Source organism: Nicotiana tabacum, chromosome 6 (genome assembly GCF_000715075.1).
Source record: "Nicotiana tabacum cultivar K326 chromosome 6, ASM71507v2, whole genome shotgun sequence".
Classification (NCBI taxonomy): Eukaryota; Viridiplantae; Streptophyta; class Magnoliopsida; order Solanales; family Solanaceae; genus Nicotiana; species Nicotiana tabacum.
In genome coordinates this window covers 74141341-74213429 of record NC_134085.1, presented here as the reverse complement: position 1 = coordinate 74213429, position 72089 = coordinate 74141341, and the positions used below count along the sequence as shown (strand labels likewise).

At 37.5% G+C, this 72089-nt stretch overlaps 1 protein-coding gene and 1 long non-coding RNA gene across 2 annotated transcripts; both read left to right on the top strand.

The window, feature by feature from the left end:
- Positions 1-12659: 12659 nt before the first annotated feature.
- Positions 12660-14515, top strand: LOC107787127 (aquaporin PIP1-1-like). Its single transcript, XM_075254885.1, has 4 exons — positions 12660-13077; positions 13588-13883; positions 13988-14128; positions 14219-14515. The coding sequence occupies exons 1-4, from the start codon at positions 12750-12752 to the stop codon at positions 14309-14311; spliced, it is 858 nt and encodes a 285-aa protein (XP_075110986.1). The 5' UTR covers positions 12660-12749; the 3' UTR covers positions 14312-14515.
- A 32764-nt stretch (positions 14516-47279) lies between these two features.
- Positions 47280-55735, top strand: LOC142181629 (uncharacterized). The gene is made up of 2 exons (XR_012710422.1): positions 47280-47785; positions 55037-55735. It is a non-coding gene; the product is annotated as an uncharacterized LOC142181629 (long non-coding RNA).
- The last annotated feature ends 16354 nt before the right edge of the window (positions 55736-72089 follow it).

Here is a 72089-nt window from a genome sequence, read left to right as displayed (position 1 = left end):
TAAATTTCCATGAAATCAAGGCATTATGAAAGTTATGAATTTACTACTGTGGTTTGTTGGTTATCGCTTTACGAAAAGGATTGGTCGTGATATTGAGCATGATTTCTTCTAGTAATCTTACTGCTTTGCATATTTGTCTCTTGTACTCTTCTCTATTATGTTCTAGTATTGTTTTATTGCTAGCCTACTGCACAGGTTATATCAGTGAGTATCTTTTAACTAAAAAGCCTCGTCACAACTTCACTGAGGTTAGACAAGATACTTACTAGGTACATGAGGTCGGGTGTACTCATACTATACTTTTATACATTGCGTGCAGATTTTGGATCTGGAGCTGCTATGTAAGGTAGGAGCTGGCATCGGAGATGTACCTGCATTCTGGATATAGCCGCCACTTGTAGTTGGTAGCTTTAGATTTTGCTAATCTATTTATGTAGACTTCAAACAGATGAGGTATTCATTTCGTACCAGCTTTTGTAAATTCTAAGTTTTAGAAACTCATGATTTGTAATACTAGTCCTGGGGATGTTGCATGGAATCCAGATATATTATTTATTGATCACTTTTAGTTTTTTAGAATTGTGTTTACTGTTAATTGGTTGACCCAACATGTTGGTTTAAGTACCATCACAACTTGTGTATTTTGGGTCGTGACAAGTTAGTATCAGAGCACTAGGTTCGTAGGTTCTACGAGTGATGAGCAAGTATTTAATAGAGTCTCGTGGATCGGTATGATGACGTCCATACCTATCTTTGAGAGGCTACAGGGAATTTAATAAGAATTTCCCTTCTTTCTTTCCTTATTGTGCGGCCCTGTTTCAGCTTGAAAGCTACGATTTTTATTCTTCCTATTTGTTCATATGTGATGCTGCGCACTCGGTATTCGCTATGCACTAACGGTTTGTGATGCTATGAATGGATTATGAAGGGCTATGGATGTTTGATTATCATCGCGATGTGTTGTTTGGTCTTAGGAGCGGATGAGGTGATAGATCTTTTAGTCGTTTATTTGTGGTACAAAATAGATTCTTATATCTAGTTGGTAAGCACGGACTTGGGAAGATCGGCTTGTGGCCTAGTTGTTGTGACTATGGTGGGTTCATTGTAAGGTGTTGATTTAACTACAACCAGGGGTTATCTCTTGCGTGTTGAGTTTGGATCATATGTTTCGAGTGAGGTTTCCATTAAGTGGAATGCATATATTATCATTTAAGAGCATTTGGGGAAGTTTGCTTGACTATTGCCAGGATGAGAATGCGCTTGGCAGAGTCTTCTGAGTGTTCTATGACCAGTATTGCATGAGTTTTTTTTTTGAAGTATTAAGCTATATAGCAGTGCAGAATTGGGGCAGCCATGAAGATATGGTACTATAGATTATCGACAAAGTGTTCTGTGGCTTTGAGCTAAGTGGGAGAGTCTGTTATTAACAAATGAATTACAGGATCATGCGTTGTATCATTTTTCGGGTTGAGGGTTTGCTCGGTTGTTTCTTTGAATAGTCATGTGCTAGTGAAGCGCGGCTTACTCGGTGTGTATTGGCTATGTATTGAATATCAGAGTAAGGTGAGTGGTTATTGAGGAGGTTCTAATGAGTTCCAGATCATATGTAGTATTTAAGGACTCCTGAATTTATGAATAAACATGGCTTGAGATCGGTAGTGAATTGCGACCGGATCTGTGGTAGTTCTATGTCAAGAATGATTCTATGTGGCAATGTTAGAGAGATGCAACAAATAGCTTCATATTCGCAGAAGGTTCCTTCAAAGCGAGCATATCAGGCTGAGTTATTTTCGAATTGGCACTCTGCGTGACTTGGTTGAGTTAGAGGAGATCAATTTTGATGATTGAATTATGTGTTAATGAGTTCTGAAGAATTCACCATAGTTATAGCCACGGCTCGGAGTTGATATTTTCTACTGGTATAGAAGATATATTGCGTGCGGTGATATTCTCCTGGATTAAGTTAAATGAAAGGTTCTCGGTTGATGAGGTGTTCAACTTTTTTGTGGTTTAGATTATGATATTTTCGTATTTTCACAAGTTACCATGCTAGAGGCAGTGCACCGTATGGGGTTGAAAGTTGCAAGTACAAGGTTGTGATTTAGTTTTTGAAGGGAATGATATGAGTTCTTGATGATACGGACAATTTTAGATGTTTACGAGGATGTTGGCACTCTTTGATATTGCTGGAGGAAAGTGTGCATATTGGCAGGTGCATTTTGTGTTGACATGTGGGTATTTTTCTGTAAAATAATGGAATATGAGTGACGTATCATCCATTTGAGTAATGGTGTTGAGATCGGATATGGAGATTCTGGTATTCATGAGGTTCAGAGATTGGATGTTCTCGTAGGTAGACTATTTCTTGGTTGCGAATTGTGAAGAAATGTGGAGGATTGGATATATGATGGATAGTGTTATGGAAAGGTTGCTATGGACTTTTGGAAGGTTATTTACCTATTTGGGAATGATCGGAATTTGGTTTGGGGATTAATTATGAGTCTAATGAGAATGTGTATTCTATATCGGATCGAATTGTCTTGCTCTTGCGCAGTTGTTACCACAGGTATATCATCAGGCAAAATGGATGTTATTCGTGCCTTGGTCTATGTTATATGTTTTTCTCTTATGTTATGACGGTTTGTAAGGGTTACATGATTATTCGCACGCATATTGTAATTCTATTGTGGCATGATGGTGTTATGGGCGAGATAACAGTCGTGATGATGACTTGATTATTACACCATAGTTGTGCTTGTCTTCTCAGTAATGTTTGTGCTTAATCATCTTCCCACAGTTATACTTGTGCACTCTATCGTGCTTGATGCTGACGCAGATGTGATTAGTGAGCCCGAGCATTATGGCTCGATAGGTACCCCTATGTGGATTGATATGATTGGATTGGGTTGTGCGCCGCAATGGTACTGTGATGAGATGTAACTCCTTATGCTTATTTTGTGCGTTTTGCTTCTACTTTGTTGAAAATAGTTCATAGGAAGATTTTAATATTACTCCATCTGCTTAACTTTCTTAGTAGCCTTCTTATTTAACTTTCTTACTATTATTTGTTATGTCTGAATTATTACTTGTTTGGTGTATGGAACCACGTTATGTGGGGCTCCATATAGATTTTGGTATGACTTGTCAGTTGGGCTTCTTGTATTGGCGGAGGTGAGATTTCTAGACCTGATATTTACAATATTGTATTAGGACAAGGAATGTTTGGGAGAATGATACCACATTTCCGCTCAGAATTTGGGGCAATGGTCCTTGTCAAACGAGTGAGCTTCTTGACTTGTTGATCTGATGAGTGGTTATGAGATTCTGCGTGTTTCTTTCATTATCGGCAGTGTACGAAATTCTGAACAAGGTTTTATTTGATATGAGGTTTACTACCAGTTCCGGATATGTCTTTTGAGAAGCTAATGTGATCAAGAATTGTTGCTACAAGTATGCGATTTATGTGCTATATCGTGTAATTACATCTTGGGTTATGGTTATGGCTTGATCCAACTTGTTCAGACTTATACAACGTGTAGATACGAGAGTCGGGTCTCATAACAAATTTCGGATGTTGGAAATTGGGTTCTAAGGTTTACAGACTAAGGTTATAGTAAGGATCATCAGTTATGTTGTGTTGTCATATTTATATGGATTGAGGTGACGTGGGATCAACCGCATTGTGATTTGATGACTTTGGAACAACTCTTCGCACATTCCAGGATGAACGTATGTTTAAGTGGGGGATATAACGACCCAACCGGTCATTTTGAGTATCTGCATTCAGTTCGGTAGATTGAGGTCATGAGTAGCTTCATATGATGTATTATGACTTACGTTTATTTTCAGTTTTGGTTTTCAGGTTCCTCGGGATGGACTTGGAAGAATGATTCTCAACTAGGAAGCTTTAAGTTAGAAGAATTGACCAAGTTTGACTTTTGTGTATTTGATCTAGGATCTGAGATTTAATGGTTCTGTTAGGTCTGGATCATGATTTTAGACTTGGGCGTATGTCTGGATGCACATTTGGATGTTTCTAGAAGGTTTTAGCGCTATTTGGCGAAAGTTAGAAATTTGAAGGTTTGTAAAGTTCATAGGTTTAATCAGGAGTTGACTTTGATGATATCGTGTTCGGATTGCAGTTACGGGAATTGGAATATCTTTGTTATGTTATTTGAAACTTGTGTGCAAAAATTAAGGTCATTTCGAGTCGATTCTGAGTCGGATTTAAGTTAAATTATTATGGTTGGACTCGTAATTGAATGGGTTGTCAGATTTTGTGAGTTTTATTGGGTTCTGAAGTGCGGGCCCATGTTTGACTTTTTGGTAGGCTTTGAGTAAATGTATAAAGATTCGACCTTTATTGATTGGGTTTCCTTCCTATGGTACTATTTGACGATTTTGAGTTGCTTTTGGCTAGTTTCAAGTCGTTCGAAGGATGATTTAAGCGAGATGGCGCTTCTAGTGTATTGATTTGGCTTGTTTAAGGTAAGTGTCTTACCTAACTTTATTGGAAGAATTTTTTCTACTAATTGATATTGTTTGCTACATGCGGGGATGATGCATATATGAGGTGACGAGTGTATATACATGTTCAGGGTTAATCATGCTCGGGAGTAAATTATATGATTATTTGTGCCTTGTAGAATTATGTGACCTTCTTGTTACATGTCTTACTTGGCTTCTAGATTACTAAAAATATGAAGTTAAAAGCTAGAAACTATGATTTAACTTATTATAATTTAATTAAAATTTAGCGGACTTTTGTGAAATTGTTGAGGTGCTAAATTTGGTCGTCATTATACTTAATCACAAATACATCGCTACAACCGTTATTCTTGAGATATTGGATTCTTATACTTGAGTTGAAGATCATTTTTGAGAATTATTGAAATACTTGAACAATAAGGTTCTTGAGGTTTGTTGAATTGTTATTGGCTTGAAAGCTGAGATTGATGTTCATTTGGAATATTCGATTAATCACTCTCCTTGATGTTATTCATGCTTCCTACCTTGCTTGTTATTAATATACGTGTGCTTAATGAGGAAGAGTGTAAAGTACGAAGGGTGATGCCGTGTTATTTCATATACATTATCATGTGAGGAAGAGTGTAAAGCATGAACGGTGATGTCGTGTTATTTTATATATATATTATCATGTGAGGAAGAGTGTAAAGCACGAAGGGTGATGTCATGCCATTTTATTTACATTATTGATGTTTAATAATTTAATACCACACAAGAGAGGGGGAGGGGTGATTTGTATGGTGTCCAATTTTTGCATGCACAAATTATAGAAGGATCTGGTTCTTCTATGTATTCTTTATACTACTATTGCGAAAATAATAAATGTAGAAAGTAAAAAAGCATAAGTATTTTTACATGGAAAATACCCTGCTCAAAAGGTGAAAAACCCACGACCTACTGCTCAGTAGGATTTTCCCCAACAATTCATTAAATCACTGAGCCAAAAAGCATTTACAAAGACTCTTTGTAAACCTAAGGATTACCTCTAATCCTATTGTAGCAACCAGTCTCTAACTATTGCGACAACTTCAAGTTAACTCTAACTTGAATACTTATAGTACCTAATACAATTGCTTCTAGATAAAGTTGAAAGGTATAATTTGAAAACCACTTACTACACTGAAACTAGAATAAAAGACAGACACTTGGAACGGGTTCTTCTATCTGGTTCATGTAGCTTCACGTTCTCACACTTGAATCACACAAGAATTGCTTGCAAAATGCCTTGCTATTTTGCTCTCAATTCACGTTTAAATTTAGCTTTTGTGCGTGCTTGTAAAGTGAGAGCATCCTATAATTTATAGAGTTAGTAGAATAGGAAATAACCAGAGTCTCAATGTTATACTCTTCCTTGGTGGAAGAGTTCTAGTTAATTTCAACCTCTAATTCCTGTCTTATTTTGGATAGTGTTCTTTTCGAGTAAGGAGTCGTTCTCCTTATCAATTATGCAACATTTTCGATCAGGAAATATCATATATAACAAGTTAAACTTATCTCTCTTACGTGCATCCCTTATGCTTGAATATGTTCGTGTTTGTGTACCCTGTGGATGGACCTAGTTCATGATTGAGTTCCTTTGTCAATCATCAAAACAAACTTCATTTGGACCAACAATTATAATGTGAGGATGAGAGTAAGATTTTCAAAACAAACTTCACCTGGCCGTACTACGCCTCTCACAGCAATGTTCAACGATCTCACTGCTACCTTGAAGTTGACTGGTAGTGGTGTTTGTTTGGTGGCGCTTATTATTAGGCGTGCAAAGTTAATTCTTATTGGTTTATTGCATTATGCTTTTATAGATAATTAAAAGTGTTTGGTTATCTCATCTAAGTGTTTGATGTTATTTCAATCATGTTACTATTTCTCCTTTTTGTGATAATTTTTGTTTTTCATCATTTACGTGGTAGTATAACTTTTCAATTATATACAAGTAACAATTTCTTATATGACCCAAAGGAAAACTAAATAGATAAAAATTGCACCAAAAGAGAAACTGAACATAACCAATTTTATTTTAATTCGGATTAAATGACATTTTATCAGAATCGAAAGGAATTTTTACTTATCTATACTACTTTTGTAACTTTCAATAATGAAGTTTTAACTTAATTGCAAGTTATATACAATTTACCAATTATATACAAAATAATGTGTTAGAATAGAGTTAATAGAATAGGAAATAACTAGAGTCCCAGTGTTATACTCTTCCTTAGTGGAAGAGTTCTAGTTAACTTCAACTTCTAACTCCTTCCTTATCTTGAATAGTGTTCTTTTCGAGTAAGAAGTCCTTCTCCTTATCAATTATGCAACCTTTTCGATCAGGAGATATCAGATATAACAAGTTAAGCTTATCTCCTTTATGTGCATCCCTTATGCTTTAATCTGTCCATGTCTGTGTACACTGTGGATGAACTTGGTTCATGCTTGAGTTCCTTTGTCAATCATCAAAACAAACTTCACTTGGGCCAACAATTATAATGTGATGATGAGAGTAAAAACACGAAGGGTGATGTCGTGCCATTATTTTTATATTATCATGTGTTCATGGCACGAAGGGTGTTTCCGTGCAGGAAAGGATGAGAGACATGCATTATGTTGTGATATATTTTCCGTCATGCTTTTATCTTGAGCTGTTATTGTTGCACCTATGTTTTCTATGTGATTTGTCGTTGTTGCTCTGTCTTTATCCTCTATTTCAATTATCGATGTGTTGTCTATGCCTTCTATCTCTTTAACTTGCAAATATCATGCTTTCCTTCTTGTTTGTCATATCTATATCTATGATGTTTCTCATTTGGTGCACTTTCGTATAAGCCTTCTACCATGTTAGTTATTCATGCCTTCTATTTGTTTAGCTTATAAATATCATGCTTTCCTTCATGTTTATTATATCTATATCTAAGCTTTCTAAAATGTTAGTTATTCATGCCTTCTATTTGTTTAGCTTATAAAGATAATGTTTTCTTCATGGTTGTTATATCCATATCTAAGCCTTCTACCATGTTAGCTAGTGAAATTTATGTTCATCTATCTTAAATGCTATCATTACTTCTATAATTCTTATCTAGTCTGTTAATGTTGTCCATATGCACTGCGTTGTTCGTTATTACTACCTGTATATCTCCCACTTTATCGCTATTGTTATTGGTATTTCTTTCACCTAGTTGGTGTTGTTATATGTATGCTCGGTGAGGAAGAGATAAATGCACGAAGGGTGTTAACGTGCCAATTGATTTGACTTATATTTAAATATTTGGTGAGGATGAGATAAATGCACGAAGGGTGTTGCCGTGCCAATTGATTTGATATCTTGAGTACATTTCTCACACTATGAAAGTTATGAATTTACTACAGTGGTTTGTTGGTTATCACTTTAAGGAAAGGATTAGTCATGACATTGAGGAATATTGACCGTGATTTCTTCTAGTAATCATTTACTGCTTTGCATATTTATTTCTTGTACTCTTCTCTGTTATGTTCTAGTATTGTTCTATTGCTAGTCTACTGCACATGTATCAGTGAGTATCTTTTAATTAAAAAGTTTCGTCACTAATTCACTGAGGTTAGACAAGATACTTACTGGGTATATGTGGTTGGTTGTACTCATACTATACTTCTGCACCTTGCGTGCAGATTTTAGAGCTAGAGTTGCAGTATAAGGCGGGAGCTGGCATCAAAGATGTACCTGCGTTCCGGCTATAGTTGCCACTTGTCCTTGGTAGCTTTAGATTTGCTAATCTGTTTATGTAGACTTCGAAGAGATGATGTATTTATTTCGTACCATCTTTCGTAAATTTTAAATCTTAGAAATTCATGATTTGTATTACCTGTCCTTGGAATGTTATATGGAATCCAGATATATCATTTCTTGATCACTTTTAATTTTATTAGAATAGTGTTTACTATTAATTGGATGACCTAGTAAGTTGGGTTAGATGCCCTCACGACTTGTGAATTTTGGATCGTGCACAAAACCTCTTGCGTTGGAATCATTCGGTAGTCCCCTAATCTTCAAGTTCCTCGGCATCGAGTTAAGGGTTTTCATGATCAAATTTGTCCTCGATTGAGGGATTGGTGTACTTGCTATCCCGCTACTTGTGAAAGTCCTGAGCACCTCTCCAATTTGACTATTCCATACTTGTTGTAGGTCATGAAATTTTTTAACTCTTCCTCTAACCCGGGACGTTCATCATTTTCGCTAGTAGATCGTTCTGGTTAATTTTTTCGGGAATGGCACGGTGAACTTTGAAGAGTATGATTATTTGGTGGAGTGATTAGTATCTTCCCAGCTGTTAAAGCTTGATTTTCCTGATGGTTGGGAGGGGTCAACTGCAGACGTGATGTTCCTTCAAGTCAAATTTAGCAAGTGAAGATTAAAGGATTTTTAAGGATAGAGACAAAAACAACAATATTCCGGAGAAAATGAACGATAGATTGGGCCCCACAATGGGTACCAAACTGTTTAACCAAAAAAATGATTTAATGATAGAACAATTAGATTTATATTTCAACGCCATAAACAACCTATTTGATTTAATTTCTCGAATATAAACAGTAATAAAAAACGACTATTGAGAAAAAAAGTATAGAGAAATTCTTATTGATTTTGATTCTCCGTGAAGATCCCATTCTTGCTTAGTAACAATTTGGTAAACTAATAGAGAGAATTCAATAATTTTTTAATAGGATACAAAGGGGAAGAAATGAGGTTTTAAACAACAAACATTTGTCATATGCATGGAGTACTTTACAAGAATTATGAAGTTAGTGGCTCAACAGGAAAGGTTTGGCTATCATACAAAGTGCAGAAGCTTACAGCGTAACCATCTATGCTTCGCAGATGATGTGCTCCTGCTCTGCAAAGGTGAATACCAATCTATTATACTGATGTTAAGGGGACTACAAACATTCTCCAACTCTTCAGGGCTAACAACTAATGCAAGGAAATCGAACATATATACTGTTAACATGGAGGCTCAGGAGATAGAGAATTTGTGTGAAATAACTGGTTATAGTATAGGCAACCTCCATTTCAAATATTTAGGAGTTCCAATATCATCGAAGAAGATATCAAAAATGGACTGCCAAGTACTAGTGGATAAAATAATAACAAGAATAAGGAGTTGGGGCTCAAAACATCTGTCCTATGCTAGGAGGGTGCAAATGAACAACGCAGTGCTAATGCATCTCCACACATACTGGGCATCAATCTTTCTACTTCCCAAAGCAGTGCTCAAAAGGATCACTTCAATATGTCGGAACTATCTATGGGATGGCAAGGTGGAGACAAACAGAAGACCATTAGTGGCTTGGGATCTTGTTTGTAGGCCAAGGCAAGAGGGAGGGATAGGAAAAAAAGATTGTACAATTTGGAATGAAGCTGCAATAGGGAAGTATGTTTGGGATATAGCAACAAAGGCTGATTCTCTGTGGGTCAAATGGATTAATCATATATACTTAAAGAACACTGATTAGTGGCTATATAGTGTACCCCAGGATAGTAGTTGGTATTGGAAAAAAATATGTCATGTAAGAGACAAGCTTACAGGAGGTTACGACCAGGGCAGATGGCAAAGACAAACAGGAAATATACAATCATGAAAGGGTACTCTTGGTTGAGAGGGACTTTGGATACTTGCCAATGGGGAAGATGGGTTTGGAATGTGCAAAATGTTACAAAGTATAGCTTCATTTGCTGGCTAATGATGCAAGGGAAGCTGCTAACTAAGGATAAACTAACCAACAGAGGGATCAGTTCAGATGGCCTATGTGTATTGTGTGGAAATGCCCCAGAATCAATAGAGCACTTGTCCTATGAGTGTCACTTCTTTAAGCTGTGTATCAATGAAGTTCTGCAATTGCTTAAAATAAGCATAACAAACTATGAAGGGCGGCATCTATGGAAAAGAATTGGCAGGAAGATGGGGAGCAAATTTAGAAAGGAGTTCTCCTATGCTATACTGGTTGCATTGAGCTATCACATATGGAGGGGGAGAAATGAAGCTTTATGGAAATGTGTTGTGCCTAGGCCTAGCAAGATATGTGCCCAGATAAAAAAGGAATGCAAAGTTCGTGTGATGGAAATTATCAACAAAATAAAGCGGGACAAGGATAGAAGATGGATAGAAGAAGTATATAGCTAAATAGAGGTTAGAAATAATGTATAGGATACAAATAGACTTACTTGTGCCTAGACGAGTAAGTATAGAATTATATATAGTCAGGTGATAGAGATGTCTTTTGCTTTACTTCAATGTATTTGTTCTGATAATGAATAAAAAAAATTCATTCCACCAAAAAAAACAATAAACATTTTCAAAAACCGTCCCTGATATCTTGCCTGCCCATTATCCCCATTGCTTGTTGTTTCTGTACATTACGCTTAAAGAATTTACAATCACTCCATAATTAGTGTCAAATTTCTTTTTATTCGGGATTGATTAATTCTCCTCCTTTATCCATACATATGAGACTTCATGAAAAATCTTCTCATGTTGACTCTTTAGTAGCCTGGATATCAACAATTCCTGTTTCAACGATCTTGGCCCAATTGATCTCGAATTCACTCTTCAAACAATCCTCCGATCCATTGGTTGTTTCCATACATATAGTTTAGCGTCAGCCACGTGTCATCATCTGATTTGCCCACGTGATAGATTCGCTTTTTACAAATACAATGCTACATAGTTTAGCTCTTGTGAATTCATAATTTTTCCTATATTTGTTATTTTGAAAAATTAAGATATTGTCATTTTTTAAAATTTCAATATAGTTATTTGAAACCGTATATTGATATCACTAACTTTTAATTAGCATGTCAAAATCATAAACCAAATAAATGTATTCTTGATATACTTAAAGTGATACATTTAAGTTGAGGGAGATGATCGATACCAATGGCTACAAAGTCCAATTGGTAGGGAGAGGTGATTGATTGCAACTATCCCAAGCCATCGTGCTCAGGGACTATTCCCACAGACTTTGCCTTTCAGTTCTCCCAATTAGTCCCAATCTTGGACCAAATTCAGTGCACTTTATTTTTCCCACATGTCAGACAACAAAATCAAGGAAATCAGCTGACTGAAAAAAAGTTTTGCTGGTACGTGTTGCTCTAGCAATCAATTATTTGATATTACTATTCACAAGCCCAAATGTGACGAGTGACCAAGGTTTGCGTGCTTTCATTTAAAACTTTATATATGTCCTTGACAACCAAATCAACTAATACTACTAGTTTAAACTAAGGATATAGACTTAGATACAAATCTATTTATAACCTACGGATATACACTTGGATACAAATCTACTGTATAAACTAGGCATATTGACTCAAATACGGTGATAAATCAACATATCTTTTAGGGTCATTTGGTTCAGTTTTGGGATAGACTATCAGATGTGATGCTATTCCACTTTTTCGACGGGATAACTTATATGGTCCCAAATTTTATTGGGGATTAGTATTCTTGTGCGATTACAAAACGATCCTTAGGTTATAGTGAAGCATACCTGGCAATGTTTAAACTTATAACTTCATTTTGATCTGTTGATTGATAAATATTATTGGAAAAAGATGCCGCTATTGGTCATAAAATTTTCTTTATTTATATGTTTTGCCAGAACCTAGAGTGGATTTGATTTATTTTCTGTACTTCAACTTTTAGAATTCCAAGTTGTAAATGAATTTAATAACTGGTGGTAACTTAAGTCACACACTAAGAGCGAAGAAGTCTAGGTACGTAGGAGAGCACTTACAAATTGTCATAGCCCTACTTTTTCCACTATGCAAAAATTGTAATTCAACCACATAATTAAATAGGGCGGTGGCCGATGGTCCATTATCAAAAAAGAAACGTTGTACATCATATGGACATCCTTGCGACAGCTAGGTTCTAACCATGGAAAAGAATAAAAAGGACAAAAAGCAACAGTAGCAATGGCCAAAAACTCCAACGTCTCTCTCCACATAATCTTTACAAACAACAGCTCAATTCCACAAAAAGTAATTATCATATGAAGCACTGAATTATGAATGGTCGGTCACTATGATAATGAAACTTAAATCATTAATGTCCGTAGGGGCCCCTTTTATCCTACCTAATAATGCATAGTACTACTCCTATATAAACACCTTTAGTCCTTCGCTCACTCCCATCAACGGGCAAACATAAATCCTTCCTCAAGTTGAGTAAATTTTCCTGTGAATTGAGAAAACAAACATGGAGAACAAAGAAGAAGATGTAAGATTAGGAGCAAACAAATATTCAGAGAGGCAAGCGATTGGGACGGCCGCGCAGAGTGACAAGGATTATACGGAGCCACCACCAGCGCCACTGTTTGAGGCAGGAGAATTGACGTCTTGGTCATTCTATCGTGCTGGAATTGCTGAGTTCATGGCCACTTTCCTCTTCCTTTACATCACTATCTTAACAGTGATGGGTGTTTCAAAGTCTGAGTCCAAATGCTCCACTGTTGGTATTCAAGGCATTGCTTGGGCTTTTGGGGGCATGATCTTTGCCCTTGTCTACTGTACTGCTGGCATTTCTGGTACGCATTTCTAAAACTATATTGTTACTCTTGTCTCATTTTAAGCGAAGGTGTTGCTATAATGTTTTTTTATTTTTTACTTTGATTGTCTCAAGCCCCTTTAAATATTTTGAATTATTAACCATGTCGATTTTTCATATAATATCAAATATGTACTGTAATGGTTATTTTAAAAAATTGAAGAATCTATATCAAACTTCAAATTGAAAATTAATTGATTTGACCCTATACCCTGAATTCATTCACATAAATTGAGACAAGGGATAATATTTTGTCAGATCTAGTGGTTTGAGTATATTGTGGACTAGAGATGGATTCAAAATCTAATTCTATGAGTTCAACCATTAATGTTATTCGCAATTAAGGTTATTCGCAAGAAACGTAATGTAATTTTGAATTTTTGTAATAATTTGCATGCATATGTTCGAAAATACTGAGTTTAGTCAAACCATCCGCCTCTGTTGCGGACTACTAACTAACCATTGGTTTTTGTTGTGGGGAATATTGCAGGAGGACACATAAATCCAGCAGTGACCTTTGGGCTGTTCTTGGCAAGGAAACTGTCGTTGACAAGGGCAGTGTTCTACATGGTGATGCAGTGTCTTGGTGCTATCTGTGGTGCTGGTGTGGTCAAAGGGTTCGGCAAAACTCTTTATCAAACAAAGGGTGGTGGTGCCAATGTTGTAAATCTTGGTTACACAAAGGGATCAGGTCTTGGTGCTGAGATCGTTGGCACTTTCGTTCTTGTTTACACTGTTTTCTCTGCTACTGATGCTAAGCGTAGTGCTAGGGATTCACATGTCCCTGTAAGTATTCATAGCCTTAATTCAGTAAGAGAAAGTAGTAGGCTTTGTGGGTAATTAACTGTGGCCTTAAAACTGAGTTGAAATTGGGTTATGTTTTAATTTAGCTTTTGGCACCATTGCCTATTGGATTTGCTGTGTTCCTGGTACACTTGGCCACAATTCCAATCACTGGAACTGGTATTAACCCAGCTAGGAGTCTTGGCGCAGCCATCATCTACAACCAAGACCACGCATGGGATGACCACGTAATTATCTACTTAATTCATCCTTTTTGCCTTTTTAAGTTTCATTAAATAATTTTTCTGACTTGTTATGATGAATGGTGTTTGATGCAGTGGATATTCTGGGTTGGACCATTTATTGGAGCAGCACTAGCAGCTCTATACCACCAGGTGGTGATCAGGGCAATCCCATTTAAGCCCAAGTAAAATCTCTTTTAACCACAGATTTCTCAAGCTTAATCGTCATCTGGCAAAAGATCAAAAGCCTCATTTCTGCCCATTTCCCCTTTGCATTAGATCCTCTTTTCTTTTTGTTTTGTTTTTTGTATCTATGTATTTGTAAGTTTCGTAAGTGGGAGAATGTATCTGATGGGGGCATATTTTCTATAAAAGGACCTTCGCTTTTCATTTCATTTGTCCAAAGAAAATGTGCAAACGGATTAAAAAAAAGTTGTTGGGGGGGGGGGGGGGGGGGTATCATTAATAGTTTTTCCAATAGGCTCACATCTCCATCTTTAAGAATTAATCCAAATAGCTGGTTCACGTAATCTTTTAAATTAAAAATAGCCGATGGAGTTATATATAATCGTGTATAATTAATGTATAATCGTTGTATACCGACTAGAAAAAGTAAATATTAAATCTGACTGGCTATTTGTATTACAATTTAGCTCGAGACCGAAATTCTATCTCTTTCGTTATGTTAGCAAGATTGCCAGAACTACGAAACACCAGATTTTCTGAAGATCACTAAAAGTTTTAGTACCAGATTTTTAAACACTAGAAATTATGACAATCACTAGAATTTTCAACCATAATGCTGAAAAATTCTGGTGACCGTCAGGATTTGAGGCAATATCCTGATAATCACCATAACTGTTGTGTGCTATCAAATTCTGGCGATTGAGAAAAATCATGAAGAGCAAACTTTAAAATTCTGATGGGTCTTTTTTCCAACATTCTGTCACCGGAGTTAAAATATCAATAATGGCATTGAAGTGCCCTATTTCTGTCATTCTCCCTAACAAAGGACGGTTGTTCCACGTGAGCTCAAAATTAATCCGTAGTTGTTCAACAAGTCATGACCTGAAAATTCAAGCTATTTTTGATAGTACTCCTATTTATATAGATGACATTCTTTTGTTCTTGCAGTATGGGGAGGTACATGAAAAACTTATACAACACTATTTCGGAAAAGGAAAAATTTAGGCCAAATACTTTTACGGCCGCTTAAAGTTGTTCGCCCTTTTCACTTAAATATTTTACTTTAAGTCTGTTCCATTCGAACACTCTAAGCACATCTCAAATAAGTCATTTGAACACAAAATTCTTAGGCAACCAAAAACAAAAGGAGCGTGTAATTCACACGCCAAATTGACGAATAAGACAAAGACACGTGTATTTTACCTTAACCCCACCCGTCTGTCATCTTCCCCAATGACCCCTGGCCATTTTTTCCCCTTCAAAATGCAGGAGCAAACGACCAATAAAATCATTGGCAAACAAACATAATATAATGCAATAGTTGAGAATAGTGAAATCAAACCCAATCTAAATGTACCAAACATGGGACTCAATCACAAAAATCAACAAACATAAGCAGGAAGGTTGCTGGAAAAGCGAAAATCCGACCAAATGAAAATAAAATTCCGACCGAATTAAAAGATGGTGGACTTTCACCATATGTTTTTAGATCTATAACCTGTAGAAAAAAAAACAAGGAGAAGAAGACACCAACTCAGAAGGGTCACCAAAAACTTGTTATTTCCGGTCAGATCCGCTTGAATCACTTTTACGACCAGAATTGCAGCGGTCAACCAGATCTCCAAAATGAGAGGAAAAATGGAAACTTTACGATGGTGGCCAGATTTAAAGGTGGTGATGGTATGCCCGGATCTAAAGAAGGATACAATTATATTAGTGTGAACAAATCTAAAAAAAATTGGCACTACTAGAAATTCGGCAAAAACCGATCAAGGTCGACCGACCAACTTTGGTCGGTCAAAAAACTAGCCAAAATCCGACCAAAGTTGGTCGATTTTTCAAAATATTTTTTTTTTATTTTTTTTAACGAAACCGACCAACTTTTGTTGGTTTTTCATGTAAAATAAATTAAAATTAATGTTTAAAAACCCGACCAAAATTGGTTAGTTAATTCGGCCGGTCATTTTAAAAAACCGACCAACTTTGGTCATTAATTTTATTTTTTAATAAAACCGACCGACTTTGGTCAGTTATTTTCGTGCGAAAATACAATTAAAAAGTATAAATCAAATAAAAGACAGTCTAAAAATAAAATACACCAATGATCTAGTGGTAGAATAGTATCCTACCACAGTACAGACCCCGGTTCGATTCTCAGATGCTGCATTTTTAATTACATAATTAAAATACCGACCAACTTTGGTCGGAAAAAACCGACCAACTTTGGTCGGTTTTTTTCAGCAATATTTTTTTTTTGAATTTAATGACCGACCAAAGTTGGTCGGTATGCCCTTCCGACCTTTAAAATACCGTCCACACGTAAATGGTCGCATTTTGGACGGTTATTGACCATTACCGACCAACTTTGGTCGGTTTTTTTGGACGGTTTTGCCTGGATTTCTAGTAGTGTGGGCTAAGAAGATGGTCGAAATTTTTTCCGGCAGAAGCTGTACATTTTCCGACAAGAAGTATGAGGAGTTTGTTTTTTTGGAATGATTTCACGTGCTAGGAAAATATGAGAAACACTTACCTTGGTATGTCAGCATTTTATGCTCAAATGACACATTTGAGCTGTGCTTGGAGAGTTCAAATAGAATGGACTTAAGATAGAATGTCTAATTGAAAAGAGCGGACAACTTTAAGGGGCTGTTAATGTATTTGGCCAAAAATTTACTAGATAGCCAAATTTTGAGTTCGTTAGAATGAGACCTTTTGGAGGTCAATATTATCCAGGCCCCCATACATAGCCCAAGAACTCCTGATATTTTGGATGAAGACTAGACTATTTAGGAAAACTCACAGTTCCTTCGCCAATATCAATTACATAAAACTTCAATCCATGTTCATCCAAATACACTAGTAAAAAGTCTAATGAAAATAATCTCTCAATATCCTCCACCATTCAAGATTGTCACCATAACTCATATAATTCTATAGACATATGGGATTGATCAATATTTTAGGACACTACCACTCGTTGAGGAAGAGAATGAGAAATAGTATTATCTTTGACAGACCAATAAATAGATCAGGGAAGCCAGAAAGCAGTATTACATTACTTACAAAGTTAGACTTGGAATCAAATATGGCAATTGGCATCAAGAAATTCGAGACTTCGATTGCCATATCAGGGAACAGGATTGTAATGCAAAGAGACAACTCAACCTTCACATTGAGGCCACATTGCTCTTCATTCATTTGGCTTGTGTCACGACCCAAACTCCCACCGGAGCCGTGATGACGCATAACACTGCTTGTTAGGCAAGCAAATCCTTCCGCAATAACAATAATTTAATTAACAGAAGCTTAATAATCTCAACAACAGTAATATCATAACATATATGAGAAAAACAATAATAACACAACTACAACCATTTGAATAATATGGTGTAACGAGTACATGAGTACTATAGAATCTCAAAATACATAACAAAATTCTCAGTACAACTGTCTGAACGATAGAACAGTGATAACAAAAATAAACTAAAGATAACTTCAAGGTCTGCGAACGACATAACAACTATCTCGTAGTCTCCACAAGCTGGTATCGGTGCGAACTCTAGTAATCACCATGCCGTGAAGTATCTGGATCTGTATATAAAGTACAGAGTAAGAGTACAACCGACCCCATATGCTCAATAAATAAAAAACCTAACCTCAGGCTGAAAGGAGTAACGTGCTCATAAGAGAGTCAATGTCCAACACCAATAATCAATAACAACTCATAATATAATGAAGACAGTAAAAGTAAATAACTCAAAGATATCACGTTTAACTCGTTCACAATTACGAATAATTAGACATACTTTCCAAGTATAATAGTCAAGATCCAATCTTTCTCTAAAAACACCAAAATATGAGTTTAACTATGAAACTGTGATTTTTCAAACTTTCAACAACAGATAAGACATTTCGTTTACCAGCTAGCATGAGAATAATACATCTTTATGCCTACATGTCAAATATTTATGTAGAGTCAATAACATCATAGTGAAATCATCAAGTACACTCACTCTCAGCACGGTCAAGGTGCCTGGCACAAATACCGCTAACTATCACACACAACCACACTCAAAACTGTACGAGTGGCTGGCACAAACGGAAAATATTTTCCTTCATACCAAACACACCCTACGTGATCACATTATTCATAACATAAGAATTTTAAACAAAAATAGAATGTAAGAAAAAAAGAGGAGTAAAGAGAATTGGTTTCCTCCCCTTTGCTTGTCCCTCACCAAAGCACAAATATATCATATACCTGCGTTCACTGTAGTATCAGACTCCAGAGAGGCAGATCCTGACCCAAGTGCCAATCAATAATAAATATCAATATGTTACTATGTGTGACCCGACGATCCAAATATCAATCAGTTGCGGCGTGCAACCCAATCCAACATAACTCACAACAAGGCTCCATGGCCCACATCAATCATCAACCGTTCAAGTCTCAATGGCTCACATCTCATAGAACTCAGCCCAAACAATATCACATATAGAGGACAACAACAACATGTGATCTGAAAAAGAAATACTGTACAAGGACTAAGATATAACATGCATATGAGGAATTATGACTGAGAATATGACAACAATTAAGGCAAACTGCTCAAAACAGCAAGAATAGCCCTATCATGCCTCCAACAAGTAAGTACATAGCCTAAACATGATTTTAACATGAATCATAGTTCAAATAATTATATAAGTAGAGAAAACAAACACACACATATTAAAAGTGTGAAGCCTTAAACTAGAAAATTGAATTACATAAACACCCTTCTAAATAACTTAACTATCCTATTTATTTATTTTTAAAAAAAAGATCCAGCCCCAACGGTTCATACTCCAACAGTTACAACATTTCCATAACTTTTCATTCTCGTGTAAATTTAAAAAGCCACCACATTGAGTCACAATCGGTGGAAAACTTTATAGGATTCACCAAACGTATACGAAGGATTAGTTTTCCGAATAACAACTCAGTAATGTAAAATTTGCAGATTCTCAATTTAAAATAGTTAGGCTATTTATGCAAGTGTGCCTGAGAAAGAAAACAAAAGGAGAATTAGATATAAGGATAAGAGAATAACACATTATTCATGATCATCCACCTCTATCATCATTATCTTCTATGATTGGTATTTGGTAAGTAAACTTGCAAAGAGCATTATGATGCTAACACTACATATAGTAAATTGTATTTGAGTAAATGCAATAATCTTTTGCTTCAGAATAGGTATCGGAGATTCACTCACAGTGGATAAGAACATGTGACTACTTTTTCTAGAAAATGAAGACAATAAGACTATGTCTCGCGAAGATTTAACCAAAAATACCATCACGATCCTAAAACCGAACTGGTCGTGATGGCGCCTGTCAGAAAACTAGGTCAGCCGACACAAATCTCAAATCAAACTATTGATTCATAAAAGAAAGTTTTAAGCTATTAATTGGCAATATCTCATAACAGGGGTCTAAATAACCGGTGCGGAAGAAAATAACACAAGCCCGACATCGGGGCGTCACAAGTCACGAGCAACTACAAGGTCTGTCTAAGTACAACAAGGCTATCATAGTTCGGAAATAAAGATACTAAGAATAGTCTGAGTAAGGTAAGAAGGCGAAGTGCAGGGCTACAAACGCCAAGCAGCTACCTTGCCGACCCCGAAGACTTGCTGGAAGAACTATCGGCGCTCGATATCGAGACCCGCAACTCCTGGATCTGCGCACAAGGTGCAGGGAGTAATGTGAGTACGCCAATTCAGTAAGTAATAAAAGTAAATGAAAGATGAGCAGTAAGAAAACAGATAATTCTACCTCATAGCACTGCAGCAAATATAGTACATTTACAAAACAATGCATAAATCAATTATCTCGTAAAACAAACTCAGTTTCAGTAAAATATTTTCTTTTAAAAACATCTTTCAATAGTTTCAAACAAGAGATGAAACAGTGAGTAAAAATGATCGAAACGTAAGCAGCCCTTCGGGCAAGACATGTGCCACAAACCGCCCCTCGGGCAAAATATCAGCAGAACCAGCCCCTCGGGCTACCTCACAACCACTCGTAATCAGCCCCTCGGGCAATAACATAAATCAAAACTAGCCCCTCGGGCAACATCACATCACTCACATTGGGTACCCGCGCTCACTGGGGGTGTTCAGACTCCTGAGGGGCTCCTACAGACCAATCGCTATAACAAGCTATCTCGTGGCATAATAAATCAGGCCCTCGGCCTCTTATATATTGCAAATCAGCACAACATGCTGCGTCGCGTAGCCCGATCCCATGATATCCTCACAACACAGGCCCTCGACCTCACTCAGTCAGAAACCTCTCAAGCCACTCGGGGTACAGTAAAACAGGGTGCTCAGCCCAAAAATATCATTTATAACATCAAAAACGGAGTAATAAGACTAAGTTATGAAAACAATAAACCACGGCATGACTGAGTACAGATATTAAATCAAAATAGTGAGGAATAGTAGTAAAAAGCCCTTAAGGGTCCAAGCAGCTATGCACGAGGCCCAAAATATGGCATTCAACCTAAAACATAATAATACTTTCCAAAACACAATGATATCAAATAATGTTTAGTCAAATATGCAACTTATTAGTCGTACGAGACGGACCAAGTCATAATTTCCAACGGTGCACGTCCCCACGCTCGTCATCTAGCTTGTGTGTCACCTCAAAATAGTGCAACTATGTGAAATTCGGGGTTTCATATCCTCAGGACAATATTTACAATCATTACTTACCTCAAGTCGGTCCAAAATCTAACCCGCAATGCCTTTGGCTCTCGACTCGGCCTCTGAATGCTCCAAATCTGACCAAAACCAGTTTTGCATCATTAATACACGCTATAGGAATAAAGCCCAAGCGAAAATAATCAAATTAACTCAAAAATTCCGAAACTGGCCAAACCGAAACCCCGGGCCCACATCTCAGAATTCGATAAAAATTACATCACTAGAATCCTTATCCTCCCACGAGTCTATACATACCAAAAACATCACAATCGGACCTCAAATGGCCCCTCAAATCCCCACTCAAAATTCTCTAAAAACACAAACCCTAACCTTCAATATCACTCCAAATTTCCCACTAATGTTATGATTAAGTAGTGGATAAATCATCAAAAACACCAAATACAAGGCCCAAGTAATTTACCTCACCGAAATCCTTCAATTCCTCCTTGAATTTCTGGCTTGGAGCTCCAAAATCGCACAAAAATGGTGAAAAATGACTGAAAATCGCGAAGTTAGGCTTTTATAGTTTCTGCCCCAGGGATTCCACACCTGCGCTTCCGCTTCTGTGGATTTCACTAAAGGCGCCAGCTTTCGTACCTGCGCCTCAGGCCTCGCACTTGCGCCTCAGGCCTCGCACCTGCGGGCTCCTGTGACAATCTCCGCTCCTACGATTTCTCTCCACGCATGCGATCATCGTACCTGCGGTCCCCACTCCGCATGTGCGAAAACAACAGAAGCAGCACAATCTGCAACTCCAAATCAACTCCAAACCTTCTGTCAACCACCCAAATCCATCCCGAAGCCCTCGAGACCTCAACTAAACACGCCAACAAGTCACATATCATCATTCAAACTTATTCCGACCTTCGGAACACTCAAAGCAACATCAAAACATCAAATCACTCTCGGATTCAAGCCTAAGGATTCCAAACTTTCCGAATTCCGCAAACGACATAAAACCCTATCAAACTTCATCCGAATGGCCTGAAATTTTGCACACACGTCACAAATGAGACAACAGACCTACTCAAATTTCCAGAATTCCAATCCGACCCTGATATCAAGATTTCCACTGCCGACCGGAAAACGCCGAATTTCCAATTTCACCAATTCAAACATAAATCTACCATGGACCTCCAAAATATATCCCGATCACGCTGCTAAGTTCCAAATCACCTAACGAAGCTATCCGGACCATAAAAACCAAATTCCGAGATCATTTACTCACACATCAACTTCCGGTTGACTTTTCCAACTAAAATTACCAAATAAGAGGCTAATTGTCTCATTCCCCTCTAAGATCATTTCGAACACAACACAACTAACACGATATGATGAAATACAGCTGAACAACACACAAGGAAGCAAAAATAAGGGAAACGGAACGGTAACTCATGAAACAATCGGTCGGGTCGTTACAAAATATACTGCACAATGCGAATGAAGACGATGAAGGCCGTTGATAGAGAAACATGAAAAGCCACCACGTTGAGTCACAATGGTTGGCAAAATCTGCAGATTGACAATTAGTTTGGCACAATATTTTAATTATTTATTTGGTGAAAAAATGATAATTATTTTTTGATGCCATGAATTTTCAGAATGGATGAATTGCATTTTCACCATGACTTATCCATACAAAAGCACTTCTGGTCAACTTTACATTGTAAAAGTGTTAGGGATATAGTAAATATGCCCTAGATCCAATATCATATTTGATTTGAACATATTTTTGTGAACGTCATTTGATATAAAATATATGGCATTTGATATTCTTTTATCATTATTATTAATTATTTGATTAATTTGATAAGGTCCTTGATTAAATTTTGAGATTTGTCATCGTGATAGAGATCATGATAATGAGAGCAAAGTCTTTTACAATTTAATCTAAATTTGTTCTTGATCGTAGGATTATTAATTTGGACATTAGTAATCCGATTAGATCAATATTTATGTGATTGTCTTTATGGGATAAAGATTAGTTGATCCCATTGACTGAATCACATAGATAAATGATGCATATAGAGATATGATCATTGAACCGAATCATTGGATAATTCCTAATGGTTAGAATTACCATAAACTGTCAATAGGATATTCTCTTGAAGAATGTGATATAAAAGTTTCCTTTGACCTGAGATCGTCATAGTAATTGACAAGTTATTTACTGTGCTTTGATACCAGACACCTATGGCCCTATGGCGATAGTTGAAAGGATATTGGGTATGATTAAATGCTTGTAGAATTAGTGATTGATCAAGATGGAATCTGTCAACTCTTGGTAATGAGTTTAAGCTCCATATTGTCATGAATTATAAACGACCAAATTAAGACCTTGGCTAGGACAATTGAATGAAAAGAAGAAAAGAGTTTCCTAGGTCATTCAATGGTCGATTATATTTGACATGAACACATAGTTGGTCGCTTATTAGGATTTGACAGTTGAACCATATCCTAGGGTGACCCAGAGCTATAAGCACAGAAGGAATTACTACATTATTCTTCTACTGATTCTTGAGAGTAAATTGTATACTTCATTCTATCCGGTCGTTAAGGAGTGTTGCTAGATGTCACCCTTGATTAGTATATTGATGTGATCAATTTACTACCGGCTTAGTATTGAACCTATGGGGTCGCACACTAACGAGTGTTCTGATCTTTGCTAAAAGATTAATTATTTTATTATTTGATAATTAAATTAAAGAATTTAATTAGTCGAATAAATATAGTTATTAGTCCAAATGAAATATTATTATATTCTTTGCTAGCACATAGAATATAATTAATATTGTGAATAAATTGAAGTTTTCTATTTAGAATAGAAAAGTAAATTATATCTTTTAATTGAAATATATATGTGATATATATAATTAATGTTTCATATAAGAATGCATATGAAATATCAATAAAAGGATTGAAAGTTGAATCCAATTTTGAATTGGATCAACGTAAGTCCTAAAAGGACGTGTCGGCCTACAAATCTCATTTAGAATGGGATTGAATTTTTCCATCCATAATTCAAATTTTGGAATTGACTTTGAGAAGGAAAAAAGTAAGCAACGCCTCTAAACTTTTCCTTATCCTATTGGAAAAGAATTGCAACTTCATATATATATATATATATATATATATATTGTCAAACACGAATAGATACGAAAAAAAAAAGGAACGGAAGTGCATGAGCCGCACAAAATTCTTGAGAAGAAAAATACTTTGTATAAAAGGTAAGAGTACAATACAAAGCCAAGAGAAAAAATACAATTACAAGAAAAGTGTTTCTTGTTCTTCTAACATTGACTTGAGATTTTTGAGAAAAATTTCAACAAAATATTTTTCGTTCAATTTGTTCGCAGGTTTCGTTGATCAAAGAGTTGATAGCAAGGATTGATCTCGGTGTGGATACGCATAGAGTCTTCGCACTATCGAAGAATTTGAAACGAGACTTTCTTCACCAGGTACGTCTTAGATCCGATCTATTGACATGTAAATAAATTTTAAACACGAAAAGATCTTCCTAGAATTGTTATTGCCTTTCGCTGCGTGTTACGAACACCTATATGCAATCTTTCAGCAGTTAATCAAAGAAAAAGCGACAACAAAATTCGGGTTTAATTTTCTACTTCGCCTATTTTTTTCTTTATTTATCTAATTTTTCCCATGCAACTTTTTTATGAAGAGCTATGTTCTCCAAATGGCCAATCTCTTTTTTCTTCTATTTGTTGTAAGATCTATTAAGTTCTTATATCTTTTTCGAATTTGAAATGGTATTTCAATATTAAAATTAAATAGAACATATCATTATATAGGTTCATATTTATTTTTATATTTTATTAATATTAAATTCAGTTAGCATTGAAAGTGTACATCAACGTAAATTTTGTTGTCAAACGACTAAAAAATAGCTGTCATGTCATAAGAATATTTTAATATATCATACATTTATAATTTTTTTATTTTTTGCTAAACATATATATTTACTATCAAAATATTAACAAAGTAAGATTAAAATAATATTCATATAACAAAAAACCCCGCAAACCCCGAAAAATCCGATAAAACCGAACCAATCTAAATCGATATAGTTGGTTTGGTTTGGTTTTGATAAAAATCACGCCAACTCGATTTATATACACCCCTACATGCATGTTAGACATTATATGATTGTTTAAAAGCTATGCTTATAATTATTTCTTACCAAAATGAAGATGAGTTAGTTTACGCTTTTGAGTACATGCATGAATTCATAGAGACGATAATTTTCAAGTTTGCAGGATGTGAATTAGAGACTTACCTTAATACTTAAAAATTATTTTAAAATCTTGATATAAAATAAATCTAATTTGTTTAAACATTACTCTAGGTTTTGTTGAAGGTTGAAACCTTCTGAGTTGTAAAATTATATTTTGGCGCTTATGAAATGAGGTTAAGCTATATTGGATGCAAATAATTTAAAACCACCTTGAAGTAGCGTGTAATATTGAAGTGAAAAATGTTGTATTACATGTCTCAACATTTAGAAGGGTCCTAAGTACAAAACAACCGAAATAGATGAAATGAACGAACACCAATATCGTCTATAAATAAGTACTAGGCGAGATATATTTAATACATAATTGTACCTTATAAAATCAATCTGAAAAATTCACATATATTTAATTAAACTTTCATTGTTCATGTTTGTAGATTCAGACGATATGATCCAGTCATTTTGACTTTGGCAAACAAGTCACAATGACGAGCCACAACATTGTTCTTTCATAAAAACTTATACTATATTTTTCATATAAAATTTATTTACTCAAAATTTTGTTGTACTAATATTAATATTATTTTACACAAACATGTATTATATGACTCGGTATACACGTGCAACGTACGTATCGACATAATTAGTATATATATATATATATATATATATATATATGTATATGTATATGTATATGTATATGTATATGTATATGTATATGTATATGTATATGTATATATATGTATATGTATATGTATATATATGTATATGTATATGTATATATATGTATATGTATATGTGTGTGTGTGTGTATATATATATATATATAATTTAAATCATGAAAGCAAATAGGCCTTTTAGTAGTCTAAAGTCTACCCGGATCAGGAATATCCCGGTGTGCGCACACACGCCCGTCACCTAGCACGCGCTTCACCCCCAACATATCTCAAGTATCATAGTCCATGGGAATAATTACCTTCAGACCAAGTTTATATATGTTACTTACCTCAAAACGCGTGAGTCAATACTCCCAAAAAGCTTTTCTCATACGAATCGACCTCTGAATATCTCGAATCTAGTCACAAACAACTTAATATCATCAAATAATATCGTAGGAAATAGCCCCAAATAATAAATCTTCGATCTTGAACAAAATCAAAAAGTCAACCCCGGGCTTACACCCCGAAACTCGTCAAAACTCATAAATTCAGAAAACACATTCCAATACGAGTTCAAATATATGTGTTTTACCTAAATCTAACCTCAAATCGACCATCAAATCATCAATTTTTAGTCTCCAAAATCATTGTAAAAAATTAGGTGGAATGATCCATAGGTAATTAGGACCCTTTTGGCAATAGATTTTGCCAAAATATATTTGATTTTTTTTTTTTGGCAAATACATGTTTGGCAATTGATTTTATCTGCATTTTGGAAAATTTGCAAAATCCGAAACCCAAATCCCAAAACAAGCTCAAGAGCTGATTTTGGCCCAAAATATCACTATTATATTTTTTAAAAATTGCCCCAAACTTATATTTTATAAAAGAGTCCACCATTTATTATTTTGTAACAATGTCAATTCATCTTCTCAAACATCTGATACTGTTTATGTAGCTCATTATAACAATAATAATTTTATACCAAATTTATTTATGTTCAGGACTATGGGTTGCGATAATATCATGAATGTTATTAATAAAGGTACTATTGGGTATTTGTGATAGTTTTTAGAACTTGTGGGTATAAGTCATGTTTCATATTTTTCAAAAAAAAATGAAATATGTCTTGAAAACTTATGTCCAAACACATTTTCATCTTCAAACCAAACTTCATCCAAAACAGATTTTTCAAAACAAATTTGGGAATCTATGGCCAAATGCTAGCTTAATATCTAACATTGAAATTAAGTAAGCTTCACTTACCTCTTCAATTGTGGTGAAATTCTCTCCAAAAATCACCTCTAGCCGAGCTCTACAACTCAAAATAATAAAAAATGACCAAACCCTTCGAAATATAAAGTGTCTAGATAATCTGCATCTGCGGGCCAAAATATTGCACTAGCAATACTGCTTTGCGGTCCATTCCTCGCAACTGCGAGGTCCACTTAAAATTCAGTCAACCGCACCTGCGTTTCTCACACCGCACTTGCACACATGCATTTGCAGTTCCTTCAGCGCAGATGCGACCTCGCTTATGTGCCCTTCATTCGCATCTGCGGACTCAACCGTCCCTGCCACGCACTGCCTTTGCGGCCACCTAGCTGCTTCTGCGGCCCATCCATCGCAGGTGCGAAAGCACCAAAACTTAAAAAACTGATGCAATGCCATACAATCCAAAAATCATCCAAAATCAACCCAAAACATGCCCGGAGCCCCTGGGACCCCGTCCAACCAATCTCTAAACATAACACGAGCCTATTCGAGGCCCCAAATCAAACCAAACCACATCAAAACATTGAATCACACCTCAATTCAAGCCTAATAAAATGATGATATTTCAACTTCTAAAACTCATGCCGAAACATATCAAATCAACTCGGAACAACCTCAAATTTTGCATACAAGTCCCAAATGACACAACAGATCTATATCAACTCCTGGAATCGTAATTCGAACCCAATATCATTAAAGTCAACTCTTGGTGAAATCTATGAACCTTCCAAACCTTTAACTTTCCAACTTTTGCCAAAAAGCACCAATCAACCTACGAACCTATAATCAAATCTAGAGATACGCTTAAGTTCAAAATCATTATACGACCCTATTGGAACCATCAAAATATCATTCTGAGATCGTTTACACAAAAGTCAAACTCCGATAAACTCTTGCAACTTAAGCATCCAACCTTGAGACTAAGTGTCCCAATTCAATCCAAAACTCTCCCGAAACTATATCAACCGACCCCGCAAGTCACATAATCACAAATGCACATGCGTAAAGCATCAAACAGGGAAAACAAGACTAAAATATACGAAAAGGACCAGCCGGGTCTTTATAGCTTGGATTTCACTTATTAAAGTAGTTTTTGTCAATATGGAACTCTAATTTTTAAGTTTAAAATAAATAAATTTAGTGATATTTAAAAATAAATAATTTTTTTAAAGAATTCTTGAAGAGGAAATCACAGCTTGTTCTGCATTTACTTAACCACAGTAGTTAGTTTAGTCTAGCCATCGATGAAGCACCTATGCTCCAACGTGATGATTTAGCTGAGTTATAGGTGAAGCATCAGTGCTCCACCATGGTTATAGCTGAGCTGTAGGTGAAGCATCGGTGCTCCATCATATTGTTAATTACCTGAGTTTTACCTAATTTAACTAATTTTGTTAGTCTTAACTAGCATAGTTAGTGGTTTAACGAGTTTAGTCGGTTAGGTTGATTAGTCGTATAAGTAAATGTAAATATCTATTTCTCGGTAGTGTGCTTAATAAAACTTTCATATATTTCTCTATTCTTTACTCTCTCAGTTTTACTTTGTTTCTCTACCTAGGCTTAATTCTCGCCAGATTAATGGAAGTAAATACGACATCAATGCATTAATAGATCAAACCTAGAGATTTTCGCTATGAATTTGTTGAAAACCGATAGATTTTTCAGAATAGTTGGTATTGGAACCCTAATTTTGCTATGGTATTTGATGATGTTGTTAAACATGGATCGATTGTGATAGATCACAATCATCCTATGTATTTCCATCCTTGTGATGTACCTAGTTCTTTTTATCTGGGTTTTCAAGTGATCGACATGATGAATTACAACTTGTGTCAGGCCATAGAGGTTTCAATTTTGACATGAAATAAACTAGGTTTTGTTGATGGCTCAATAACGAGAGACACTTATGGGGATAAGTTTGCAAACTTATGGGATTGGTGTAATGCTATCATAAAATCCTAAATTATGCACGTTATAACTGTTATAACTCGTAATTTGTTGAGTGGAGTACTTATTCGCTCCAATGCTTGTGCAATTTGGTCTGATTTATATTATCATTTTGATAAGTTTAATGCCTCTTGCCTGTATTGTAACGATCCGACCGATCGTTTTGAGCTTTAGCACGTCGTTCAGTAGTTTGAGGTTATTAGCAGCTTCACTTCAGGTATTATGACTTGTGTGCATGGTCGTAACTGAATTCCGGGAAGTTCGGAGTCGTCTAAAATTCCGAGTCTGGGAATAGCTCCGTATGGTAATTCTGGTATTGGAAGCGCGATTAAAAGTGAATTCGGAGGTCCGTAGGTCATTTTGGAGTCAGTTGGCTAAACATAGAAATTTGAAGGTTTTCGAGAAGTTTGATCGAAAGTGGACTTTTTGATATCGGGGTCAGAATCCAATTTTGGAAGTGAGAATAGGTCCGTAACGTCAAATATGACTTGTGTGCAAAATTCAAGGTCAATCGGATGTGATTTGATAGGTCTTGGCATCGAATGTTGAAGTTTTAAATTCTAAAGTTCACTAAGCTTGGATTGGAGGTCGATTCATGATTTTAGCGTTGTTTGATATGATTTGAGGCCTCGAGCAAGTCCGTAATGTGTTTTGGGACTGGTTGGTATGATTGATCGGGGTCCCGGGGGCCTTAGGTGGATTTCGAGTGGTTAACGAATCGAATTGGAACTTGGAGGAAGAGCTGAAGTTGCTGGTTGCTAGTGTAACCGCACCTGCGAGACTTGGGCCGCAGGTGCGGAGCCGCAGAAGCGGCCCTTGTGTCCCAGAAGCGGAAAATCGCTGGGCTTGGTGGGGTCGCAGGTGCGACGAATCTTCCGCAGAAGCGGCCCTGGCTCCCCAGAAGCGGACTTGAGTGAGTTGGCTGAGACCGCACCTGCAATAGAAATTTCCGCAGGTGCGGTTGGTGCACCGTAGGTGCGAAAATGCTGGAGGCAGTGTGTTCTTTAAAAATCGGGAGATGGTCATTTTTCTCCCATTTTCAGTTGGTGTGATTAGGAGAGCTTCAAGTGGGGTTTTTCATCATCATCAACAACGTAAGCTAACCCCACCTATCTTGAGTTAAATACATCGATTATATATAAATTTCTGCATGTAAATTGGTAGAAATTTGGGGGTTTGAGGAAAACCTAGAAAATTCGTATTCTTGGATTTTGACCACGATTTTGGGTATGAAATTAAGAGAAAATCATATATTTGAGTTCGTGAGTTCATGGGTAAACTTTATCTTCGAAAAATTTCGGAATCCGGGCACGTGGGCCTGAGGGCAATTTTGTCAACTTTTGATCGGGGTTAGGAATTGCTATAAATTGGATTGTAATGAGTAATTGAACATATATTAATGGATTTGCATAATTATTGGCTAGTTTTATAGCATTGTGCGTCGATTCGAGTCTTCGGAAGGGCGTGGAATGCCGGTTATGGATCTTCGGAGCAAGGTGAGTCTCCTTTCTAACCTTGTAAGAGGGAATTGTCCCCATAGGTGAAATAATTTGTTATGTGCTCCTATTTGTGGGGGCTACGTAAGCACGAGGTGACGAGAGTCCATGCGTAGCTACTATTATGTGTAAGTCCAGGTAGTCTAGGACCTGCTATACTTGGAATATTTGTAACCTTGTTGGCAGTTTGAATTGCTTAAATCATATTGGATTAGTAAATGAATTTCTAAAAAGATTTAAACTTCATTTTCAAAAATCTTTAAAAGAGAATTGGTGTTTCTTTGGATACTTATTCCCTGTTGACTTCTTGATTGACTGTCTGTGTGTGTTTAATTTTGTAACGGGCAGAACGCCTCAGTAGATTAAATAGATGCATCTATGGTTCGCGCCATTCGACCCTCTGGCAGTGCACGGTTTAAATATTGTTGGATCGGGCCGTACGACCTCGACATGATTTGCGCGTGCTTGTACTGCTTGCCTTGAAATTTATTGATATTGATACTTACCCTCCGAGACTTGAGATAGATAAGAATTAATAGATTATGAATCGGAGACTTTTAATTTAAAAAGGGAACTTTTACCTGTTTGTGACTTATTTGAAATTATTGTCGTTCTTAATAAATCCATGATTATTCGCATTAATAATATATTACTATTGGACCACTAGTAGTGTCGAAGTCAACCTCTCGTCTCTACTTCTTCAAGATTAGATGTGATACTCATTGGGTACACGTTGTTTTCGTACTCATATTAACTTGCTGTGCATTTTTGTTGCACAGGTTTATGTGTGGCTAGTGGCTTAGTGGCATAGCGGCATGGTTGATACAGAGACTTAGGTGAGTTGCATTTATTGAGACGACCGTAGCCAGCAAAGTCTCCTTCAGAGTATTATACTGTATTTTCATTTTTGTCCACCTGTATTTCGAATAGTTACTGTATTTTATTTTGTTTCCTAGTAAATGCTCATGCACTTGTGACACCGGGTTCTGGAATGTCTATGGAAGTAGTCAGTATTTTGAAATTGTTAAAGATATCATTATTTATTCAGTGGAAATTTATTCCTTATTGTTTAGATGTATAAAAGAAGTGAATTCTAAAATATCTAAAATGAGAAATTACTAGTTATTAAGTGTTGGCTTTCTTGAGAATGTTGTCCGGCGCCATTACGACCCTTAGTGGATTTTGGGTCATGAAAACATGGTATCAGAGCACTAGGTTCCCTTAGGTCTCACGAGTCATGAGCGAGTCTAGTAGAGTCTTGCGGATTGGTACGGAGATGTCTGTACTTATCTTCGAGAGGCTACAGGGCTGTTAGGAGTACTTCCCTTCTTGATTCCTCATCATGCGGTTTTATTCCTTTGAGGCTTATGCCTTTGTTTCTTTCCTATTCAATCTTATGCGACGTGAAGAGCTTGTTATAAATCGAGAATTAAAGAATTTTAATGGTACTACAGATATGGTGCGGGATGTTTCTCCCGGTATAGTTGGTTGGGCTATTGTCGTCGCCTTACAGAAGGATTTTTCTATCATTTCGGCTCGGTAGTTGTGCTTCTAAGAGCTTGGAGGCTATGCACAGGTTGCTATGATGCTCACGATTAGTTATCGCACAATATTGACTAGATAGTAGGATACTTACCTATGTGTTGAGGCAATGAATGATTTGAAAGGAAGTCTACTTAGTGCACGATTCAGATAGCTGATATTTCATTTCCGGCGGAGGAAAAGAAATTGGCCTAGGGATGTCCAGATTTGGAGTGATGGAGTAACAAGACTTGGTGATTTCAAGTGTGATGGGAGTTTCATCTGCGACGTGATGTCGTCTTCCGTGATTGAATATGTTAAGTTCGCCGGTGTTATGGTATTCTTCAATCCGCCTTTGGGGCGGGGTATTGTGGAATAATATTGGAGAAACGACTGTCAGAGATCGCGGGATGCCGTGGTTCAAGATTGAATCGGTATTTCTAATGATTGACGGCTCGAGAAAGATGATCTTCAGAAAGGTTTAAAGTTAGTAGCGATTTGTGGGTTCAAGTGCTACGAAAATAGATTTTATTTAAGGAAACAACTAAGTAGTAAAGAATGAGGAAGGACATGTGAGGAGTGTCAGACGGTGGCTAAAATTTCTAGAAGGCCAGGTATAAGAGGCAAAGGTCGAGTAGTCGATTAAAGGGGTGAGTTCCGCCAAAGTGGAAGAGTGGCGGAGTGGCGTATGGGCTTAGTGGTAGGATGACTACGCACCTTAAGGAGAGTCTGAAGTGGTTTAGGAATTTTAGTGATGGGTGATTGGGGTCTACGGATTTAAGCTGAAGTATGGGCTATTATGCGGTAGATGATTTGGTACAATGGAAAGGAGCTGCTTGAAATGAAGAAGGATACAACATAAATTTGATTGGAAGGATGTTGTCGCACCTTTAATTGATGACCAGGAGGGGTGAATGGACCCGTCCAGCTAGAGAGTGAGCTCTGACTCAGGATGGGTTATTGATGTCGTAGTGATTGTACCCCATGCAACAGCGTTGGAAGATGTCGGCACGTAAATTCCCCAGGTAGGTTATCTTCAGTGAGCAGACCGGCGGTCGCATGGTTGGCAAAGCTTCTGCAAAGAATTCTATGGGTTATACAGTAAAGAGATCGGTCGTGCGGATGTGGTTGATAATTCAGAGTATAAAAAGGGGTTTTACAGAAAGATTCCGAGAATTTTGGCAGTTGATTGCGCAAGGTTATGTCAATAAGAGATAAAGAATCCGGGGGAATGCCAGAGTTTTGTGATAGTGGCTTCAAGCTAAGTGGTATAGTCCAACCGCCTATGTTTGGGTTGTATGGTTAACTACTTGCGAGGTTTCTGGATGTTAACATATTGATGGGTTATTTTAGCTGCGGGAAAAGAACATAAGTGGTAATTTGAGCAAAGGAATTGTTAAAGGTGTGCCATGGTTGGCCTTATTGGCTCATGTTCAGACTTGGGAAAGGATTCAAGATTTATGCCTTGTATAGATGCGGGTTCCAAGGGAAGTGATTCTGCCAGGTGCTTCGTCGAGAGGGTATTCATATGCTAGAAGATTCGTGGAGTTGATTATATTCGGGGCCAAGTCAAAGCGAGTGGCTCTCAACAATGGTCCTAGTGGATTCAAAGGGATAAAACGTAATGCCTTATGATTTCGAGCCTATGGGTACGGTTAAGAATCAATCTTTGTAGCAACTTATGAGAAGAAGCTCAAAACGTTCTATGATGTTTTGACTTGCATTGTAGCATTTGGGAGGTATGAAATGGTTCGTGGGATTTGAGACAACATGGTCTCGTGATTCAAGGTCACTCGGGAGGAATGCGGATGGAGTATGTTATGTGTTGAATGGAGTTATTATTATTTCTAAGGCAATCAAGGATAAATTAGAAGAAGATAGATTGGTTAGCCATAGTTGAATTGGCATATTGGTGGTAGTGATCAATTCCTTCACCGTGATCAAGTTATGCAAGTGATTTGTGACGGTATGTGGGAAGCTTGTCAGCTGCCGTAATTGATGTTATTCAGAAGTATTCTACTGTTATGGCCTGTTGTGTGTAGGCGAATCCCGGAAGGGCTATGGTGGCTTAGACCACTACTTAGAGATTTGCATATTCTATAGTTATGAAAATTCACATGTGTGTTTCTATGGTTCTCCTGAAGTGAGTTGAGTGAAAAGTTTTTTTTATATATGATGAAGTGTTAATCTATTAGTGGTTCCGGAGTTATGATGAAAAATCGTGTTCTATCGTATATTGGCAGGTTGGGTGCAGTGAGTGATATGGGATTTTAAGTGAGGCTCAAGGTTGTAGTTCGGTGTTGACAAGGATGTCACGAGCTTGGATGAGTAGGAAAGGAGTTTCACTGTTTAAAGTAAATTGGTATTGTCTTCAGCATCACCTGAGATCGGTGTTTTGTGAAAAAGGCTTTGCATCATGGTTAGGATTCTTGATCGCTTTTCAGTGTTAGCGCGGCCGGTGGTTTGGATGTACAAACCTGTTATCTGTTACGGAAGGTTATGGGAGCATGCCCCACGAGAAGGTTGTATAAGTGTGGCATGTAGCCACTTGATTGCTTGAAGAGTTAAACCAAGTATGAAGATTATAGTGATGTCGTTAAATTGAGAATTTATGCCTGAAGGGCACTCCGCTTATTGGGTTGTGGACTATGGAGGATTGCTCCGGTTATGATGGTTGTTCTTGTGTGTTATGGGAAAAAACGGGGTTATTATGGACCCAGGAGAGATTATTGGCCTAGTTTGGTATGATCAGAATCGGCTTGAGGTCTGTGAATGGATTTAAATATGAATATGGGCTCTATGTCAGGCCGGATGTATTCATTTCAGCATAACACTCCTTATGGAGGGGTATTCGGATGTTGGATGTTATTTCATCATCGGATATTTCATGTAATGCTATATTGTATCGTGTGAGTTGTAAAACAGCTTGGTAAATTTCTTATGTATTGAGGTTCCGTGTAGCGATGGTGTTATATGAGCAGAATGGCTCTTGAGATTCAGATCGTATATCGTACCTCAATTGTGCTTGAGTTTTGTAGCTTATAGCGCTATATGTCTCCCCAAGGATGGTATTATGCACTTAGCGTGCTTGTGACCAATATTTGGTATTTTGTTATAATGAGCAATCTAGCTCGGTGTGTTCTTATATGAATTTTATATGTGGATCGGGTGGCACGCCGCCATGGGTATGCTGTTGGATCGGGTTGCGCGCCGCAACAGTATGATGTTGAGTACAGTTCCCTATATCTTTTTCTATGTGTTTTGTTTCCTATTTTTCTGAGGAAAACTCGTATTAGCTGTGTGAGAGTTAAGTAATCCCTTCCAGAGTTCGTTTTCCTTTTGTATCGCGTTCGAATTGGTAGCCTATTGGCATATTGTGGCATCATATGAGACTTTTGATCATGTCCGGGGTGGCTTAATGCCTGAGCAGTTCGTACTGGTGAGACGAGATCATTGGATTTAGGATCAGTGCAATCTGATTATATGAAGTATATTAAGGGGCAAAGACTATTACTTGGTTTAGAATGAGGTGATGGTTCTGGTAAGGAGTACAGACCCAATGAATTGTTGATTCGGCAGTTAGTTATGAATTTCTACACATCTCTTCTGTCATGGCGGTATTATAAGAATTAGGGCAAGATCTATGTATGTCATGAGGTGCAATGAGAGCATTAGAGTCAGGGAATTTCGACTAAATTGATCAGAGAATGTTATTGTGGTCGTGTGAGTAAAGTAGTGCAAGGTGTGAATTCAGCGAAGGTATGCAGTCATATTTTGGTGCTGCGTGTATTTATTGATTTGGTGAGCGTATGTTGGAGCAAGCCTAGCAAAGAATTCCGGATGTTGGAATTGGGCTCTAAGGCTTATTTGCCTAAGTAAAAAAGGGACTCAGATTGATCAAGCTAGGGTGCCCAGCTGAGTTGTGGTAGCACGGATAGGTGCTCGAGGTGTTAAACAGTGATTTTGGACAACTCCATGGCAGTTCTTGGCACGTTCGAGGACAAACGTGTGTTTAAGTGGGAGAGAATGTAACAAACCGACTGGTCATTTTGAGCTCTAGCGCGTCGTTCAGCAGTTTGAAGCCATGAGCAGCTTCACTTCAGGTATTATGACTTGTGTGCACGGTCGGAATTGAATTCCGGGAAGTTCAGAGTTGATTTGGAAAGAGAATTCTCATTTCGGAAGCTTTAAGTTGAAAAAATTGACTAAGGTTGGATTTTTTGAGTAAACGACCTCGGAGTCAGGATTCAAAGGTTCTAACAGGTTCGTATGATGATTTCGGACTTGGGCATATGTCCGGACTGGGTTTTGGAAGAGCCGAGAACGTTCAACGCCTATTGTGGAAGTTAGCATTTTTGGAACTCATAAATTTGGATTGAAGTGCATTTCAGGGTTATCAATGTCCGTCTGAAATTCCGAGTCTGGGAATAGCTTCGTATGGTGATTCTGGTATTGGAAAAACGATCGAAAGTGAATTCGGAGGTCCGTAGGTCATTTTGGAGTCAGTTGGCTAAAGATAGAAATTTGAAGGTTTTCGAGAAGTTTGACCGGAAGTGGACTTTTTGATATCGGGGTAGGAATACACTTTCGGAAGTGGGAGTAGGTCTGTAACGTCAAATATGACTTGTGTGCAAAATTTGAGGTCAATCAGATGACTTGATAGGTCTCGGCATCGAATGTTGACGTTTGAAATTCTAAAGTTCATTAAGCTTGGATTGGAGGTCGATTCATGATTTTAGCATTTTTTGATATGATTTGAGGCCTCGAGCAAGTCCGTAGTGTTTTTTGGGACTGGTTGGTATGATTGGTCGGCGTTCCGGGGGCCTCAGGTGGATTCTGGGTGGTTAACGGATCGAATTGGAACTTGGAGGAAGAGCTGAAGTTGATGGTTGCTGGTGTAACCGCACCTGCGAGACTTGGGCCGCAGGTGTAGAGCCGCAGAAGCGGCCCTTGTGTCGCAGAAGCGGAAAATGGCTGGGCTTGGTTGGGGTCGCAAGTACGACGAATCTTCCGTAGAAGCGGCCCTAGCTCCGCAGAAGCGGACTTGAGCGAGTTGGCTGAGACCGCACCTGCGATAGAAATTTCTGCAAGTGCGGCTGGTGTACCGCAGATGCGAAAATGCTGGAGGCAGTGTGTTCTTTTAAAAATCGGGTGATGGTCATTTTTCTTCCATTTTCAGTTGGTGTGGGCGATTTGGAGAGCTTCAAGTGGGGTTTTTCATCATCATCAACAAGGTAAGCTAACCCCACCCATCTTGAGTTAAATACATCGATTATGTATGAATTTTTGCATGTAAATTGGTAGAAATTTGGGAGTTTGAGGAAAACCTAGAAAATTCGTATTCTTGGATTTTGACCACGATTTTGGGTATGAATTTAAGAGAAAATCATATAATTGAGTTCGTGAGTTCATGGGTAAACTTTATCTTCGAAAAATTTCGGAATCCGGGCACGTGGGCCCGAGGGCAATTTTGTCAACTTTTTGATCAGGGTTAGGAATTGCTATAAATTGGATTGTAATGAGTAATTGAACATATATTAATGGATTTGCATAATTATTGGCTAGTTTTGGAGCATTGTGCATCGATTCGAGTCTTCGGAAGCGCGTGGAATGCCGGTTATGGATCTTCGGAGCGAGGTGAGTCTCATTTCTAACCTTGTAAGAAGGAATTGTCCCCATAGGTTAAATAATTGGTTATGTGTTCCTATTTGTGGGGGCTACGTACGCATGAGGTGATGAGAGTCCGTGCGTAGCTACTATTATGTGTAATTCTGGGTAGTATTGGACCCAAAAGCATGCTATACTTGAAATATTTGTAACCTTGTTGACGGTTTGAATTGCTTAAATCATATCGGATTAGTAAATAAATTTCTAAAAAGATTTAACCTTCATTTTCAAAAATCTTTAGAAGAGAATTGGCGTTTCTTTGGATAATTATTCCCTGTTGACTTCTTGATTAACTGTCTATGTGTGTTTAATTTCGGAACGGGCCGAACGCCTCGGTAGATTAAATAGATGCATCTATGGTTCGCGCCATTTGACTCTCTGGCAGTGCACAATTTAAATATTGTTGGATCGGGCCGTACAACCTCGTCATGATTTGCGTGTGCTTGTATTGTTTGCCTTGAAATTTATTGATATTGATATCTATCCTCCTAGACTTGAGATAATTGAGAATTAATAGATTATGAATCCAGAGACTTTTAATATAAAAAGGGGACTTTTACCTATTCGTGACTTATTTGAAATTATTGCCGTTCTTAATAAATCCATGATTATTCGCATTAATAATATATTACTATTGGACCACTAGTAAGTGTCGAAGTCGACCTCTCATCTCAGTCGACCTCTCATCTCTACTTCTTCGAGATTAGACGGGATACTCATTGGGAATACGTTGTTTTCGTACTCATACTACACTTGCTGTGCATTTTTGTTGCACAGGTTTATGTGTGGCTAGTAATTTAGTGGCATAGCGGCATGGTTGATACGAAGACTTAGGTGAGTTGCATTTATCGAGATGACTATAGCCAGCAAAGTCTCCTTCAGAGTATTGTACTGTATTTTCATTTTTGTCCACCTGTATTCCGGACAATTACTATATTTTATTACGTTCCCTAGTAAATACTCATGCACTTGTGACACCGGATTCTGGAATGTCTGTGGAAGTAGTCAGTATTTTGAAATTGTTAAAGATATCATTATTTATTAAGTGAAAATTTATTCCTTATTGTTTAAATATATAAAAGAAGTGAATTCTGAAATATCTAAAACGAAAAATTACTAGTTATTTAGTGTTGGCTTGCCTGACAATGGTGTCCGGCGCCATCATGACCCTTAGTGGATTTTGGGCCGTGACATGTATTATCTGCACAAAGCAATTTTTACTCACTCAAGGTTCATCATCCATATCAGTGTACTACTCAAAACGGAGGGATTTTTGGGATGAGTATGGCTCGATTATGCCTTCTCTTGCTTATTGTGTCAAATAAAAGAATTTTATTGATCACTAACAGTATCTGCACTTAAAGAAATTTTTAATGGTCCTGAATGATGGATATAGCCAGGCATATAATCAAATTCCAATGAAATCGAAGATTTCTACTATGAACCAAGCTTATGCAATGACTCTATAGGATAAGAATTAGAAAATTGTTTTACGGACCATTTGTGTTTTATCTGAGACTATGGATCCTACTGCTCTATTCACTTCTAAGACTACAAGTCATAGGCAGAGGAAACACTACAATCAGAAATGTGAGTTTTGCCATTTGCATGGCCACACAAGGGAAAATTATTACAAACTTATGAAATGTGTGTTTTGCAAACCTAAGAAGAATGGGGTGTAGCTGTTAGTGAAAACATGTCACACTGTGAGAACACATCTTCTACTTATGGATTTCCTCCTGTTTTTACTCAGGACTAATACAATCATATATTAAGCATGTTGGATTGTAACGATCTGGCTGGTCGTTTTGAGTATTATAGTCCCATTCCACCATTTATTGCTGATTCCATGCTCTTTTGTTATTACGTGTCTTTCTGAAATAGTTGTTTTGGTTTCGGGGATGTTTCGGAATGAGTTGAGACACTTAGTCCCAAGGTTGGAAGCCTAAGTTGAAAGAGATTACCAGATGTTGACTTATGTGTAAACGGCCCCGGAATAGAGTTTTGACGGTTCCAATAGCTCCGTAGGGTGAATTTTGGCTTAGGAGTGTGTCCAGATATTGATTTGGAGGTCCTTAGTCAATTTTGGCTTGAATTGGCGAAAGATGGGAAAATAGAAATTTGTAGAGTTGAGAAGTTTGACCGATATGACTTTGTGGTTATCGGACTCAGATTTTGCTTTCAGAAGTTGGCATAGGTCCGTTGTGCCATTTATGACTTGTGTGCAAAATTTGAGGTCAATCAGAGTTAATTTGATAGGTTTTGGCATCGATGGTAGAAGTTGAAAATTCATAAGTTCATTATCCTTGAATCGATATGCGATTCGTGGTTTTAGGGTTGTTTGATGTGATTTACGCTTTGACAGAGTTCGTATGATGTTTTAAGACTTGCTGGTATGTTCGGCTGTGGTCCCGGGGGCCTCGGGTGGATTTCGGATGGTTAATAGATTGGAATTTTACTTGAAGAGTTGTTGAAGTTTGCTAATGCCTGTGCTTCTAGTTTCCTTATATGCGATTGCGAGTGGAGAATCGCGAAGAGTATTTTGGGCAGTTGGGGATTTTGTGCTATGCATTCTTCTGAAGATGTTTGTGATCGTGTAGCTTGGGAAGGCAGTGCTACGCAAACACGTAGTTCGAGTCTCGTTCGCGAAGAAGAAAAGAAGAAGCTGGGGTTCACGAGATTTGTTCTTCGCGATCACGTGAGGAGGTTCGCAATTGCGTAGTGTGTTGAGCCCGTGAGTCACGTTCTCATGGGGTTATTCGCATTCATGAAGAGTTATTTTGTCAACCTGTGAATTTTTGCTTCGAGATCGCGAAGCATATCCCGCGAGCGAAGAAGAGCAACTGGCAGAATATAAGTTTTCAAATAAATGAGGATTAGAGTAAATTTTCATAACTGAACTTTGGGAGCTCGGATTGAGGCGATTATTGGAAGGATTTTCAAGGAATTGATTGGAGTAAGTTATTCTAACTTGGCTTTGGTTAATATACATGAATATATCATTGTTTTCATCATTTAATTAGTGTTTTGGGTTGGAAAATTGTAGAAACTTCATAGGCTTTAATTTGAGGAATTGAGGGTCAATTGTGATCGGAATTGAGTAATTTTGATGTGGTTAGACTCGTGGTTAAAGGGGTGTTCGGATTTTGTTAATTTTGCCAGATTTCGAGACATGAGCTGGGGGTTGACTTTTTGAATTGACTTTTGACGTTTGCTTAAGAACTTAGCTTTATCATATGGAATTGATTCCTATAGCTTGTGTTCATTCTATCAAGTTGTTTGTGGCTAAATTCGAGTCTTTCAGAGGCCGATTCGCGAGGCAAGGGCTTGTTAGAGTAGAGTTTTGCACGGTTGAAGTAAGTAACACTTCTAAACTTGGTTATGAGGGTATGAATCCCTGAATTACGTGTTATGTGGTTGGTCTTTAGGTAACACACATACTAGGCGACGGGCATGGAGCGTGCATCGTAGGAATTATGACTCAGTCGTTTTCATGGAACTGTGTCATCACATAATCTTGTTATTATCCATATATTCTCCATGTGTTAGAGGAATTGAGCTGTGATTCATGTTAGAAATCATGCGTAGGCTATATGCTGACACTGTTGGGACCCATTGAGGTCGTGTTGCTATTGAATTACTTGATTATTTTGCAATTATGCACTCAGTCACATATATCATTTACGTATCATATCTTAGTCTCTGTAGCCATATATTGATACATCATATCATCATTGTTTGGGCTGATTGTCATGATATTCGTGAGTCCGAGAGACTGGAGAGATTGATGAATGAGTGAGGCCAAGGGCCTGATTGTGGTGATGTTTATGGGATCGAGCTGCACGCCGCATCAGGCTTTATTGATTCATGCCATGATTGGGTTATTTTAGTGCTTGGGTAGGATCCGCCCTCCAGAGTCTGACTTACTAACAGTATGCACAAGTACCTACTGAGTGCGAGTGCGAGTGCCGAGCGATTGGGAGGACGGATTGACTGTGAGGATAGAGTGACTGTAAGGATTGATTGACTGGGAGGACTGAGTGAATTGATACTCCGAGAGTATGCATATGCTTTTATCAATGTGTTGTATGACAGTTGGCATGCATAATCGACATATAGATATAGTGATGTATCATCCCTCATTTTAGTCACATTTGGCATATTTTACAAGTATTGTACTCAAACTGATAAACTTGAAAGCATGTCTACATTTCCGTACTGTTAATTTTGTATTAAGAGGGTACCTGTTGAGCTCGTCACTGCTTTTAGCCCAAGGTTGGTCTTGTTACTTATTAAGTACATTGAGTCGGTTGTACTCATACTACACTCTACACTTTATGTGAAGATCTAGGTACTTCTGGGTACGCTGATTGCTAGCTTTTGGAGCTTTATCTCTTGGAGACTATCGAGGTAGCTGCCTTGACGTCTGCATACCTCGACTCTCCTTCTTTTCGTTTACTTGTACTGTTCTATCTTTCTAGATAAAAATTTTAGTAGTCAGACTATGTTTTCATTTAGATGTTCATGTACTCAGTGACACCCGGATTATGGGGGATTTTGTATTGAGTTGTGGTATTTCCTTATCATTTTTATGAGATTTTACTCTTAATCTTATTTTATTATGTTTTCAAATTTAAAAATGCGTGATTTATCGTGATTGTAGGCTTTCCTAGTATTGCAATATGCATCATGACGACATGTGAGATTTGGGTTGTGACAAATTGGTATTAGAGCCTAGGTTACATAGGTCTCACGAGTCATGAGTAGGTTTAGTAGATTCTTGCGGATCGGTATGGAGATATGTGTACTTATCTTTGAGAGGCTTCCGAACCATTAGGAAAACTTCACTTTCTTTTATTCTTGTCATGCGAATTTATTGATTTTGGGAACTAAACTTTTGTTATTCCATTCTCTCATACACGGTGAGGGAACGTGCTACTAGATCGGGCGGACGGCCACTAGTACCACCAGCTAGGGCCACGAGTGGCTGCGGCTGCAGTACATGCCGAGGTGTAGCTCGTACAACAACTGGAGTAGCACTTATGGACCCGCCAGTTGCTCCAGCTCAGGAGAAGATTCCAGATGTGGTTGAGCCGGTAGGACCAGCTCATGCACTAGCTATGCCCATTGTGATTTTAGGTCTTTAGGAGGCTTTGGCCCATATATTGACTGTTTGCACTACCCTTGCTCAGGCATTTCAGTTCAGGCTGCACCAGCCATTTCTCAGGTCGGGAGAGGTGCTCAGACCCTCGCCTCCCGTACTCCAAAGTAGATGATGTAGGGACTTCAGACACCGAGGGTACAAAAAGACTAGAGAGGTTTGGGAGGCTCAATCCTCCATCATTTAGCGGGACTGAGTTAGAGGATGCTCGGGGCTTCTTGGATAAGTGCTAGTGGATTCTTCGCACAACGGGTATTCTGGAGACTAGTAGGTTCTCATTTACTACTTTTCAGTTGATGCAGGAAGCCTTTAGATGGTGGGAGGCCCATGAGGGGAGAAGGTCAGCTGATGTTGCACCACTTTTATGGCACGAGTTCTCCATTCTCTTTTTGGAGAAATTTGTGCCACCGACCCGTATGGAGAAGTTGCATCAGCAGTTTGAGCAGCTATGCCAAGAGGGCATATATGTGACCCAGTACGAGATGAGATTTTTAGAGTTGGCTCGTTACACAATCTAGTTGGTTCCAACAGAGAGGGATAGGATTAGGAGGTTTATTAATGGCCTTAGCTGTGGACTGTGCATTGTTATGACTCAATAGAATGCATCAGGTGCTAGATTTGATGAGGTGGTTGATATTGATCGATGGCTAGAGCTAGTCCGTAGTTAGGAGCATGAGTAGAGGGATGCAAAGAGGCCTCGTGGTTTGGGTAGTTTCAGCGGTGTTTCTTCCGGAGTGTAGTCCTACCACAACGTAGGTCGTCCTTACAGGACCACTCAGATGGCTCGCTTGGTTCATCGTGGCGTATTTGCTAGCCATGGTGTATACAGTGCTTATCCGGGTCAGTCATCTCTCAGTGCTCTTCCAGCTCAGAGTTCATTCCATGCTCCATGGTTCAAGGATCATCTATGCCAGGTCCTTTCAGTAGTTATTTTGGTTCTCAGGGCCCGATTTAGTCCCCACCACCAGCGAGGAGATGCTTCGAGTGTGGGGAGTTTGGGCATGTGTGGAGACAGTGTCCCCCTTTCTTGGGAGGTCTAGTTCAGCAGAGGGGTTAGGCTATGGTTTCCGTACCAGTTACTTTACCACCTACCTAGCTAACTTAGGGTTGGGCTCAGGCAGCTAGAGGTCGCTCTAGAGGGGGAGGCCAATCAGGTGGCGGCCAGGCTTGATTCTATGCTATTTCTGCATGCCAAAGGCCGTTGCTTCAGACACAATGATCACATGTATTGTTTTAGTGTGCCACAAGGGTGTTTCCATATTATTTGATTTTGGTTCTACTTATTCCTATATATCATCCTATTTTACTCATTATTTGGATATGCCCCGTAAGTTCTTAGTTTCACATGTTCATGCATCAATGCTGGTGGGCGATACCATTATTGTGGACCGTATGTATCAGTCGTGTGTGGTGACCACCATTTAATGGTTGGAGACTAGAGTTGATCTCTTATTACTTAGTATGGTTGATTTCAACGTGATTTTGGGTATGATTGGTTGTTCCCATGTCATGCTATTCTGGATTGTCACGCTAAGATCGTGACATTGGTGATGCCAGTACTGCCGAGAATCGGGTGGAGATGATTTCTAGATTATGTTCCCAGTAGGGTGATTTCACATCTGAAGGCCCAATAGATGGTTTGGAAAGGGTGTATATTGATTTTGGTATTGACTTGGTGTCGGGCACTTAGCCCATTTCTATTCCTATATATTGTATTGCACCAACAAATTTAAGGAAATGAAAGAGCAGCTTAAGGAGCTTCTTGATTAGAGATTCATTAGGTCTAGTGTGTCACCTTAGGGTGCACTATTTCTATTTGTGAAGAAGAAGGATGATACTATGCGGATGTGCATCGATTATAGGCAGTTGAACAAAGTTACAATTAAGAACAATTATCCTTTGCCACATATTAATGATTTATTTTAACTAGCTTCAAGAGCGAGGGTGTTCTCTAAGATTGATTTGAGGTCTGGGTATCACCAGTTGAAGATTTGGGACTCAGATATTCTGAAGACGGCATTTAAGAACCGCTATGGTCACCATGAGTTCCTTATAATGTCATTTGGGCTGACCAATGCCTCGCAGCATTCATACATATGATGAACAGTGTATTCCAGCCATATCTTGATTTGTTTGTCATAGTATTTATTGATGATATCCTGGTGTACTCACGTAGCCAGGAGGAGCATGCACACCATCTGAGGATTGTACTACAGAGGTTGAGGGAGGAGAAACTTTATGCCAAGTTCTCCAAGTATAAGCTTTGGCTCAGTTTGGTGGCATTCTTAGGGCACGTGGTGTCCAGTTAGGGGATTAAGGTGGATCCAAAGAAAATATAGGTAGTTCAGAGTTAGCCAAGACCATCTTAAACTACTGAGATTCAGAGTTTTCTTGACTTAGGCGGATATTATCGTCGCATCATGCAGGGTTTTTCGTCCATTGTAGCACCTTTGACCAGGTTGACGCAGAATGGTGCTTCATTTAGGTAGTCAGATGAGTGTGAGGAGAGCTTTCAGAAGCTTAAGACAACCTTGACCACAACTCCAGTTCTAGTTTTGCCTTCAACGTCATGCTCTTATACAATGTATTGTGATGCTTCTCGGATTGGAATTGGGTATGTCTTGATGCAGGAGGGTAGAGTGATTGCTTATGCTTCGCACCAGTTGAAGCCTCATGAGAAGACCTACCATTTTCATGATTTGGTGTTAGTAGCTGTCGTTCATGGATTGAAGATTTAGAGGCATTATCTCTACAATATGTCGTGTGAGGTATTTACGGATCATCGGAGTCTCCAATACTTATTCAAACAAAAGAATCTAAATTTGAGGCCGCGGAGATGGTTGGAGCTGCTTAAGGACTATGATATTACCATTTTGTATCATCCCAGGAAAGCAAATCTGGTGGCTGATGCTTTGAGTAGAAATTCAGTGAGTATGGGTAGCTATGCATTTATTTCGGTAGGTGAGACTCTGCTTGCATAAGACGTTCATGCGTTGGTCAATCAGTTCCTGAGGTTAGATGTTTCAGTGCCCAGTCGGGTTCTATCTTGTATGGTTTCTTGGTCTTCCTTATATGATCGTATCAGAAAGCGTCAGTATGATGACCCCCATTTGCTTGTCTTTAAGGACACAGTTCAGCATGGTGATGCCAAGGAGGTTACTATTGGGGATAATGGGGGTGTTACAGATGCGTGGTCGGATTTATGTGCCCAATGTGGATGGGCTATGTGAGTTGATTCTTGAGGAAGCCTATAGTTTGCGGTATTCCATTCATCCGGGTGCTGCAAAGATGTATCAAGACTTGAGGTATCACTTTTTGTAGAGGAGGATAAAGAAAGATATAATGGAGTTTGTAGCTCGGTGCCTAAATTGTCAACAGGTGATGTACGAGCATCAGAGACCGGGGGGATTGCTTTTGAGGTTTGATATTCTGGAGTGGAAATGGGAGCATATCACCATGTTTGTAGTTAGGCTCCCACGGACTTCAAGGAAGTTTGATGCTTTTTGGGTGATTGTGGATTGGTTGACCAAGTACGCACATTTCATTTCAGTTGGGACTACGTATTCTTTGGAGCGGTTTGCTGAGATCTACATCCGCGAGATTGTTTTCCTTCACGGTGTGCCAGTGTCCATCATTTCAGATCGGGGCACAAAATTTACATCTGTAGACATGTGATTTTTGACCCTCCCCAAGATTTTTCATATTTTAGCACGTAAATATTTAATTTAGGCCCAATATTTCTATTTCAACTTATTTTTACTCTTTTACTTTATTTTATTACAAGAAAATGAAAATTACAAAAAAAAAAAATTTTATTTTATATACCTTTCATAAAGTAAAAAAAAATACAGAAAAATAGTACCTTATTTTTATCTTTAAATAATCTTGAAAAATACAAAAAAAATATGTAATAGTTTTATGTTTTAATATAGTTTAGTTTAATTAATTAGAATTTACTTTTTGCATCATGTAGTATAGTTGTATTATATTAAGAAAATTTAGCTATGATTTTGAATAATAATTTTTGAAGTCTTCTTAGCCCAAAATTGAGACACAAAAAGATATGGTCCAACCCAATTACTCTTAGCCCATTCTTCTCAACCCATTAACCCATTTAAGTGCAAGATTTAATCCTAGCCTTCTATTTCCTTCTAATCCAACGATCATTATCCTTTCCCATTTCCATATAAAATAACCAATTGTAGAAACCCTACCTAGGTTTTCAATTCTAGATGACCCCACAAAGAAAATACGGCAGCCATCTTTTGGACCCTTGAGCAGAGATACCAAAGAAATTGAAATTGAATTTTACAACTTCAACTACAAAGATCTTTGCTGTCTCTCTCGTCCTCTTTGGTGTCGTTCGGTGGAATTGAAAAGCCTGTTTCGACGCCGATCAATTTAAAGTGTTAGTATAATCCTTTGAGAACTACAATTAACGATCCCTCTAATTCCATGGCATCTTCAGTTGCCCCAAAATGGGCTAAAAAATTGTGACTCTTCCTCCTCAAAGGCGGGGCTGTCATCTCGTTACATCCAAGCTCGCCCAGACTTGGAAGTTTTGATTTGTCGGTGTATTTATCCGAAATGTTTATCGGAGCTAACTGAAATCCTTTTCTGTCGAGTCGTATCGAAAGTTGGGTAGCGAAGAGTCAAGGTTCCGGTTCACAATTTCGGCGCTTCAATCCAACGATTGTTGCCTTATTATTCCGGTTGAGTTGCAAATTTCACCTTTGTTCATCAATAAAAGGTCAATTTCTTATTCACTGCTTTTTATATTAGTTGCATGCTCTATTCTATTTTTGTGAATGTTTATGGCTATGACATCGATTGTGTGCTTTGTTTCCTAATTGATTTGGTTTGTCTCGCTATTGTTGAAGTCATGGAAATTGAGTACATGTTTCTCGTTTCAAATCAAAACTTAAAGTTGCGTATAAGATTATATGGATTATTGGATAAAGTTAAAAAGTTTTGTTGAATGTCTTTTTAAAGATATTCACGTTACGCTTCTGTCAGAATCTAATTACGTGCTTTGTGTAATTGTTAAATTAGTGTTTTATTTGTTTAGATTGGTAGTATACTTCCAGCTAGTAAAGTGCAAGCCAAATTGTTTGGTAGGAATTTAGATGCTAAAAGTAATTAATGGTCTCAAATTCATGCCGCCCATTTCACAAACCAGATGGTCCAGTTCTTGTAAATACATTCGTAGCTTTAGGAGAATAATCCCAAATTAGCCTTAGGAAAATGAATAACTTATGAATATTCGTAGTTGCTTTAGGCGCGCTATTTTTAAATTAATTTCTCAAAATCCGGATGTGCATTTCATGTGACCCAAATCCAAATCTCAACAAAGTTAAACAAAATGTGTCGCGGACCGCGGGTGCATTTCATGTGACGTGGTTCATTGCCTGTTTTAAATAATGTTGAATCTTCCTAATAATTAATTAAAACGGTTAAAAAGTTAAAATTGAACCATAGGTTAAAACATGTATTAACATCAGATAATAGAATGATTATAATAGTTGAGCGACCGTGTTAGAACCACGGAACTCGGGAGTGCCTAACACCTTCTCCAGGGTTAACAGAATTCCTTACCCGGATTTCTGTGTTCGCAGACCGTAAATAGAGTCAAACTTCCTCGATTTGTGATTTTAAACTGGTGACTTGGGACACCATAAATTATCCCTAGTGGCGACTCTGTATTTAATAAATAAAATGATCCCATTTCGATTGTCACTTTAAGTTAGAAAAAACTCCCTTATACCCTTTTGGGTGTAGTTAAAAGGAGGTGTGACAGCTCTGGCGACTCTACTGGGGACCCAAACCCAAAACTTCGGTTCAGGGATCAAGAATTCGAGCTTAGAGTAGCTGTTGTAGTTGGCTTTATTTATTATCTGATTTTCCACATGTTTGAGTCTAATGTGCTAAATGCCGCTTTTATGCGCTTTGATATTTTGTGAACTGTATATAAAATGCTACGAAACTCTTCTTCTCTTTGAGTTTTCTATATCATCCGGGGATTGTGCACTTCGTGTAACTTTTCTTCTGTTTAGAGTCTTATCAAATTTTAGAACGAGGTTCGGACAAGTTGCAAAGCCGGTGAAGCTTCTGTATTCCCGGTACGCTGCCCCCCTCGGCTTGAGCTGTCCGCTCGGGTAAGCCAAGTCTAGAACAATACACTCAGGTTTTAAACCTAGTATAACAAAGCCTCATGCCGGATCCCTAGTAGGAACGTTTGTTTGCATCACGTGCATTTGACTTTGGAGACTCAACAAAGGGGTTGGGTCTGTCTAGGACAGGTGTACCCAAATTAAAAATACCATCCTGATCCATCTTACGTGCTACTTGCGCATCTGTTTGTTCGGCTTGCATGTTGACCGGCTTCTAGAATAGAGGAAGAAAATCAAAAAAATAGAAAAAGAAAATAAAAAAAAGGTGAGAGGTAGGTATTTGAAATTTTTGAAACTCTCTCGAAATTCAAAAACAAAAACCAATGTTTTTAAAAGTCATGTTTTCCTGTCCCGTCAAAACTAACAGAACTACGTGAGTCTGATTCTCACCGGATGTGAGATACGTAGGCAAACCTCATCGGTTCCGGCCCCCAATTTTCAAAAATCCAAAAGAATTCTTTTACTTTCTTCTTTAGAAAAGTTTTTCTTTGAGACCGCAATTTTTTTAAAAAAATACAAAAAATATATTTTCTTTTAGTTGCTTCTCAAAATCAAAAAATACAAAAATATTCAAGATTCAAAAATAATTTCTTTTTCTTTGAAGTACTTCTTTCCTAACTTCAGAGTAAAAATCCATAAATGCAAAAATATTTTCTTTCGAAATTCCAGAAAAAAGGAAAAAAAAAAAGGAAAAAGTCCAAAATCCAAAAAAAAGGGTTAGTTTATTTACTTTATTCTTGATCTTCCCGAACTACGCAAGATCTGATTCATGTTCCCACATGATACGTAGGCAACCCACATCAGGTTCGATCAAATAATTTTGAAAGAGAAAAAAAAAGAAGGTGAAAAAAAATATTGATAATAATAAGGACCGACTGAGTCCATTCTAACATGTTTTGTTTTGAATTGTGAAGAAAGTTGAGGTGGTCGGTTTGTGGTAAGCTGGAAACACAAGATCCAAGGAAAAATGATAACTGACATCGAAGTTGTTACAAGTGCTCAAGAGACTCAGGGTCAGAGGGTTCAACAAGAGTCTGCTATGGTTGAGAAAAATAGAATACTGAAACAGCAAATGACCGAAATGTGTCAAGCATGGGCCATTGGTCAAGGACAACCTCGTCATGAGTCACAATTTTCTACATAGCAAGAGCAGTACCACTCTCTTGAGTACCACTCGTACTCGTTAGATCTTCCTGCAAACATTGAGAAGCCTGCCCGAAAGATGGTACAGGAAGAAATGACCCAAAGAGTGAAAAGCTTAGAACAACGGTTGAAAAACATGCAAGGGTTGGCAGGTCAAAAGAGTGTTGCCTTCAAAGATCTATGCATGTTCCCCGATGTCCACTTGCCGCCTGGTTTCAAGACTCCCAAATTTGAAAAGTATGATGGACATAGAGATCCCATAGCCCACCTGAAAAGGTATTGCAATCAACTGAGAGGTGTGAGAAGAAATGAAGAATTGTTGATGGCTTATTTTGGGGAAAGCCTTACGGGAGTAGCCTCCGAATGGTTTATGGATCAAGACACGTCTCGCTGGTATGTCTGGGATGACATGGCACAGGCCTTTGTCAAACAGTTCCAATACAACATCGACATTGCCCCAGACCGTATTTCCCTTTCAAACCTGAAGAAGAAACCAAGTGAAAGTTTCAGGGAATATGCCATTAAATGGAGAGAGCAAGCAACTCGAGTTAAGCCACCCATGGATGACCACGAGTTAATAACTGTCTTCCTTCAAGCGCAAGAGCCAGATTACTTTCAAAACATGATGTCCGCAGTTGGCAAATCCTTCTCGGAAGCAATCAAAATGGGAGAAATGGTAGAGAATGTTCTTAAGACAGGCAAAATTATAAGTCAAGCAGTTTTTAAAGTAGCAACTCAGGCTGTCCGGGTTGAATCTGATAATTTTAGCGACACAAATGAGAAGGTTGAAGAAATTATGATGACATCAGGGTCGAGAAGAGGTCCCAGGAGAACATCTCGAAGGTATGAGCAGCCTCCTCAAGTTTTCCATGACTCTCCTAAGCAGTATTATCCACCTCAGAACCCACAATACTCTGTCGCTCCAGCTCAGTATGTTATCCAGCCACCAAAACACCCCAGAAGGCGAGCACGAGCATCACAAAATCTCTACCAGCCTCTACAAAATTTTCAAGTGACCTATAACCCACATCCATGCCAAGGGTATAGAAGGGAACAAAGGTTGAAAGATATTTACACCAATAGGAGAGTCCTATGCAAGCTTATTTGAGAAGTTAAAGAATCATGTCATGATTGCACCCATTCCTCCAAATCGTGTGGACCCACGTGCAAGGAGCTTTGACCCATCTAAAAGGTGTGAATACCATTTCAATGCCCAGAGGCACAATGTTGAAAGTTGTCGGGATTTGAAAAGAGAAATAGAAAGGATGATCCAGGAAAATCTGATTGTGATCCAAGACAGTGACACCCAGAATATCGCGCAGAATCCTTTACCTGCACATGATGATGCACACTTTGTGGGGATGATGCATGGTGACAGGGAGTATGAGAATCCTCTCGGGAATTTACTAACTGAAGTTAATGATTTTGAAATTGGAGAAGGCTCTGCTGATTCTGATGAGCAATTTTGTGGCTAAATATCAAGCCTAGCAATTTTGAAAAATCATTCCCTCCTCACTAGGAAGGAATCTTGGTAGCTTGTTTTTATGTTTTTTTCTATTATCTGGGTTATTTTAGGGTTGTGATCCAGATTTTATTTGTTTTATTGAGTCAAATCCTTCTATCCCTCCATTCTGTTTATGTGAGTCTTGTCTTTCTGTTCTATTGCTATTTTCATTAGTTGGGTTATTTAGGGTTGTAACTCGGATTTTAGGTTGTTTGTCTTGTTGTTTATTCAATGAAATATAGTTTGTCTTTTGTGTCTTTCCCTGCTTAGTTCCCTTCCCGCTAGTTTTAGTGACATGACATGCATGCAGAAATTTTGGCCAGATCTTAGAAATTGATTTAATCTGGAATTGGATAATTGAAAAAAGCACTTTTGAGGATGAATAAAGAGTTGAAATACTTTGGAATTAAGGTCGAGTAAAATTCACCTTCAAATCATTGTGAAGATCGGGCTTGAGGGTGTTTAATCAATTGAAGTTTGTTGGAAAGTTTTACATTAAGAGATGGAAAGTGTCTTGTGACCACGAAACACCAAGAAGACGGGCATGTTCATCAATGATGTGATCTTGACAGGACACTATAATTGGCGTTCTCGAGGTTGGGAGGCCCTTTTTCTGCTACCCAAAATACTTTATACCCTTTGTCACCCCTTTGAGCCTGTGTTATTTTCTTTGACCACCCTCTTTTGGAATCAAGTTTAGAGTCCAGGGTCAAAAAACAAAAACAAAAAAAATGGAAAAGAGGAAAAAGAAAAAGAAAAAAATCCATGTCCCAAGAGTACAAACTGGGAAAATTCTTAGAAAGTTCAGAAAAAAAAAAAAAGAATTATCAAAGGTCCATGCCCTCAAAAATAGAAGTTGGGGCAACAAAAAAAAGAAAAAAAAAAGAAAAAAAGAAAAAAGGAAAAGAGAAACAAAAAGAAAGATGAAAAATTAGTTAGGCCAGATGTTTGAACTACGTTCGACTTGATTCTTTAAAAAAGGATACATAGGCAGCCTCACGGTTCGGTCCAACCAAATAAGAATTCAAAAAAAGAAAAAGAAAAAAATCCCCAAAAGCTGAAAATGGGGCACAGATCTTATTTCACTTTTGAAAGAGTCGATTCCAAGAGTTGTAAGTCCATAACCCCCTTTACTTTGAGTTTATTTTGAGCCTTCATGATGTCCTTTCTTTCCAACCCTATCCAAAATCCTTCCAAATAAAGACCTCCCGATATGCCTTCAAGAATGCCAAGAGAAGCATGCATTGAGCAATAGTTGTCACATGACGTAGAACATCATCGAGTTTCTCACAAAAAGGGAAAGAAAAAGAAAAGAAAAATGAGAGAGTCTTATTAGTGAAAACTCTCACGGGCACTGTAAGATGACGGTAAGAAGAGATGAATAAATGAGAGAGACTTGTTGGTGAAAACCCCTCGGGGCACCACTAGTCGAAAGTGAGTTGCGAAGCTGATGCAAAGAATTGGCACGAACAAGCCCGACTTCAAAGCTCATAAGAATGGCAAAAGGGAAGATTGGATTAGTTTGATAGATCAGGCCGTTGAGTCCAAAATGCATGTCATGACCATTAAGGCTAGTTATTGAAAAGAAAAAGAAGAAAACTCTTCCTTCTGTTCTTCCGACATGGGGCATTTCTTGTTAATATTGTTTCTTTATAGCATTGTGTCCTCCCCTCTGAGTTAGTCCTTGTCAAAACAAGTAAGAAAAGATTTCAAAATCTGCTACCAGCTTTTCAATTGCATAAAGCAAATTTGGCCAGCACTAAGTTGTTTTTGTCAATATACCTTGAGGATTCGTACAAAGGCTTCCCCAAAAAGACTCTTCCCAGCCTACTTGGTGCAAGAAAGATAATTGGTGATTTTCTTTGACAGACAAATTGCTCAAAGAGCAGGAAGTCATTCAAGATATCGGAAAGGTCACCTAAGCAAAGATCTCCAATTGGGATAAGGTTGTTTGAGCTGCAAATACAAATGGTAATGGTGTGAAACAATCAGAGTTGGTGCAGTACAAAAGTCTTTTGAGACCAACTCAAGCTGATTGAGTAGAAGCCAGGCTGCCCAAGACTCAAGGCCATAAACCGACCACCATTTTCAAAACTGACCAATTTTTCTTTGTGTGAAATAGGAACAAAGAAGTGCAAGGAAAGTGGTTCAAGAAAAAAAGAAAAAAAAGAAGCAAAAGAAAAGAAAAAAAACAAAAAAAAAGAGAAGGAAAAGAAAAGAAGAGAAGAGACTACAAAGGGAAGTTTCTCAAATCTTTGTTTTTGTTTGTCTTGCTATTGTGCATAAAATCTTGCCATTGATCTTTACATTTTTCCTCCTAAGATAAGAAAATCATAGTCTGATGAACTTTCTCCTAGGATCGAAATCTTAGTCTGATGAATCTTTCTCCTAAAATAGAAAACCTAGTGCGTTGAATCTTTCTCCTAGGATAAACGTCTTAGTCTGATGAATTTTCTCCTAAGATGGAAGACCTAGCCTGATGAACTTTCTCTTGGGATCAAAATCTTAGTCGGATGAATTTTTCTCCTAAGATGGAAAACCTAGTCTGATGAACTTTCTCCTAGGATCAAAATCTTAGTCTGATGAATTTTTCTCCTAAGATAGAAGACCTAGTCTGATGAACTTTCTCCTAAACGATAGAAATCTTAGTGTGATGAATCTTTCTCCTAAGATAAAAAAAGAGGACCTAGTCTGATGAACTTTCTCCTAGGATCAAAATCTTAGTATGATGAATTTTTCTCATAAGATAGAAAACCTAGTCTGATGAATTTTCTCTTAGGATAAACGTCTTAGTCGGATGAATTTTTCTCCTAAGATACCAAAAAAAAAAAGGACCTAGTCTAATGAATTTTCTCCTAGGATATTTTGGAAAAAAAAGAATGGAAGTCTGGATTTGAAAAAAAGGGGGTCAATTTTTAGTTTTCTTGAGTTATCAATGTTTAGTTTTCTTGAAATCAGGGGCCCCGCCTGGAGAATAAGGTCAGTCTTTACTTCAGTCAAGCTTAGTTTATTGTTTTTCGCAAGCTCAATCACATTTAGGAGACGTACATCCTAGTCTAGTCTTTAGTTTACTCATTATTACATCAATAATATAAGTGGTTTACAATATTGCTAACAACTCACAAATCTTCCTAGTGCAAACTGGGGCAGAAAATTTCGTTTGTTTTATTAGTTTTGATTGCAGGCACCCACCTGGAGAACAAGGAAAAACAACTCAAGTTTTAAGGGAAAGCGGGTCAAGTTCAGCAATCAGGCGCCCACCTGGAGAACAAGGGAAGACAACTCAAGTTTCAAAGGAAGGCAGTTTCGAAGGAAGACAGTTCAAGTTTCAAGGGATAATGGTTCAAGGTGCAAGGGAAAACAGTGTCAAGTAACAAGAGAAGACGGTTCAAGTTCAGCAATCAGGCACCCACCTGAAAAAAAGAGAGGGGGAATTCAATTCAGAATGCAATTCCGGTCAGCAACAAAAGAAGCTCGCGTCAAGAATGCGAGTCGGCAGTCCGAGATGATCAACAGAAGTTAGTCACAATCCAGAATAAATAAAAAATAAAAGAAAGGCAAGAAGTGAATCCAAATGCAGAAGTTGATGAAAGATGTGATCTGCTCAAGACAGGGTTGAGGTCACAAGCTCTGCATGTCCCGTCTTGATTTGAAAAGCTAAAGAAGATTGAACCAATACCTGCAGCTAACAAGCATCAAGATTCATATCAGGGTCCGCATGAAGAACCAACAAAGACTCAAGATCAAGTTTCAGAAGACTCATAGATATGAATCTTGTAACTCATAGCTGATAGGCTTAGTTAATCTTTTTCATTTTTGATTTTGATGTAATAACGGGACTGCGGACCGGAGCCTCAACGGAACGGCACCTCGATCGGCTCTCCACCTCGGCACATTCCGTCATCTCAATCACTTCTGAACTACACGTGGCTTGATTCCTTTATAGCCAAGGATATGTAGGCAGCTCAAATACCAGAGCTCGGTCACATTCCCCTCTCTCTTAGTTTTAGTCTCTCCAAATAAGGGTCGGGTCAAAAAGCCTGTCTAGTCGTTCTTTGTCTGAAAATACTTCGTCTTTCCAGTCAAAGAGGGGCAGTTGTAGACATGTGATTCTTGACCCTCCCCAAGATTTTTCATATTTTAGCACGTAAATATTTAATTTAGGCCCAATATAGCTATTTCAACTCATTTTTACTCTTTTACTTTATTTTATTACAAGAAAATGAAAATTACATGTAATAGTTTATTTTATGTACCTTTCATAAAGTAAAAAAAATACAAAAAAATATTACCTTATTTTTATCTTTATATAATCTTGAAAAATACAAAAAAAATATGTAATAGTTTCATGTTTTAATATAGTTTAGTTTAATTAATTAGAATTTACTTTTTGCATCATGTAGTATAGTTGTATTATATTAAGGGAATTTAGCTATGATTTTGAATAATAATTTTTGAAGTCTTCTTAGCCCAAAATTGAGACACAAAAAGACATGGTCCAACCCAATTACCCTTAGCGCATTAAGTGCAAGATTTAATCCTAACCTTCTATTTCCTTCTAATCCAATGACTTATCATCATTTCCCACTTCCATATAAAATACCCAATTATAAAAACCCTACCTTAGATTTTCAATTCTAGATGACCCCAAAAAGAAAATACGGCAGCCATCTTTTGGACCCTTGAGCAGAGATACCAAAGAAATTGAAATTGAATTTTACAACTTCAACTACAGAGATCTTTGCTGTCTCTCTCGTCCTCTTTGGTGTCGTTCGGTGGAATTGAAAAGCCTGTTTCGGCGCCGATCAATTTAAAGTGTTAGTATAATCCTTTGAGAACTACAATTAACGATCCCTCGGATTCCATGACATCTTCAATTGCCCTAAAATGGGCTCAAAAATTGTGACTCTTCGTCCTCAAAGGCGGGGCTGTCATCTCGTTACATCCAAGCTCGCCCAGACTTGGAAGTTTTGATTTGTCGGTGTATTTTGATGGAATATATACCACAGCGGAAGCAATAACAGAATCTTATTCACGTGTAATCTAAACAACTAGCATGTATGGAGATTTTAGGATTAACTCTTGAATCGTAAACACAACAAATCTAGGTCGTTCTCCAGTTCCTCAGTTGAAAACACACTAGCAGATTTCCACAGTCTTCTACTGTGTTACCCAAACAATAACCGAAAAAAAGAATTTTGGGTGGGCAAAATTCTAATAGAAACCTCAGTCAGAATCATGTAAAAAACGTCCAGCCCTTATATCCATATATATAGCTGCGTTTTTTAGGTCAAACCCGTTTTCAAAACCTGTTAGGTTTCCTTCTCCCACTAAGGGACGGTTTCCACGTTTTCTTTCCCACTAAGTAACAATTTCCAATATTTTCTATTATTTAGGCACAGTAGGGACCACAGAATTTAATTAACAAGGCTTCCTATTATGATGTTAATTTCGAAATTCTGAAACTAATTTCATCATAATAAATTACGAATTATTCCACTAAAAATTCGTAATTGCACTCCTTAGTTCAATTTCGAAATTCTTCCATAAAATCTTATTTAACTCCCCATGTTAAGATTCAGATACTAATCAATCAAATTAAATTACTGACTATTTAATTTATTGATTACTTCCTTTAGACTTACACTTAACTTATTTCATGTGTCGGATACAAAATCCACCGGCCGGGTTTACACATGAAAACTTATAAGCTTTCATAAAGGAGTATCATCAATCTCAAAATTGAGACATGGATTCCATCAACTAATTATTACTTCGCCAATGTATATCATTGTTATCCAATTTACCAGGCTTATTGACTCGCGAGAGAATCTCGCCTTTTAATAAATCAAAACAACAAGTGACATACACAACTAATAATAATTATATCAGGATTAAGAGTATAAGTACATTAAATGGACTAGAGAAATTATTTTATAAAGTCAGTATAAAATACTCATCTCTACTTGATCCGTTCAATACATACAAAATGTACTAGCACAAGAAGTTGGAATTAAACCATTCCCATAATTAAGATAAATTATATTTAATCTTGTGCTACAATCATTCCGATGATTTGTCCAATTCCATCATTAGATTGTGAACATTAACTTTTATGTCTTACAAGAACCGATGATTTAATCTTCCGTGTATAAGCTAAACTCTATACACTAAATCATCTACTATGTAAGCAATGGACGCACAAACCAACACATGATCTATTTAAAATGAAACTTTATTGAATTTAAACAAGTAAATAAATAATTGTTCATAAAGAATACTATAACAATACGCATGACTTATAGTATATTCTAACATATTTATCCGAAATGTTCATCGGAGCTAACTGAAATCCTTTTCTGTCGAGTCGTATCGAAAGTTGGGTAGCGAAGAATCGAGGTTCCGGTTCACAATTTCGGCGCTTCAATCCAACGATTGTTGCCTTATTATTTCGATTGAGTTGTAAATTTCACCTTTGTTCATCAATAAAAGGTCAATTTCTTATTCACTGCTTTTTATATTAGTTGCATGCTCTATTCTATTTTTGTGAATGTTTATGGCTATGACATCGATTGTGTGCTTTGTTTCCTAATTGATTTGGTTTGTCTCGCTATTGTTGAAGTCATGGAAATTGAGTACATGTTTCTCGTTTCAAATCAAAACTTAAAGTTGCGTATAAGATTATATGGATTATTAGATGAAGTTAAATAGTTTTGTTGAATGTCTTTTTAAAGATATTCACGTTAAGCTTCTGTCAGAATCTAATTACGTGCTTTGTGTAATTGTTAAACTAGTCTTTTATTTGTTTAGATTGGTAGTATACTTCCAGCTAGTAAAGTGCAAGCCAAATTGTTTGGTAGGAATTTAGATGCTAAAAGTAATTAATGGTGTCAAATTCATGCTGGCCCATTTCACAAACAGATGGTCCAGTTTTTGTAAATACATTCGTAGCTTTAGGAGAATAATCCCAAATTAGCCTAAGGAAAATGAATAACTTATGAATATTCGTAGTTGCTTTAGGCGCGCTATTTTAAAATTAATTTCCCAAAATCCGGGTGTGCATTTCATGTGACCCAAATCCAAATCTCAACAACGTTAAACAAAATGTGTCGCGGACCGCGGGTGCATTTCATGTGACGTAGTTCATGGCGTGTTTTAAATAATGTTGAATCTTCCTAATAATTAATTAAAGCGGTTATAAAGTTAAAATTGAACTATAGGTTAAAACATGTATTAACATCAGATAATAGACCGATTATAACAGTTGAGCGACCGTGCTAGAACCACAGAACTCGGGAGTGCCTAACACCTTCTCCCGGGTTAACAGAATTTCTTACCCGGATTTCTGTGTTCGCAGACCGTAAATAGAGTCAAACTTCCTCGATTCGGGATTTTAAACCGGTGACTTGGGACACCATAAATTATCCCTAGTGGCGACTCTGAATTTAATAAATAAAATGATCCCATTTCGATTGTCACTTTAAGTTGGAAAAAACTCCCTTATACCCTTTCGGGTGTAGTTAAAAGGAGTTGTGACAACATCGTAATCTTGGAGAGCAGTACAGTGACGGTTAGACACACGAGTTGAGCTGAGCACAACATTCCACCCTCAGACATACGAAAAGTCTGAGCGCACTATTTAGATATTGAGGATATGTTAAGCGCTTGTGTCACGGATTTCGGGGGTTCTTGGGATCAGTTTCTGTCGCTTGCAGAGTTTGCCTACAACAACAACTACTAATTGAGCATTCTGATGGCTCCGTATGAGGCTTTGTATGGGAGACAATGTCAGTCTCTAGTGGGTTAGTTTGAGCTGTGTGAGGCTAGGATATTGGGTACTGACTTTGTTCAAGATGCTTTGGACAAGGTTAAGTTGATTCAAGATTGGCTTCACATGGCGCAGTCTAGACAGAAGAGCTATGCCGATCGGAAGGTTCGTAATGTTGCTTACATGGTGGAAGAGAAGGTACAACTCAGAGTTTCACCCATGAAAGGTGCTATGAGGTTCGAGAAGAAGGGAAAGTTGAGCCCTCGGTATAGTAGGCCTTTTGAGGTGCTTGAGAGGATTGGAGAGGCGGCTTACAAGCTTGCACTTCCGCCTAGTCTATCAAGTGTTCATCCAGTGTTCCATGCTCCGGAGGTATTTTGGCGACCGTCTCACATTTTGGATTTTAGCGCGTTTCAGTTGGATGGTGATTTGACTTATAATTTGGAGCCGGTGGCCATTTTGGATCGCCAGGTTCGAAAGTTGAGGTCAAAGAACATAGCTTCAGTAAAGGTACAGTGGAGAGGTTAACAAGTCGAGGAGGCTACTTGGGAGACCGAGCGGGAGATACAGAGCAGATATCCTTGCCTATTTGAGACTCCAAGTATGATTTTAGACTTGTTCAAGGACGAACGTTTGCTTAAGAGAGGGAGGATGTAATGACCCGATCGGTCGTTTTGAGTATTATAGTTTTGTTCCCCCATTTATTGCTTATTCTATGCTCTTTTGTTGTTATGTGTCTTCCCAGGGTAGTTGTCTTGGTTCCATGGATGTTTTTGAATGAGTTGGGACACTTAGTCCCAAGGTTGGAAGCCTAAGTTGAACGAGTTGGCCGGATGTTGACATATGTGTAAACGGATCCGGAATAGAGTTTTGATGCTTCCGATAGCTCCGTATGGCGATTTCAAATTTAGGAGTGTGTGCGGATATTGATTTGGAGGTCCGTATTCGATTTTGGCTTGAATTGGCAAAAATTAGAAAAATAGAAGTTTGGAGAGTTGAGAAGTTTGACTGAGAGTTGACTTTGTGATTACCGAGCTTGGATTTTGGTTTTGAAAGTTGGAATAGGTCAGTTGTGTCATTTATGACTTGTTTGTAAAATTTGAGGTCAATCGGAGTTGATTTGATAGGTTTGGCATTGATGGTATAAGTTGAAATTCATACGTTCATTATGCTTGAATCGATGCGCGATTCATGGGTTTAGTGTTGTTTAATGTTATTTGACACTTTGAGCGAGTTCATATGATGTTTTAGGACTTGTTGGTATGTTTGATTGTGGTCCCGGGGGCCTGAGGTGAATTTCGGATGGTTAACGGATTGGAATTTGACTTGAAGAGTTGTTGCAATTTGCAAATACATGTGCTTTTGGTTTCCTTATATGCAATCATGAAGGGAGGATCGCGATTGCGAAGAGTATTTTGGTCAGTTGGGGATATTATGCTATGCATTCGCGTGAAGGTGTTTGCGATCGGGTAGCTTGGGAAGGCAGTGCTACGCGAACGTGTAGGTCGAGTCACTTTTGTGAAGAGGAAAGGAAGAAGTTGGGGTTCACGCAATTTGTTCTTCGCGATCACGTGAGGAGGTTCACAATCGCATAGTGTGTTGAGCCAGCGAGTCGTGTCCGTGTGGGGTTATTCGCATTTGCGGAGAGTTATTTTGCCAGCTTGTGAATTTCTGCTTCACAATCGCGAAGAAGAGCAACTGGGCAAAATATAAGTTTTCAAAAAAATGAGGGTTAGAGTAAATTTTCATAATTGGACTTTGGGAGCTCTGATTGAGGCGATTCTTGGAGGTATTTTTAAGGAATTGATCGGGGTAAGTGATTCTTACTCGGATTTGGTTAATATACATGAATATATCATTGTTTTCATCATTTACTTAGTATTTTTGGTTGGAAAAATTGGGGAAAATTGTATAAACTTTGTAAGGTTTAATTTGAGGATTTGAGGGTCGAGTTGTGATCGGAATTGAGTAATTTTTATATGGTTGGACTCGTGGTTGAATGGGTATTTGGATTTTGTTAATTTTGATGGATTCTAAGACGTGGGCCCAGGTTAACCTATTTAGTTGACTTTTTTTCCTTTTACTTAAGAACTTAACTTTATCATATGGAATTCATTCCTATAGCTTGTGTTGATTATATCGAGTTGTTTCTGGCTAGATTCGAGTCGTACAGAGGCTTATTCACGAGAAAAGGGCTTGCAGGGATAGAGTTTTTCATTATTTGAGGTAAGTAACACTTCTAAACTTGGTTCTGAGGGTATGAATCCCTGAATTATGTGTTATGTGGTTGGTGTTGAGGTGACGCACATGCTAGGTGACGGGCGTGTGGCCGTGAACCGTAGGAATTGTGACTCAGTCGATTCTGTGGAACTGTGTAGTCATATAAACTTGTTATTATCGATGTATTCTCCATGTGTTAGAGAAATTGAGTTGTGATTCATGTTAGAAATCATGCATAGGCTATATGTTGGCACAGTTGGGACCCACTGAGGTCGTGTTGCTGTTGAATTACTTGCTTAATTTGCAATTATGTACTCAGCCACATCTATTATTTGCATGTCATATCTAAGTCTTTATAGCCTTATATTGATACATCATATCATTATTGTTTGGGTTGATTATCATAATATTTGTGAGCCCGAGAGATTGGAGAGATTGATGACTGAGTAAGGTCGAGGTCCTGATTGAGAGGATGTTTATGGGATTGGGCTGCACGCCGCAACATGCTTTACCTATTCATGCCATGATTGTATTATTTTAGTGCTTGGGAAGGATTTGCCCCTCTGGAGTCTGACTTACTAGTAGTGAGCGCAGGTACCTAGTGCGAGTGCCGAGCGATTGGGAGGGATGAGTGACTGTGAGGATTGAGTGATTGGGAGGATTGAGTGATTGGGAGGATTGAGTGAATTGATACTTTGAGAGTATGCATATGCTTTTATTACTGTGTTGCATTACAGTTGGCATGTATAATCGACATGTAGATATAGTGATGTATCATCTCTCATTTCAGTCACACTTAGCATATTTTACCCGTATCATACTCAAACTGATAAACTTGAAAGCATGTCTACATTTCTGTATTGTTAGTTCTGTATTTGGACGGTACCTATTGAGCTCGTCACTGCTTTTATCCCAAGTTTGGTCTTGTTACTTATTGAGTACAGTGGGTCGGTTGTACTTTTACTATACTCTGCACTTCGTGTGCAGATCCAGGTACTTCCGGATTCATCGTCTGCTAGCTTTTGGAGCTTTATCTGTTGAAGACTATCAAGGTAGCTTCCTTGGCATTTGCAGACTTTGACTCTCCTTCTTTCATTTATTTGTTGTCGCCCCCCCTTTTTATCGCGAAATCAGGTTTGTGACATTTGGGAGGACAACTCGTTCACTTTTGGGAATTGGGTTTTTTGATTTGAAGAGTCGCCACCTAATGATTAAGTGCATTAGGACACTAGGAAGGATTTGTTTAGAAAAACCAGAGTTTAGGTAAGGGTTAGAAATTATCTCGAGAGGAAGGTGTTAGGCACCCCTTAAGATCCACTAGTGTGGTTCCCGGCCATGCTGCAATTGTGACTTAAGTACAAACAATAAATAAGCAAATAAGGGTTTCAAATATGAAGGGTTGTCACATTGTGATTGCAAATAAGTTAAAGTTTGAAGAAACAAGGAGCTGAAATTTGAGAAAAAGGAGTTTCGAAATAGTGAAAGTAATAAAATAAACAAGTAAAGGGAAAGGGGTCCTAGGTTTATAAATAATATGGATCACATCAATGCAATACCCGTTAATCACTCCTCAGAAGAGGGGTTACACGTGGTATTAACGCACCGGTCATCATATCCATATCTACCCTTTCCTACCCCGTTAGGGTATTAAACACATAATAGTTTCGTTTACTTATTGCATGCTAGTACCGCTCCAATCCTATCAGTCCCGGAGGCATTTGGGACTACTAGTCCTAAAGGGAAGGGAGATTTGGGATTTGTATGGTTTAAAAGGATAAAATTCTAAAGCGACAAACAAAAACGCATAAGGCAGATATGGGAAACACATAACAATTTAAAAGGCTCAGACAGGACTCCTCACTTAAAGACAGATTGTTTAGCATGTCTTGCAGATACTGGTTATGGTCTGAATTAAACTTAAATGTTAAGGAGGCAGACTAGTCTATTACACATTTCAGATAAGAAACCAGAATCAGACCTGCCTGCTGGTTGGAATTAACAGAGTCTGATTCAATTAGCTAATTTACCTTATAGCTTGCTTAGGTGAAACCTATAAGCATGACATCTAAATACGAGAGAAAGATACTGATTTCAGAAGCAGATTTATTAACAGCAGGAACATAGGTTTTGCAACCGTTTAAGCAATGCTATTACTGATTTTAAACTTATAAGCAAGTTGACGGATTCAGATTAGCTTCTTATTCCTATAGGCATGCTTTCTAAGTGTGACTGATTTTAACCTTTACGAAAATGCAGAAATCCTATAGGCATGACGTCTAAAACGCTGATTTTATTATTTAAGCCTATTTACCGTTTGCCTAGTGATGGATACGTATGCAGTATTCAGAAACCCTATAGACATGCTTTCTATATGATAGGCAAAATGCAGAATCCTATAGTCATGTTCTCTATATGAGATGCAGAAATGCAAAAGCTATTGATATAATATATATGCAAAACTTATAGGTAGGATTTCTTAGATGCAAAAGTGCAGAAGTTTATAGACAGGATTTCTATATGAAAATGTAGAAGTGCAGAACCTAAAATAGGATTTCTATATGAAAATGTAGAAGTGCAGAACCTAAAACAGGATTTCTATATGAAAATGTAGAAGTGCCGAACCTAAAACAGGATTTCAAAGATGCCGAAATGCAGAACTTGCCATGATTTGCAGAAATAAAGACCTAATGAGCATGATATCTATCCTTATGGATACATGAGTACCCTCCCCTTTTCACTATAAGCCCCCATGAGTTATTGCAAATTATTACAGCCTAGAATGAAGAAAAGAGAGTAAAAATTACATCAGAAAGCTAAAATCCCAACCAAGGAGAGCCTGATTCAGACTTCTGTCTGAAGCATGAAGTAAACCAACTCCAAAGATCAAATTCCAAAGCCTTTCTCCTATTTGGGATGTGTCAGAGTACCGTAAGAGTCTCAAGTGGACTCCGAGCAGTGCTTATACCTAAATATATTGTAGAATTGGATTATAGTGCAGTGTGGAAGGGCCGACCCTCAAATGTCCATGTTCAGAGGGAGCTCAAGGTCCCAAATCAAGGCTCATAGGAAGGGGGCAGAACATAGAATCTAAGAGAGAGTGCAAGTGCATAGAGGGGATTTTGGGGAAGGCCAAGACAGACTGGTGGTCATACCCAACAATTTGGAGTGCTGGCACACCCCTAACTAGCCTGTTAGCCACATTGTTTGGGAGTTAGGATCCATTAAAGGATCAGGTCCAGACATGAGCAGCAATTTGGATACTGCCATGCCTGAACCTTAACTCAAACACATAGAAGGGAATAAGGGTATAGGGAATTCACACAGAAACAAATGCAAAGAGAACAACATATTCAATACTGAACATAAACAGCAAAGTAGACAAGATTGTTGAAACTGTAAAGCAAACACATAGGGATGAAGCCGAAAGTTAAATTAGAACATACCAGTTTCAAGGAAATAAGAAGAGAAGACCAATAGTAAAGCCAAATTGCAAACACACAGCCAGAAGATTGCAGAAGAGAGTAGAGTGTTGAATTGAGAATGTAGGAGTATCGAAATTGAAAGTGTTCAATAAGTGTTGTGTAAGTGTTTAACTCAAGGTCTTAAAGAGTATTGAATTGGAAGTCCCCAAAAAGTGCAAAAGGGTCGTGCCCTTTATAATGCAGAAAGCAAGTAGAAATAGGTAAGGGAATAATTTCGAAATCAATCACATAAGGTCTCCCTTCAATTAAGGGATTCTGATTTCAAACGGGCAAAATAATTAAGGAAAGAGTTTGATCAAAATCTTTTCCAAAGTAGTACAAGAAGGGCAGATTCACAAAAACTATTTAAGGAAAGAGTTTGATATCAATACGGTTTGTGCAAATAAGGAAATGCAATCAATCAACAGTCAATAAAAATCAGAAATTGAGTTTTGGTATGAATGAATCCAACCAGAAAAGGTGAAGAAAGGTTTAATTAAAGAAAATCAGTAACAATCAATCGATCCTTATTAAAAGGAATTCTGAATCAATCACAAATTAGCAAAACCTTTTTTGAAGGAAGGATTCATCATATATAAAGTGCACAAACATGTGAATCAAGAAAGAGTTGTCATGCTAATTAGAAAAGCCTAGCATAAAAAAGTTCAGAGGCAAAGAAGTTCGAGTTCAGTACAAAGACTCAAAACTAGTCTGAGAAACCTAGAGTTCCAAAATAGAACCGTAGTCTCAAACAGAAGATCGAAACTCGCCAAAAACTCCAAACCCTAGGGTTTTCAACTCGAGTTAGATACAGAGAAAAGAAGACAAATGACTAAAACAGGCTCAGAGATCTCTTTCAGAGACTCATGAGAAAACAAACAGATAGAATAGCAGGTTCGAGGCAAATAGAATGCAGAACTGAGTTGAAGCATAAAGAACATGTTTTAAGAAAAGCTCGGAACTTAAGCAAGTTCAAAAGAGAAAAGAGATGATATAAATTTAAGAAACAATAGATGAAACATATTTAGAACTCAAACAAAGGTCTAGTAAAGGCAAACAAAGGACTAAAAGCTTAGTAGAAAAATACAGTAAAGGAACAAATAAGATAGACATGTGAGAGCATGATATAGGAACTAGTAGAATGAAGAATGAAGCACTATAGAAGAACATGCATAATAAGGCAAAGATAAAAACAAGAGAAGAACATGCTAGGTAAGAAAAGAGAACATACAAACATAGCATAGACGGATTCACATAAAGAAAAGAAGAAGAAGAGTCAGAAAACATTTTAAGATTTTTTTTTCAGAAACCCTAAATCGAAGAGAAACAAATTTTGAAAGAAAAACTTAGGGAAAATGTTTCAAAACTCCAGTAGAACACAAATGTAGCATAGATATAAGAAAAAAACTAGAGAAAAACCTCAAATAGATTAGGGTTTCAGAGAAACCCTAGAAATGAGAAAGGCTTGGAAGAAGGTCCGATCTTGAGTCGGAGAGGTCAGAAATAGGCTTCTGGTTCCTGAATACGCCGGAGCCAGGCCGGAGAGGCTATAGAACCTTGGATCTATAGAGATCTAAAAGGACACCATCGAGTTCGGACCTCGAAACTTCGAACACCCAGGGTTTAATGGTGGAAGAGGGTGAGTACAGGCCATCCATGGCCTGAGAAGCCATGGATTCCGGTGAAAGTGTGGTTGAAAAGGGTAGAAGATGGCTAGGGTTCCGAGGAACCTTCGAGAGAGTTTTGGAAGAGGAGAGTATCCAAAGGCGGCTATCAGAATGAAATGGGGGATTAGGGTAGGGTTAGGTGAATTAAAATGGTAAGGGACAGATCGTGGTCGTTGATCAAAATGATCAATGGCCTGGATTGAAAGAAGGACCGGGCGGGTAAATTGAAATTGGACAGAGGTCGGATTAAAATTAAAATTGGACCGGTCCAATTGGGGGTAAAGATTGGGTCAATTGGAGGCTAAAATTGAAATTTAATGGGGCTAAAATTGAAACGAAATGAGGCTAAAATTTACATAGCCAGTTTTTCCCTTTTATTTTACAAAAAATAGTAAAAATAATTTTGAAAATAAATTAAAAGAACTGGATTAGTTAATAACACATAAATATTAATTTGAAAATATTAGAACTAATTTTATGATTATAAAAATGCTATTAAATCTTAAAGTAGGCTAGAATTGCAATTATATGCAATTTAGCTTTAAAAATACCAAATAAATTTGTAAAAATATATAAAAATTACTTTAACTATATTTTGGTGTAAATATGAGAATAAAATAAATTATTCATCAAAATTGATGATTTTGGGAGTAAATATTGATTTTGTACTGCTAAAATGGACAATAAATTGGTTTTAAAAATCTTTTGAAAATTGGGAAAAATACTAAAACACTTGGACATACTTATATATGCGTACATATGTTATTTTAAAAGTATTTTGTATATATGAAAAATATACAGGGAAAAATTGGGTATCAACATTTGTATTGTTCTATCTTTCTAGAAAGTGTCTTTTTTAGCAGGCAGACTATGTTCTCATTTAGATGCTCATGTACTCAGTGACACCCAAATTTTGGGAATTTTGTACTGAGCTGCGGTATTTTCTTATCAGTTATTTATGAGATTTTAATCTTAAGCTTATTTTATTATGTTTTCAAATTTAAATATGCATGATATTGTGATTGGCGGCTCGTCTATTATTGCGATAGGCGTCATTACGACATGTGAGATTTGGGCCGTCACATGAACAAGTCTGCTATAACTGATATTAATGCTCCCAATGCTCAGAAGGCAAATATCACTTTTCCAGTACCTGAACATATTTTTAATTGAATAGTAGATGCTAGTGAAACTAATTATATGATCAATAATACACTCTCGTTGTGGATAATATTAAAGTAGGAAGAAATACAGGTTAGGTGAAGATGCTAACTGGTGACTCTGCTAAGATCACAAAAGTTGGGAGTTTTAACTGAGATTATGAGATCACATATGTTCTTTGTCTCCAAGAGTTTAAGTTTAATATGTTATCTATATATAAGGTGGCCAAAGAGTTAAGTTGTTTTGTTTTCTTCTATCCTGGATTCTGTCTCTTTTAGGATCTATTCAGTGGGAAGCTAAAGGCGATTGGTATAGAGCATGAACGCCTTTATGTGTTAAAGTCTCATAGATAAAGTGCAGTAGTTAATATCACGACATAAAATCCACCTAATCGTGAATGCACCTAACCCTAGTACTAGATAAGCCTAACATAGAATAAGTTAACTCAAGTGAAAGGTCAATAACAATAAGAATAAAAATAACTGAATTCTATGCAACTTCCTAAGGACTGGTAGTACAAGTCATGAGGCATTATGTTTAGATTTACAAACTCAATATTAAGAATGTATACAGTATTTGTTTGAAATTTACATAAACATAATTTAAATCCAAAACTACCATGAACAAGAGGTAGCCTGAATATGGAATACGGGTACGTCTTCAATGCAAGGCTTCGTCTTCCACAGCTACACAACTCCAAGATCTGCACTCAAGGTAAAGAAGTGTAGTGTGAGTATCTTCAATGCAAGATACTCAGTAAGTATCTTGACTAACCTCGATAAATTAGTAACGAGGTTTTAAGTTAAAGATACTCACATACTATGTACATGCGCAGATAATAAGCAGGAAAAACAAGGCAAGCGACATGTCGAATAATGGTAAGAGCATCAACTAGAGAGTTATGGAGAAAGTTAACAGACATGGAAAACAATACATAAACTTATAACTATTTCTACGAAGGAAACGATAATCATGAAGTACACACAAGGATTATAACAAAAAATCAATAACAAATACCATTGCACAGTTCAACCCGATTCCAATCTCAATTAACACTATTGCGGCATGCAACCCGATCCAAATATCAATAAATACTGTTGTGGGATGCAACCCGGTCCCAATATCAATAAATACTATTGTGACGTGCAACCCAATATCAATAAACACTATTGTGGTGTGCAATCCAATCCCCCACTCTAATTCTCACACACACACATATACACACACATATACATATATATATATATATATATATATACACACACATATACATATATATATATATATATATATATATATATATATATATATATACACACACACACATACATACATATGAAATCATCCAACAATAGCCAAGCATGGGAAAATTCACAATGTAACACCAAGAAAACAAACACGCGGAATTCGACTAGGGAATACAAATTCGAACCAGGTAAGCCATAGCTAGTCTCTCACATATAAAGATAAAGCTTCCATAAAGCATAATGCACAATCAATCTAAAAATTACCCAACCTGGCTAAGCAAATGTAGAACATAAAATGAGGAAAGATGTACGTTAGGTAAAAACACGCATCAAGTAGAGGTGTGTAATAGGTAAAATCATGTAGAAAGTGAAGGCTTGAAACAAGTAAAGTCATATAGAAAGTGAAGGAAGGTAGTAAGTGAAGGCATGTAACGGATCAAGACATCTAATAAGCAAATCACGTAACAAATATAGGCATGCAACATGTATGGGCTAATAACAAGTAAATGCATGAATTCGAAGAGGACATGTAGCAGAAGTAAATTAAGAAAAAGCATAGGAGTAACATTAATAGATAAGGTAAAATCATAGTAATACCCATCGTGCCAACATCATATCAACCGCACGGAAATATCTATCATGCCAAACATAGCCCTAAGGCCCCAATCATTGTCTCTTATTATATTTAAAGAATCTTAAGTAACATGACAATAATAGGTAAAAATATAGGTTCGTGTTACTGCAATCAAGTTAAGTAACAAAACCAATCTCAAAAAATAATTTCTAACACAATTAAATGAGTTTATTGGTCATCGAATTAAATGAAGCATAAGTTAAGAGATCACCAAGTTCAACAAAGGCACAAAGAAGCATTTAATTTCCCCTCCCGAGCAAGAAAACCCTGGCACATGCATATACACCCGTCATCTCCTAAATTCATCACCCTCACAAGTAGCAAACAATATCATTTAGTAGGAAAAATTCCCCCGACATATCTAGGCAAGATACTTACCACATTCCGGAACACAATTAACAATCAACCACAACTTTTTCTTTAGAACAATCATCCAAACAAATCGACTCTAGCCAATTATCATTCAAACAATTCAAAACAAGCTTTTGAAGCTACCAACGAATGAAAAACGTTTGATTTTGATCATAATTGAAAAAGTTAGCCCGAGAACACGTGGTCATAATCCGAGATTCAAACCAAATCTCGATTACCCGTTCACCTCTAAGCCCGGATATGTGATTTGTTTTGAAATCCTATCTCAATTTAAGATCTAAATCTCGATTTTATAAAATCTCTAAATTCTACCCAAAACCACAAATTTCTACTTTAAAATTCATAGAATTGTTGTTAAAATTCATGAAAAAAATAATTAAAATTGATTAAAAACAAGAAAAAGTTGTTTACCAATGAATTCAGGAAGAAATACCTCTTCAAAAATCGCCTCTATGGTGTCTAGGATTGAAAAATGGTGTAAAATGAGATAAGTTCCGAAATTCCCCACTTTTATCCAACTGCAAGAATCCCAATTGCGACATCTCCAAATATGGACCACTGATCGCATTGGACAACCGAAAATGCGGACCACTGATTGCAAATGCGATCAGTGCCTCATCTATTATGTTGTCGCAAATGCGACTTCATGATCGCAAATGTGAACTGGGGGACCATCACAAATGAGGAATTGGCTTCGCAAAATCGAAGCTGTCCTAAGTTCTTTAGGTCGCAAATGCGATCATACATCCGCAATTACGAAATCCACCCCCATCGCAAAAGCGAACATGGATTCGTAAATGCGAAGCTCCCCAGCCCCCTCCAGCATCACAAATGCGAGTCTCGCATTTGCGCTTAGAATCTCGCTATGTGAGATCTGCAGATGAACAACGTCAACAACCTATTAAGTTAAAATTCATTCCCCTAAGCATCCAAAACTCACCCGAGCCGCTTGGGCTCCAATTCAAACATTCACTCAAGTGTAATAACATCATACAAATTTGCTCACTACCTCAAATCATCAAAATAACATCAAATATCAAGAATCGATCACTAAAACTCAAGATTTTTAACTTTGAAACTCAATTTTCTAATTTTCCGCATAATGCGCCAAAATGCGCTTGGGTCACCTGGGACTTCAACCAAACATGCGTATAAGTCCTAAATCATCATACGAACCTGCAAGAATAATCAAAACACTGATCCGAGGTCGTTTATAAAAACGTTGACCGTGGTCAACTCTAGTCATTCTTACAATTAAAAAAATTATATTTTCTTTAAATATTCACTTTTAAATTTTTTCTAAAACCGATAGGGAACACACACACACAAGTCATAAATCATCAAATAGAGATATGAAATGTCTTAGAACATAAAAAGAAAAGCTAATACTAAAAATGACCGGTCGGATCGTTACATTCTCCCTCACTTAAACGTAAGTTCGTCCACGAACGTGCCAAGAGTCACTCCAAAGCCGTCAATTAGCTGAATAAACTCACACCCATGAGTGATCCCCTGCCACCACGGTACATATTAAGCCTAAGAACACGACCCCGACTGAAGGTTCTTCCTTTGACCTTAGCCCACAGGGCATGGAACAAAATTCCAACATCCGGAACCCCTATAAGATCTGATCCTTCTATATATACCCTGTCTCAATCTCAACAACCTGCATCAAGCTATACGTACACTTCCAAGGTCAAACCACAA

What these genes read in the sequence shown, in the direction of transcription:
- LOC107787127 (XM_075254885.1), top strand. Translation starts at nt 12,750, where the DNA reads ATGGAGAACAAAGAAGAAGATGTAAGATTAGGAGCAAACAAATATTCA. An exon ending in CTGTACTGCTGGCATTTCTG is followed by an intron (nt 13,078 to 13,587) that starts GTACGCATTTCT and finishes GGAATATTGCAG; the next exon opens with GAGGACACATAAATCCAGCA. An exon ending in ACCACGCATGGGATGACCAC is followed by an intron (nt 14,129 to 14,218) that starts GTAATTATCTAC and finishes TGTTTGATGCAG; the next exon opens with TGGATATTCTGGGTTGGACC.